The sequence below is a fragment of the Hemiscyllium ocellatum genome, assembly GCF_020745735.1.
Source record: "Hemiscyllium ocellatum isolate sHemOce1 chromosome 27 unlocalized genomic scaffold, sHemOce1.pat.X.cur. SUPER_27_unloc_20, whole genome shotgun sequence".
NCBI lineage: Eukaryota > Metazoa > Chordata > Chondrichthyes > Orectolobiformes > Hemiscylliidae > Hemiscyllium > Hemiscyllium ocellatum.
In genome coordinates, this window is record NW_026867488.1 from 21165 (window position 1) to 92027 (window position 70863).

General features: G+C 47.0%; 1 protein-coding gene and 12 non-coding genes across 14 annotated transcripts in view; 3 read left to right on the plus strand and 10 right to left on the minus strand.

Moving 5' to 3' along the window:
- Positions 1-10548, minus strand: part of LOC132807714 (zinc finger protein 239-like) — a 10858-nt gene extending 310 nt beyond the window's left edge. Inside the window, exons 1-4 of one of the 2 annotated variants that reach the window (XM_060821747.1) lie at positions 10452-10548; positions 9449-9539; positions 3114-3271; positions 1-949 (exon numbers count right to left, since the gene is read on the minus strand). The exon at positions 1-949 is cut by the window's left edge and continues 310 nt beyond it. In XM_060821747.1, coding sequence (XP_060677730.1) covers positions 1-607 — 607 coding nt within the window. In that variant the 5' untranslated portion in view covers positions 608-949; positions 3114-3271; positions 9449-9539; positions 10452-10548. The remainder of the gene's footprint in view (positions 950-3113; positions 3272-9448; positions 9540-10451) is intronic. The other variant, XM_060821746.1, reaches the window with a different exon arrangement.
- Positions 10549-26857: 16309 nt separating this feature from the next.
- Positions 26858-26929, minus strand: trnae-cuc (transfer RNA glutamic acid (anticodon CUC)). The gene has a single exon. It is a non-coding gene; the product is annotated as a tRNA-Glu (tRNA).
- Positions 26930-27584: 655 nt separating this feature from the next.
- trnae-cuc (transfer RNA glutamic acid (anticodon CUC)) lies at positions 27585-27656 on the minus strand. The gene has a single exon. It is a non-coding gene; the product is annotated as a tRNA-Glu (tRNA).
- A 655-nt stretch (positions 27657-28311) lies between these two features.
- On the minus strand, positions 28312-28383 carry trnae-cuc (transfer RNA glutamic acid (anticodon CUC)). The gene has a single exon. It is a non-coding gene; the product is annotated as a tRNA-Glu (tRNA).
- A 5507-nt stretch (positions 28384-33890) lies between these two features.
- Positions 33891-33962, minus strand: trnae-cuc (transfer RNA glutamic acid (anticodon CUC)). Its single transcript has one exon. It is a non-coding gene; the product is annotated as a tRNA-Glu (tRNA).
- A 655-nt stretch (positions 33963-34617) lies between these two features.
- On the minus strand, positions 34618-34689 carry trnae-cuc (transfer RNA glutamic acid (anticodon CUC)). The gene has a single exon. It is a non-coding gene; the product is annotated as a tRNA-Glu (tRNA).
- A 5507-nt stretch (positions 34690-40196) lies between these two features.
- trnae-cuc (transfer RNA glutamic acid (anticodon CUC)) lies at positions 40197-40268 on the minus strand. The gene has a single exon. It is a non-coding gene; the product is annotated as a tRNA-Glu (tRNA).
- Positions 40269-40923: 655 nt separating this feature from the next.
- On the minus strand, positions 40924-40995 carry trnae-uuc (transfer RNA glutamic acid (anticodon UUC)). The gene has a single exon. It is a non-coding gene; the product is annotated as a tRNA-Glu (tRNA).
- A 655-nt stretch (positions 40996-41650) lies between these two features.
- trnae-cuc (transfer RNA glutamic acid (anticodon CUC)) lies at positions 41651-41722 on the minus strand. Its single transcript has one exon. It is a non-coding gene; the product is annotated as a tRNA-Glu (tRNA).
- A 9055-nt stretch (positions 41723-50777) lies between these two features.
- trnae-uuc (transfer RNA glutamic acid (anticodon UUC)) lies at positions 50778-50849 on the minus strand. Its single transcript has one exon. It is a non-coding gene; the product is annotated as a tRNA-Glu (tRNA).
- Positions 50850-56311: 5462 nt separating this feature from the next.
- Positions 56312-56385, plus strand: trnan-guu (transfer RNA asparagine (anticodon GUU)). Its single transcript has one exon. It is a non-coding gene; the product is annotated as a tRNA-Asn (tRNA).
- Positions 56386-62020: 5635 nt separating this feature from the next.
- Positions 62021-62092, plus strand: trnae-cuc (transfer RNA glutamic acid (anticodon CUC)). The gene has a single exon. It is a non-coding gene; the product is annotated as a tRNA-Glu (tRNA).
- Positions 62093-64475: 2383 nt separating this feature from the next.
- trnaw-cca (transfer RNA tryptophan (anticodon CCA)) lies at positions 64476-64547 on the plus strand. The gene has a single exon. It is a non-coding gene; the product is annotated as a tRNA-Trp (tRNA).
- The last annotated feature ends 6316 nt before the right edge of the window (positions 64548-70863 follow it).

Sequence of the window (70863 nt, forward strand, 5' to 3'; positions counted from 1 at the left end):
AGCTGTAGGGCCTTTCCCCAGTGTGGACACGCTGGTGCTTCAGCAGGTCGGAAGAGCATGTGAAGCACTTCCCGCAGACAGAGCAGGTGAATGGCCTCTCGCCAGTGTGGACCCGCCGGTGGGCCAGCAGGTCAGAGGAATCGCTGAAGGCCTTCCCACATTTGGGGCAGGGGAAGGGCTTCTCACCGGTGTGGACCCGCTGGTGAATCACGAGGTGGGAGGAGCGAGTGAACACCTTCCCACAATCAGGGCAGCGGAAGGGCCTCTCCCCTGTGTGCAGCCGCTGGTGCCTTATCAGGGCGGAGGAATCGTTGAAGGCCTTCCCACACTTGAGGCAGCTGAAGGGCCTCTCCCCTGTGTGCACCCGCAAGTGCCTCAGCCGGGCGGAGGAATCGCTGAAGCTCTTCCTGCACTCAGGGCAGCTGAAGGGCCTCTCCCCTGTGTGCACTCGCCGGTGCCTCAGCAGGGCAGAGGAATCACTGAAGGCCTTCCCGCACTCAGGACAGGAGAATGGCTTCTCCCTGGTGTGACTGCGCCGATGTGTCTCCAGGGCAGACGGGACACGGAAACCTTTCCCGCAGTCGCCACACTTCCATGGTTTCTCCATGGCCAAAGCTACAGTTGCACACAAACGCGTGTATGTCCTCTCCCAGCCTTGAATTCCTCTTTCCAGGCCAGTTAACTGTTTCAGGCTCCACACTCCGTGCGTTGCTGCAACAGTCGGGTCTCTCTTCCAGTCCCACTGATGCTGAAAACGTACTGAAACAGGAACCAATTGGATCAAGGTCGAACATCGTTGCAGTCCTGATGGATTGAGTGACTCACAAATGCTGGAGAATCAGAGTCAAAAACTGCGGGTCAGGCAGCATCCGAGGAGCAGGAGAGTCAATGGTTCAGGCATAAGCCCTTCATCTGTTGATTTTGAAACTTCATCTTCAGATCAAATACTCTGAAAAGAGATTACAAAAGTCATCACTGTCAGTCCAGAGTAGAAATTCAGAACAAGCAATTCTACTTTCTGCAGAACATTCTTTTGTTTTGTTATTCCACAAAACTGAAAGCACCATTCCACTCTCTCTCTCTCTCTCTCTCCCTCGTTCTCACTCCATTCTAATTCTCCTGAAAGTGCTGATTCAGGATCTGACAGGGACAGAAAAGCAAAACAGTCACAACTGACACCTCTCTGAATTTTGGATACCTCCACCTGAAAATTAATATCTTCCACGACATTGGGATACTGTTGAGTGTGAGCCGGTCTGATTTTTGGAAGCAAAAATTTCGTGTGTAAATTCAGGATGAACCTGCAAAGCAGCTTCTTGACAACCAATCAGACACAAAATGGTTAACCTGCCCCCACAGGGGTGGGGGAGTTTTGGAATGAGACACCAAGGCTATGACACCACAGAGAAATTGAACAGACTGGCAAGCCAGAGTCATCTAGATATACAGCACAGAAACAGGTCCTTTGGTCCAAATGGTCTATGCTGACCAGATATCCTCACCGAATCTGGTCTCATTTGCCAGCATTTGGCCCATAACCCTCTAAACTCTTCCTATTCATAAACCTATCCAGATGCCTTTTAAATGTGTCATGATTATACCAGCATCTACTACTTCCTCTGGCAGCTCTTTCCTTACACGCGCCATCTTCTGCATGAATTGCCCCTTAGGTTCCTTTTAAATCCCTCGCCTCCTCCCCGGGCCACCTCACCCTAAACCTACTACTGTATAGTTCTACACTCCCAGAGAAAAGACCTTGTCTATTTACCCTACCCATCCCTCTCTTTATTTTATAGAATGGAAGCATCAATGGCTCAGGGCGGGGATTGGGGGCGGGGGTGGGAGGAAGCCGAATGTGCTGGAGCCAACACGGAAGAAGAGGACACAAAACCTTGAAGCTGCAATGAGGAATACTGCATGTGCTGTACTTGTACCTGTTGCATTTATTTGTGGAATCAAGTGCATTTTAAAAATAAAAACAAACAAGATATCTATCCCTCCCCTTTCCCAATGCTGTCTTGGACACAGAGTGTGAGAATTGGGAGCAGGAGTTGGCCATTTGAGCCTGCACCAACACCGAACACATCATAACTGAACATGAATATACCTGCAGGCAGTGGAGACTGGGATTTCTTTCACTGGAGCAGAGGAGATTGAGAGGTGACCTTACAGAGGATTATAATATCATGAGGGGTACAGATGAGGTGAAAGGCAGGTGTCCTTTTCCTAGGGTGGGGCTTTCAAGATTAGGGAGCAAAGTTTGAAGGGGAGAGAAGAAAGATTTTAAAAAGACACGAAGAGCTCCATTTTTTTCACACAGTGAGTGGTTTGTGTGTGGGATGGGTGTCCAGAGGAAGTAGTGGATGCATGTACAGTGACAATGTTTAAAAGACATTTGGAAAAGTACATGACTGGGAGGTATATGGGCCAATCACTGGCAGATGGGACTAGTTGGGTTTGAGAACATAGTCAGCATAGACTAGTTGGACCGAAGGATCTGTTTCTCTGCTGTATAACTCTGTAGCTGTTCTGTACTGGTCTTAAAACCATTTTCTTGGAAATCCGAGATGGCGGTGGTTTGAGTGGTCTGCTGTGCTGGGCTCTGTGCCACACCCCCGGCAAGGTGGACTTTTACCCCTCCCCCCTCATTAACCATCCGTAGAAGAAAAAAATTGCGAATATAAACTTACTGAATGTCTGGAGCTGCTATAATTGTGGTTTGACAGCTTTAGGAACAGAATGAAAGCAAATGAAGGAAAGGGGCCGAAAGGGGTGCAGCAGGTAGGGCACTCCCCAGCTGCATTGGGGGTGCTTGGAGCCATTGCTCAAACTTCCTGTGGATTTAATGGGACAGCAGCAGTTACTCTCGGAGTTTGCCAATCTCTGAGAAAAGATTGAAGCAGCGATGGAACCACTATCTGCCACGCTGCAAAAGCATGGACAGGAAATTCACGTGTTGGCCTGAAGAGAATAGGCAGCGGAGGAGAGGACCGTGGCATCGGAGATGGTGGCGGAGGTCTCAGGAGGAAGGATCCAAACGCTGGAAGACCAGGTTCGGGTCCTTCAGGAGCAAGTGGACAACTTGGAAAACTAAAGTAGAAGAAAAGTCTTACAGCTCGTGGGTCTTCCGGAATGCGAGGAAGGCGAAGACCTTATTGGATTCCTGGGGCTGGAGTTGTACTCTGGCCTGTTGAGTCTGGAGCGGGCACACCGGATCGAAATGTGCAGGTCCGGGTCGGACCCACAGCCCTGCGTGGTCCTAGTGCGGCTCCTGCATTATAAAGAAAATCAGTGATTGAAACAGCAAGAAGACTGGGAAGAGATCCACAGGCTCTAATGTACAAAGGATCAGAATAATATATTTTCAGGACTTCTCAGGAGCCTGGATTAAGAAAAGGGCATTTAATTAAGTTAAGAGAAAATTAAGGGATCTGAACATATAATATTCCTTGAGGTCCCTGGCCGTATTGCATTTCACTCATGGAGGGATGGTATATAACTTTGATTCAGCAGAAAAGGACTTTGCGAATTCTCTGAATTGAAGAAATCGAGTCGGGGTGAAGGCGGGAGGGACATCATTCCAGACAATGCTACTTTTTTGCCCCTTTTGTTGTGGTTATCGGCTTTATACGTACTGCCTTGACTGAATTATTTAGTATATTGGTCAGGTAGGTATTGTCTGGAGCCTTTTTTTTAGCTGCTGTCCTTTTGTTTTTGGATTGGGGGTGGCTATACCTGTGTTTAAGATGTATGGAGAAGGGGTGTGGGGAGATGGGCAACATTGTTAACTCTCAGAATGTAAATAACATGTTTTTTTCAATCTGTGAATTGCCTGGCGTTTGGGACACAGCCTCAGTGGGAAGGAGCCAGGCTGGTGGCAATGGTGGGGGTTGAGGGAGAAGAGATCTCTACCGTGGGCAGCACGGTGACAGAGTGATTAGCACTTCTGCCTCACAGCGCCAGAGACCGGGGTTCCATTCCGCCTCAGGTGACTGTCTGTGTGGAGTTTGCACATTCTCCCCGTGTCTGCGTGGGTTTCCTCACCAGGTGCTCCGGTTTCCTCCCACAATCCAAAAAATGTGCAGGTTAGGTGAATTGGCCATGCTAAATTGCCCGTAGTGTTAGGTGAAGGGGTAAATGTAATGGAATGGGTCTGGGGTGTTGCACTTCGGCGGGTCGATGTGGACTTGTTGGGCTGAAGGGCCTGTTTCCACACTGTAAGTAATCTAATCAATAATTGCGGGTTATTTGAGCGTTTGCTCAAGTTATATGTGGTGGTTAGATTTTTATTTATAGTAGTTTTTAATAGGAGCAGTTTTTAGGCTTTATAGAGTTAATGTCTTTGTTGTTCACCGCACCTCAGATAAGTTTCCTCCTCTTGGGAAATCACGGGCTGCCCTGAATGGCCATGTCTACTGATTCGTTCAGGTGGTGCACCTGGAATGTAAAAGGGAGCCATTCCCCCATTAAAAAGAAAGAAGGTGCTGTCAAGCCTCAGGAAGGAAAGGGTGGACACATTTACCTGATAAGGAACATCTGAAACTGCAGCAAGGTGGTTATGATAGGATATTCTTCTCCTCTTTTAGCTCCAAATGTAGAGGAGTGGCTATACTGGTAAGAAGGAACCTCCCTTTCCAGGAAATTGAGCAAATTAAGGACGAATATGGACTGTCCGTCATTCTTAAAGCTCTAATACATGGTGAAGAGTATGGCGTCCTGAATGTGTATTGTCACCCCGGTGCACCCTCTTAAATTTCTAATTGATGCAGTTGCTAAATTAATGAGTCTTGGGCTACACCGCATGTTCATTGGAGAGGATTTTAATCGCCTAATAGATCCTGAGGTAGACAGGGTGCCAAGGGGCCAGAGCCAGGCAGGTACACCCGTGCAACCTAAGCAGTTGGTGGACATGTGCGAGGAGTTGGGATTAATGGATGTGTGGAGGCATCTCCACCCTAATGGAAGAGAGATTTTACTTTCTCTTCCAACCCACACAAGTACCACATGGAAACTGACACTTTTTAATGCCATTGGATTGCTTGGACAGAACATTGGCTTGTGAACTTGGCAATATAGCTGACTCGGACCATGTATTTAGACGGTAAAATCAAGAGTGGTGGAATGGATGCACAGCACTGGTGTATGGACCCATTCCTATTAAGGGATAGCAAATTTGTTGAGTATATTACAAGAGTTCAGAGCCTTCTGGGATATCAACTCGGGTACGGCCAGTAATCCGGAAATACTGTAGGAGGCCACTAAGACATATTTATGAGGCCTGATTATTTTTTATTCAACAACTAGAAGGACGCAGAGGAAGGAGCAACAACAAATGCTGGAGACCCGCCTGCAGATAGCTGAGGAAGTATATGATAATAGGCCTTCACTGGTCAAGCTGCAGCTCTCCGGGCTGCTCCCAACTCATTGCACACACTGGGAAAAAAAAGGTCTGCTTTGCTCAACAAAAATTGTTTGAATTTGGAGATAAGCCAGGTAGATATCTGGCCAGAAAGAAAAATGCTTCCCAATCTATTATGTCTGTTCGAGAGAAGGCTGGCACAGTTACCCCTGAGTTAAAGAAGTTTAATGTTAGATTTAGGGAATACTTTGCAGAGTTATATTGGTCGGTGGGAGATGAACACAGTGCGGCGAGAATACAGGCCTTTTTTGAGATCCTGCGCCTCCCTAGTATAAACGCGGAACAGGTTTCCCTGTTGAATACGCCTATGAAGATACAGGAGATGCAGGATGCAATAAAGCATCTCCAAGGTGGAAAAGCACTGCGGTCAGATGAATTCCCAAGTGAATTCTATAGGAATTTATAAATGTGTTGGTGGAGCCACCTCTGTGGATGTACAGCTATTCATATGCACAGGATTATCTTCCGCCCTCTCTTAGGGAGGCTAATATCTCCCTCATTTTAAAGAAGGGGAAAGACCCCAAAGAATGTGCTTCATACAGACCCAGTTCACTGTTGAATGTAGATTTTAAAATTCTACCCAAGACGCTGGCTCTGAGGTTGGAAAAGGTGTTGTCCTGTATTGTGAAAGAAGATCAGATGGGTTTTGTTAAAAGCCATAGCTCCTCCAACAATATCAGGAGGGTACTGAACATGGTGCAGGAATGCCAGCAAAGGTTGATCCTGGATTCGGTGGCCTCCCTAGATGCAGAAAAGGCATTTGACCAGATAGAATGGATGTACCTGTTTGGGGTCCTCAAGCGCTTTGATCTGGGGACAATCTTTGCTAGATGGGTGGTGGTATTGTATAATGATCCTGAGGCAGCAGTCATCACAAATGGCACAAAGTCATAAATTTAATAGTGGGAGAGGTAGTCGACAGGGGTGTCCTCTTTCACCGCTGCTATTTACCTGGGCAATTGAGCCATTAGCTGAGGCTATCAGGAGGGATCCTGAAATAGTGGGGCCAGGGGTGGGAATGGAGGAGCATCAGATCACCCAATATGCTGATTATGTCCTTTTGTTCTTGGCCAATCTCGATTGATTCAAACAATTAATTTATTTGGAAGTTTTTCAGGCTGCAGGATCAAATTTACAAAATCAGAAGCCATGCCGATGGGGGGGGGGGGCGGCGGGGAAAGGGGTGGGGGATTGGGGTGGGGGGAAGAGATTTAGCGGAGGTGCCTGATCTGCAGGATGGAATGCATCGTCAAAAGGGTTTTCATATTTGGGAATTTTTATTACCTCTGCCTTCCACCAGCTGTATAAAGCTAAATATGTACAATTACTGGAGAGGATAAAGCAGGATTTGCAGCAGTGGGACGGATTACCGTTATCATGGTTAGGCCGAATAGCCCTGAACAAAATGAATGTTCTTCCTCGCCTGTTGTACCCCAGGAGAATGCTCCTGTTGTTGCTACCCAGATGAGTATTACGGAGGCTCAATGGTTGGCGAGATTCTTTTATTTGGTGTCGCAGACGCCCCCTAATTAAGTTTACCAATTGCAGCTCTCAAAGGGTAAGGAGGGGTGGACCTTTTGGACTTGAAGAAATATCAAATAAGCGCTTTCTTAGCATATGTGGGTGACTGGGCACGGGGGTCTCGGGGTCGATTTTGCTTGACGTTGAAGCATTGCAGTCGAGATGTCCCCTAAGTTAATCTATTATTCATTGATAAGATGAAATCCGAGACTGAGCAGTGTAAGAGTACAATCATTTTAAATACAGTGAAAGCCTGGAGGACACTGAGGCAAGACAAGGGCAATTGGCTGAAGACCTCGCTGATTACCCCACTGGTGGCAGCCCAAGGATTTAAACCTGGGGCAATGGACTCCAGCTTTAAGTCATGGGAGAATAAGGGAATCTCCTACTGGGAAGATTTATTTGAGTTAGGTCTTGATGTCATTTAGCCAGCTAAGTCAGAAATATGCATTGTCTAATAGGGACCTTTTCCGGGACTTTCAGCTAAGGGATTATATACAGAGGAAGACCGCACTTCTGGCTCAGTTTTACAGGTCAAATGTGGAGTAAAGAGTACTCTGGTGTACAGGCGCTCTTTCAGTTAGTACGTTGTATCACTTACAGAAGGGACGTAGCTTAGGGGATGTGGGGGAGTCTCCAGGATGTGGATTCGGGAGCTTGGATGGGATATTTCATTAGCAGTATGGCAAGATAAATGGGAAAATCTAAGGAAAATTTCAAAATGTAACAATGCACAGGGCATGCAATTGAAGATTTTACACAGGGCTTATGTGGCGCCAGAGAGGCTAGCTAAGTTCAAGAGAGGAACATCACCAGAGTGTCCCAAATGTAAAATTAGTATAGGCACTCACACACTGCTATTGGTCATGTTGTAAGATCCAGAGATACTGGAGTGCAATAGTAAGGGAGCTGAAGGACATCCTGGGGGATTGAAGTTAAAGTGAATCCGGTATTTCTTCTTCTGGGGTTGCCAAATTTGCCTTCTCTCGGAGAACACAGGAACAGACTGTGTAACATTCTTACGCACTGTGCAAGGAAGAACATTTTAATGAATTGGATGTTGTAAAAAACCCCAGGGCTTATGGGGAGGCATAGGCTGGTGATGGAGCATCCGCCCCCAAGATGACCTCACAAATATGGTGCACTACAAAACAGTAGTTTTACAAGACGTGGCAGCCTTTTCTAAATTATATTGATGCAGACTGATCAGCAGTATTAATTAGAGCTGTGGTATAGCTGTGGGAATCAGTCTGGGCGCTCATGGGGCCCTGGGAGGGCAAGGCTAAATGAAAAGAATACGGGTGCAATAACTGGTGCTCCCATGGATGGAAGCCTTAATGGAGGTATGGTGAGTGAAATAGAATAAAGTAATGTGATAGAATTCAAATTAACTTAAATTATGTTTAATTTTATTTTTATTCAATTTGATTGTAGTTTAGTTTAAGCTAAGTTTGTCCTAGTAGAATAATAGGTAGCTCATTATTAATAGTATCATAATACGACATTGTTGGACTGCTCTATTTCTGTATTTTGGTATTGTTCTTTTTTGTATATAGAGGTGTTGTGAGAGATTTGAAAAAGTTTTGAATAAAAATATATATTTTTTTAATTTCTTGTCTTCCCCCATAACTATTTTTGAGATTCAAAAGTCAGATGAACTCAGCTTTGAACATATTTAATACCTCCCTAACTACAGGAAGGCACCCCCACTTTGAACTCAATTCCTCTTGCTAATATACCACTTGCCTTGCTGATTGCTTGCTGCACCTATGTGACAACTGGCATTGACTGGAGTAGAAAGCCTGAGCAGAAGGTAGCTGAGGCACGTTTGTACATCCACACATCATTCCTAGATGAAGGGCTTTTGCCCAAAACGTTGACTGTTCTGCACATCGCATGCTGTCTGACCAGCTGTGCTTTTACAGTGCCACAATTGTCGACTCTGATTTTCGGTACCTGCAGTCCTCACTTACTCCACATCCCAATATATCACCATTTAAACAATGTACCTGCTTTCTGTTTTATTTCATAGGGAAGGTTATAACTTCACACTGCGTAAATACATTTACCATGTGTTTGCCAATTAAGACACATACCTGAACCAACTTTGCTGCAAGTGAAGAACTGAACACCAGAGTGAAAAAATAAAATGAAAAAGGGGGTGAGAAGAGTAAGCTGAAAATGTGTTGCTGGATGAAGCACAGCAGCTTAGGCAGCATCTCAGGAATAGGAAATTCGACGTTTCGAGCATAAGCCCTTCATCAGGAATGAGAGAGAGTAGCCAAGCAGGCTAAGATAAAAGGTAGGGAGGAGGGACTTGGAGGAGGGGCGATGGAGGTGGGATAGGTGGAAGGAGGTCAAGGTGAGGGTGATAGGTCGGAGTGGGGTGGGGGTGGAGAGGTCAGGAAGGAGATTGCAGGTTAGGAGGGCGGTGCTGAGTTGAGGGAACCGACTGAGACAAGGTGGGGGGAGGGGAAATGAGGAAACTGGAGAAATCTGAATTCATACCTTGTGGTTGGAGGGTTCCCAGGTGGAAGATGAGGCGCTCCTCCTCCAGCCGTCGTGTTGTTATGTTCTGCCGGTGCAGGAGTCCAAGGACCTGCATGTCCTCGGTGGAGTGGGAGGAAGAGTTAAAGTGTTGAGCCACAGGGTGGTTGGGTTGGTTGGTCCGGGCGGTCCAGAGGTGTTCTCTGAAGCGTTCCGCAAGTAAGCGGCCTGTCTCCCCAATATAGAGGAGGCCACATCGGGTGCAGCGGATGCAATAGATGATGTTGTGGAGGTACAGGTGAACTTGTGGCGGATATGGAAGGATCCCTTAGGGCCTTGGAGGGAAGTGAGTGTGGAGGTGTGGGCGCAAGTTTTACATTTCTGCGGTTGCAAGGGAAGGTGCCGGGGGTGGAGGTTGGGTTGGTGGGGGGTGTGGATCTGACGAGGGAGTCACGAAGGGAGTGGTTCTTGCAGAACGCTGATAGGGGAGGGGACGGAAATATATCCTTGGTGGTGGGGTCCGTTTGGATGTGGCGGAAATGCCGGCGGATGATACGTTGTATGCGGAGGTTGGTGGGGTGGTATGTGAGAACGCCACCTCCAAACGGACCCCACCACCAAGGATATATTTCCCTCCCCTCCCCTATCAGCGTTCCGCAAGGACCACTCCCTTCGTGACTCCCTCGTCAGATCCACACCCCCCACCAACCCAACCTCCACCCCCGGCACCTTCCTGACCTCTCCGCCCCCACCCCACTCTGGCCTATCACCCTCACCTTGACCTCCTTCCACCTATCCCAGCTCCATCGCCCCTCCCCCAAGTCCCTCCTCCCTACCTTTTATCTTAGCCTGCTTGGCTACTCTCTCTCATTCCTGATGAAGGGCTTATGCTCGAAACGTCGAATTTCCTATTCCTGAGATGCTGCCTAACCTGCTGTGCTTTAACCAGCAACACATTTTCAGCTGTGATCTCCAGCATCTGCAGACCTCATTTTTTACTGTGAGAAGAGTAAGTTGTACTCACAGATGTTAGACAGAAGAAAGAAGTTGCAGTCTGGGATGAAGTTCAATCTTCATTCATAGAGAGAGGAGCAGCAACACCTTCACAAGCGCATGGTCCAACTTCCGCATTCAGACAATAGGGGGGAGGCTCTCAATGGCCGGAAGACCGCACTCCTTCCGGTCCTACAGGGCTTTCCATTGGTCGATCAGAAGAATGTTGCGAGCCGTTTCCGCTGACAGTAAGGAGCATGCGCAGTATTTTGCTGGCACCAGCGTACATGCGCAATGCTTCCTGACACCGAAAAGCATGCGCAGTGTGCCCAGTGGAGATGCTGGTCCAACTGCCAATCGGAGAGAAAAACAGGCTGGAGCCACACTTGTTTTGTTTTCCTGGGGCTCAACAGTTTATTCCTTTTGCATTTTGTCTGGCTGCTCAACTTTTGAATGTCCGTTCCCCAAGGTAGAGGACATCCAAAACTGGAGGGGTATAGGTTTAGGGTGAGAGGGGAAAGGTTTAAATGGAACCGAACTGATAACATTTTCACGCAGAGCGTGGTATATGTATGGAATGAGCTGCCAGAGACAGTGGTCGAGGCTGGAACAATTACAACATTTAAAAGGCATCTGGATGGGTATATGAATAGGAAGGGTTGAGAAAGATATGGGCCAATGGTGGCAAATGGATCACCAGATTAATTTAGAGTATGTGTTGGCATGCACTGAAATGCTTGTTTCCCTGCTCTGCAACTCTATGACTCTATTTCTACTTAATCTGAACCAACTTCACAAGACGAGGACTTGGCCATTCCATCTTTACAGCCTATTCTCAACTGTGGCCTAATTGCACACATTTCAATGCAAGTTTCAGAAAAATGGCTGCTGCTTTTAAAAAAAATAATTGAATTTGCTTTCAAACTTTAATGATGTTTATGAAAATATCATTTTAGCGATTCTCAATGTTAAAGATCAGCCATTTTTCACACCACCCCCTCCCATCTCCCAGGAAGAGTCATCACCATCCGCGCTCTCTCTGTCCTGAGAAGGGCTGATACAGTGGACAAAGAGGGTTCGAGACACAAGAAAGGATGAGGGTGGGGCAGCGGGTAGAGAAATTGGATGGGAAACAGAGGCTAGGCGGAAGAGAGAGAGAGAAATGGACACGGGAACAGAGCATTGGAGTTAGAGAAACCCTGGGGGTGCACAGGGTGGGGGGCAGAGCGTTTGTCAGAGAGAGAGAGAGAATGGGGTTGCAGAGTGTGGGGAGAGAGAATGGACGTGGGTCAGTGGGTGGGGAGAGAATGGAAGGGGGGCAGAGGGTGGGGGAGAAAGAGAGTAACAATGCATGTTAGGAGAGGGTGGGGGAGGGAGAGGGAATGGATGGAGAGCAGAGGGTGGGGGAAGAGAGAGAATGGGGGGCAGAGAGTGGGAGGAGAGAGAGAATGAGTGTGGGGAGAGGGACTGGATGGAGGAAGGCAGAGGGTGGACGAGAGACTGGATTGGACAGGGGACAGAGGGTATGGAGATAGAATGGACGGAGGTGCAGAGGGTGGCATGTGTGTGAGAGGGCGGGGGGAAGCTAGGGATAGCGAGAGAGAATAGACTGGGGGTGCTGTGGGCATGATTGGATCTTGATTGAATGGGGAGTTGGTGAATGCGTCCCACCCACTCCCAGCATCCCCTTCTTTCCACATGTGCAGTGCAGATTTTTGTGAATGATGCGAGAGAGAATCTGGAGTGTGAGCGCAGTTACCCTCAGATCCTGGCATCAGCAAACCACTGCCTTTCTGTTTTAAAAACTAAATAAAGATGTGGGCAATATACTGGGAATGGCAAGAAGTGACTAAGAAACTGAACCGAGAGTCAACGCTTTCCGGTGAGGGGAGCTGGGCAAAAACAGGAGGATGGAAGGATGAATTCGTTTTGGAATCCATTGAAAGGTGGAGGAATTGGGAAACAGAGATTTCGGGTAGGAGATAGGGAAGGCTGTTCGGTACAAACTAGAATTTTCCTATCCTATTTCCTGCCCTGCAATGACAGCAATGATCTGTTTTCTCAAGGTATTAGCAGAGGAGGATTTGCTGTTCAGGCGCACACAATAAATTTACTCAGGGCCTGAATATCAGCAGTGTTTGAATCCAGGAGGGGAAATTATTTCAAACATCAACGTGACTTGAGAAGCCCCGTGATTACACGCAGCCTGCGTGGGAGTGTTCCAGGGTTCTGACTGTGTACAGAACTTTAACTCTGTAGCGAAATGTGGACTAGTGTTCTCGCTGTAGACGAGCCCTTCTTTGGATCGTTGAAGCTGCTGAGATGCAATGACCCCTGCACCGTGGAAACTCTGTGGAAGCAAATTCAATTCCCCAAATGGGCTGGAGTGTCACCAGCTGAAAATGTGTTGCTGGTAAAAGCACAGCAGGTTAGGCAGCATCCAAGGAATAGGAAATTCGACGTTTCAGGCATAAGCCCTTCATCAGGAATGAGGAGAGTGTGCCAAGCAGGCTAAGATAAAAGGTAGGGAGGAGGTACTTGGGGGAGGGGCGATGGAGATGTGATAGGTGGAAGGAGGTCAAGGTGAGGGTGATAGGCCGGAGTGGGGTGGGGGCGGAGAGGTCAGGAAGAAGATTGCAGGTTAGGAGGGCGGTGCTGAGTTGAGGGAACCGACTGAGACAAGGTGGGGGGAGGGGAAATGAGGAAACTGGAGAAATCTGAGTTCATTCCTTGTGGTTGGAGGGTTCCCAGGCGGAAGATGAGGCGCTCCTCCTCCAGCCGTCGTGTTGTTATGTTCTGCCGGTGGAGGAGTCCAAGGACCCGCATGTCCTCGGTGGAGTGGGAGGGAGAGTTAAAGTGTTGAGCCACGGGGTGGTTGGGTTGGTTGGTCCGGGCATCCCAGAGGTGTTCTCTGAAGCGTTCCGCAAGTAAGCGGCCCGTCTCCCCAATATAGAGGAGGCCACATCGGGTGCAGCGGATGCAATAGATGATGTGTGTGGAGGTATGGGTGAATTTGTGGCGGATATGGAAGGATCCCTTGGGGCCTTGGAGGGAAGTGAGGGAGGAGGTGTGGGCGCAAGTTTTACATTTCCTCAGGGGATCTCCCATCCACCGCCTCCAACCTCATAGTCCCACAACCCCGCACCGCCCGTTTCTACCTCCTGCTCAAAATCCACAAACCTGACTGCCCCGGCTGACCCATTGTCTTAGCCTGCTCCTGCCCCACCGAACTCACCTCCGCGTAGCTCAACACGGTTCTGTCCCCTTTAGTCCAAGAACTCCCCACCTACGTTCGGGACACTACCCACGCCCTCCACCTCCTCCAGGATTTTCGCTTCCCCGGTCCCCAACGCCTTATTTTCACTATGGACATCCAGTCCCTGTACACCTCCATCCCCCATCACGAAGGACTCAAAGCCCTCCGCTTCTTCCTTTCCCGCCGCACCAACCAGTACCCTTCCACTGACACCCTCCTTTGACTCACTGAACTGGTCCTCACCCTGAATAACTTCTTTTTCCAATCCTCCCACTTCCTCCAAACTAAAGGAGTTGCCATGGGCACCCACATGGGCCCCAGCTATGCCTGTCTCTTCGTAGGATATGTGGAACAGTCCATCTTCCGCAACTACACCGGCACCACCCCCACCTTTTCCTCCGCTACATCGATGACTGTATCGGCGCTGCCTCGTGCTCCCACGAGGAGGTTGAACAGTTCATCAACTTTACTAACACCTTCCATCCCGACCTCAAATTCACCTGGACTATCTCAGACTCCTCCCTTCCCTTCCTAGACCTTTCCATTTCTATCTCGGGCGACCGACTCAACACAGACATCTACTATAAACCGACTGATTCCCACAGCTACCTGGACTACACCTCCTCCCACCCTGTCCCCTGTAAAAACTCCATCCCATATTCCCAATTCCTTCGTCTCCGCCGCATCTGCTCCCAGAAGGACCAGTTTCAACACCACACAGCCCAGATGGCCTCCTTCTTCAAGGACCGCAGATTCCCCCAGACGTGATCGACGATGCCCTCCACCGCATCTCCTCCACTTCCCGCTCCTCCGCCCTTGAGCCCCGCTCCTCCAACCGCCACCAAGACAGAACCCCACTGGTTCTCACCTACCACCCCACCAACCTCCGTATACAACGTATCATCTGTCGTCATTTCCGCCACCTCCAAACGGACCCCACCACCAGGGATATATTTCCCTCTCCTCCCCTATCAGCGTTCCGCAAAGACCACTCCCTTCGTGACTCCCTCGTCAGGTCCACACCCCCCACCAACCCGACCTCCACTCCCGGCACCTTCCCCTGCAACCGCAGGAAATGTAAAACTTGCGCCCACACCTCCTCCCTCACTTCCCTCCAAGGCCCCAAGGGATCCTTCCATATCCGCCACAAGTTCACCTGTACCTCCACACACATCATCTATTACATCCGCTGCACCCGATGTGGCCCCCTCTATATTGGGGAGACGGGCCGCTTACTTGCGGAACGCTTCAGAGAACACCTCTGGGATGCTTGGACCAACCAACCCAATCACCCCGTGGCTCAACACTTTAACTCTCCCTCCCACTCCACCGAGGACATGCGGGTCCTTGGACTCCTGCACCGGCAGAACATAACAACACGACGGCTGGAGGAGGAGCGCCTCATCTTCCGCCTGGGAACCCTCCAACCACAAGGAATGAACTCAGATTTCTCCAGTTTCCTCTTCCCCTCCCCCCACCTTGTCTCAGTCGGTTCCCTCAACTCAGCACCGCCCTCCTAACCTGCAATCTTTTCCTGACCTCTCCGCCCCCACCCCACTCCGGCCTATCACCCTCACCTTGACCTCCTTCCACCTATCACATCTCCATCGCCCCTCCCCCAAGTCCCTCCTCCCTACCTTTTATCTTAGCCTGCTTGGCACACTCTCCTCATTCCTGATGAAGGGCTTATGCCTGAAACGTCGAATTTCCTATTCCTTGGATGCTGCCCAACCTGCTGTGCTTTAACCAGCAACACATTTTCAGCTGTGATCTCCAGCATCTGCAGACCTCATTTTTTACCTGGAGTGTCACGAGGACTGGCATGAAGCCAATCGATTCCTTCAGTCCAAGACTGCCAGCGGCGCGGCAGCAATTTTGTGGTTAGCACCGCTGCCTCACAGTGCCAGGGCCTTGAGTTCGATTCCACCCTCAGGGTGATTGTCTGTGTGGAGTTTGCACTTTCCTAACCCCCTCTCCCAATCTCTGGGTGCTCTGGTTTCCTCCCAAGGTGTGCAGCTTAGAGTGGATTGGGTGTTCTAAATTGAGGGATTAGCTGTGGAGGTTATTGGGTGGGATGCTCTAAGGCGGGGGGGGGGTAAGTGTGGATTGTTGGGCCAAAGGGCCTGTTTCCACAGTGTAGGGGGTTTGATGATTCCCCCAACGTGTCTGCAGCCTGGCTTCCAGCTGCATGTCTCTGTGCTGAAGGTCCTCCAGCATGTGTTTTCCCTAGTTTCCAGCACCCAGAACCTCCCACCTTCTGCAAATCGAAAGACAAGTCCCACCCTGCCCTCTCCAATGTGTGCTATGTAATTGCTTATTCAGTTTTAGTGGCGCAGCAGAGGCCACACATGAGGGTGGCATCAACCAGGACCTTGGATTCTTGTCACATGACAGGTAACCCCACTTCACTGCCACGCTCTCTCACACCCACACAAAGCACACATTCTCACAGTCACACAGATCCCTCTCTCAGACACACACATATGCACCCTCTCACAGGCTGATACTCTATCACTCACACACTTTATCAAGCACGCACACAATCACACGCACTCTCATGCATGTACACTTACATATAAGGCTTTGGTGTGATTTTGTATTTGCAGATACATTGTCCATTTTTTGAGCCAAATACAATCTACAGGCAGTCAATCTATGTGAGATTTTATAAATTCCTACTTTGGAAATCGAACCAGTCTCACTTAAGATTGGGATACAGACCTTACGTTGTGACGAGAATGTGCTTCAAACAAGTTCTGGGATTTACATATTAATGAACCAAAGCCTGCCACCCTATCATTAATATATATTGTAAAAAGCTGCTGGCCCAGCACTGATCCCTGCAGTACCCCACTGGTCACCGCCTGCCATTCTGAAAGGAAACCGTTTATCACTACTCTTTGTTTCCTGTCAGCCAACCAGTTTTCAATCCAAGTCAGTACTTTGCTCCCAGTACCATGCGCCCTAATTTTGCTCACTAACCTCCTATGTGGGACTTTATCAAATGCTTTCTGAAAGTCCAGGTACACTACATCCACTGGATCTCTCTTGTCCATCTTCAGTTACCTCCTCAAAAAATTCCAAAACTCGCTGGTGGGAGGAGCGGATGAAGCCCTTTCCACACTGACAGCGGATGAACGCCCTCTCCATGATATGGACCCTTTGGTAGATTACAGTGCAGATGTCTGAGTGAACCCCTTCCTGCACACAGAGCATGTGAACGGCCTCTCCCTGGTGTGGATCAGCTGGTGTCTCCACAAGTTGCCCACATGACTGAAGCTCTTCTCGCACTTAGGGCAGGTGAATGGCGCCTCTCCGATGTGGACCTGCTGGTGGGTCAGCAAGGTGTAAGAATCGACAAATCCCTCCTGCACTCAGAGCAGGTGAACGGCCTCTCCCCCATGTGAACCCGCTGGTGTTTCAGGAGGTGGGATGCATCGATAAATCGCTGCCCACACAGAGAGCATGAGAACAGCCTCTCCCTGCTGTGAACCTGCTGGTGTGTCTGCTGGTGGGACGACTGAATGAATCATTTCCCACAATGGCGGCAGTTGAACGGCCCCTCCCTGGTGTGAACTCGCTGTTGTGTCTGCAGGCAGCACAGCCAACTGAATCCCTTCCCGCATACCGAGCAGGAGAATGGTGTCTCCCCAGTGAGAACGCATCTGTGGGTGTCTAGCCCCAATGGGGAAGGGAACCCCACATTTCCATGGTTTCCCCATGAGGGGAGCATTCTTTGTGTCGCACTGGGTTTGAAATTAAAAACAGAATGAATGCATAGTCTCTCCCCACTGTGAGGGGTGAGATTTTGATTCCCCAAGCTGAGTAAATTGTTTGACGCATTTTTCACAGACAGCGTACTGAATCTCCCTCACTCGGGTGTCTCGGTATTATTCCTGCCATACCAGTGTTCAAAATCTCTCACACAGACAAAAACAAACATTTCTTCTCGAATTGAATGGCTGCTGATATTCAAGCCCCATTGACTCAAGTGGCGCTGTCAGAAGATGATGTATCATTTGTTTTCAGATTTCTTTCTGCATGTCTTCCTGCAAAAAAAAATCACAAGTTGAGTGATCACTGTCAGTACTGTTAAATGAACATAACATTGGTGGAAATTCCTGTAGATTGCTAGATGAGTGCTGACCATATATTATGCAGGACACAAAAAACCCTCATGCAACAAGATAGTCTTAAGTGTGTATGGAGGAAAATTTAATTTAGATCGCAATAACCTGGAACAAGCTGTCGACAAAGGTGCTGGAAATGGAGCTGAATCAAGAATATGATAATGAAATGCCAAGGCTGCTTGGGAAAAGAAAGCCAGTGAAGTTACTGAATGACTTCCTGCTGTCCTAGTAAATAAAAAAAAGACACGAAATATAGAATGTAACTCTATTACTGCATTAGAAGGTGTAAAATCATAGCCACAAAGTTTTTTATAACAGCCAACAATATCAGATATACACCATATGAAGCAACATATATCAACATTTGAAATCAATGTGCCAATCCCTTAAATACTTCCATGAGAAACTACCCTTATAATTCTGAAGATGAGGTAAGAAGCAAACCTTTTCCAAGGTGCAAACTGTGTACGTGCCAAACTGAGAGAATACACAAGGAAAATACCTTTGAGAGGGACAGAGAGCATCTGAGCACATTTGGAGAGCCTGCTTCCTCCATGGAGTCACTCCAGTTGCTACAAGTGAACAGTCTCCACCTCACCCTACACTCCCCCCATGCCTCTCTCTCTTCCCCTCCCAGGATGAGGAATGGAAAGGGGGTGACATTGCTTTACTCCCAGATGTTACCCAGAGGGAGGGAGTTTCACTCTGAAATTAACAGGGCTGCCTCCACGTTGTGACGTCCACAATGGGGTGGGGGGACGCACTGCGCCTGCGCTGCCCTGCAGCTGAAGCACATGGGGAGGGGAGGACACTTTGCAAACTCCTTTCGCTCTCCTCCACGTCAATGCGGTTTGAGTTCTAGCAAAGCACGGGGTTTAATTTTAGTTTTACACTCTCAGAAGAGGCCCACCTCTGTGAATCCAACACTTTACTCCCCCCCTCCACTCCATGGAAATACCGATTTGAAAGACTCCAGAGTTCCTACCATACATGCTGTAGTGGGTTTGGTAGAAGCTGTTTATTTTCATAAACCATTTCGTCCTTGCCATTCAAATACTAATTTTACACAGATGGTGATTGATGTGTGCAATGAACTTCCTCAGGAAGCGGTGGATGCGGGTACAATAAAAATACATTTGTTTTAGGACATGACTAGGAAAGGTTTGGAGGGATACAGGCCAACAGCAGGCAGGAGAGACTGATTTAGTTTGGGATTATGTTTGGCATGGACTGGTTGGACCAAAGGTCCATGATCATGCTGTATGGCTCGATGGTAAGTTCATAGTTCCTTGAAAGGGGAGTCACACATAGACAGGATAGTGAAGAAGGTGTTTGATATGCCTGCGTTTATTAGTCAGTGCCCCAGTGCAGGACATTGGTTCGGCTACTTTTGGATTATTGCATTCGATTCTGGTCTCCCTACGATAGGATAGGAACGATGTTGTGAAACTTGAAAGTGTGCAGAAAAGCTTGATAAGGATGTCGCCAGAGTTGGAGGGTTTGTGGTAGAAGGAGAGTCTGAATAGGATGGGGCTGCTTCCCTGGAGGGTCGGAGGCTGAGGGGTGATCTTATGGACATTTATAAAATCATGAGGAGCATGGATAGGGTAAATAGGCTAGAGAAAGTGGTAGAGGCTGGTACAATTACAACATTTAAAAGGCATCTGGATGAATGTGTGAATAGGAAAGGTTTGGTGGGATATGGGCCAAATGCTGGCAAATGGGATACTAGATTTATATAGGACATCTTGTCAGCATGGATGTGTTGGATCAAAAGGTCTATTTCCGTGCTGTATATCTCTATGTCTATTTCATAACAAATGTTTTATTTCTGTTGATATAAATATTGTTAGGGAGAGAGAATTCCTCAAGTAGAGGATGATAAGAATCCTGGGAGACCCCTAATTCTGTTCTACTATCTAATTAACACACTTTAAGCACCAAATGTGCAATTATGTTTAATTTTGTTTCATTTTTCTTGTTTTATTCCCTGCTCAGATGACTCTCTCAGTCTGGATGGTTATCAAACTGAGAATATTTGGATTGGGCCTTGTTCGACTGAATGATTTATTGCTCTGGAAGGTGTAAAAGGGGCTCAATGTTTCAGTAGAAAGCCAGCTGAGCCGAGAACAGACAACATCTTACTCTGTGGCAACAGGGAGAAGAGGACAGAGAAATCAGGACCTGAAATCCGAGCTGACACCAGAGTACCATGTTATTAGTGCTTTGATTAGCAGTGCCAACCCTCTATCTTTACCTCGCTTCCTTTTCAACTTGAATGCCACGTGCCCCCTCAATGTTCAGATCCAATCCTTGTCATCGTGAAGCCATGTCCCCGTAAGGAGTCTCAGATCTTAATTATTCTCTTCAATTGTGCAGTCAATTCATTCAGATTTGTTACATGGCAGCACACATTCAGCCATACAGTCTTCAGTTTCAATTTTTGTGTTCTGTAGAATCCAGTTTTGATTGATTAGATTAGATTCCCTACAGTGTGGAAACAGGCCCTTCGGCCCAACAAGTCTACACTGACACCCTGAAGAGCAGCCCACCCAGACCCATTTCTTTCTGATTAATGAACCTAACACTATGGACAATTTAGCATGGTCATTTGACCTGACCTACACATCTTTGGACTGGGACATTTACTTTCTGAGTCCCTTTTTTTAGATTACTTACAGTGTGGAAACAGGCCCTTCGGGCCAACAAGTCCACACCGACCCGCCGAAGCGCAACCCACCCATACCCCTACATTTACCCCTTACCTAATACTACGGGCAATTTAGTGAGACAGCAGTGCTAACCACTGTGCCACCGTGCCGCCCACTCTGTGCCACCGTGCCGCCCATCTTTCTATCATTCTCTGATGTTCAGTTTCCACATCACTACATTGCTCACCTGCCTTGATTCGGATTGGCCATGAAAATGCATGTTTATGCATTCGCAGTAATAGAAGCAGGAGTAGGCCATTTGGTTTTTCGAGCTACTCCACCATTCATTAAGATCATGGCTCATCTATCCATCGTCTCAGCTCCTCTTACCTGCATTATCCTGACTATCCTAAATTCACCTACCATACAAAATCCCATCGAACTATGTCATGAATATGGCTGTTTCTACTGCTTCCTTGAGCAGAGATTACCATAGATTCACCACTCTCCGGGAAAAGCAGTCCCTTCTCCTCTGTCTTAAACCTACTCCCAAATCTTGTGACCTAGTCTCACTCACCGGCAGAAACGACTAGATAGCGTGGGTCTGGGTGGCATGCTCGTCGGATGGGTCAGTGTGGATTTGATGGGATGAATGGCCTGCTTCCACGCTGTAGTGATTCTATGATTTACCGCAGTTGTGTTTGCCATGGACCGCAGCACCAGAAACTCCCACCTTCTGCAAATCGAAAGACAAGTCCCACCCTGCCCTCTTGTACGTGTGTTATCTAACTGCTTAATCATTTCTAGTGCATACAGCCCACACCTCCCGCTGCTGCCAGTAACCTTTACAATGCTGATGAGACAATGCAATACCTGCAGTACTGAAAATCGTAAGGCTTCTAACGCTACCAGTTACTGATTCACCGCTCCCACTGATGGACAGCATTGGAAATACAATGTTGGAGGCTGAAAGAAACAAGCAGTTTAAAACAAAAACTCACCTAACCCTTCACTAGGCTCCCTGCTCAGCACACTTTACTTCAATCACTTCAACTCCACATTGCAACAAATTCCCACTTTCCGCCAATATCATGAATGTCCTCACTCACTCCGTTGCTGTCTCACAAATGAAAGATTTCATTGTAGTTTCTGCTCCCAGTAAGGACAAAACATCCTTGAAAGCTGATCTGACAGTCCAGTCTTCACAATGACACTTCTGCTTTCCTTCAGTCCAAATTGTCCGTGCTGACCAGATATCCCAAATTAACATAGTCTCATTTGTCAGCACATAACCCATATCCCTCTCAATTCTCCCTATTACCAGATGCCCTTTAAAATGCTTTAATTATACCAGCCTCCACCACTTCCTCTGCCAGCTCTTTCCATACACACAGCACGCTCTGTGTAAGAAAGGTGCCTGTAAAGTTCCCTTGAAATGTTTCCCATCTCACCTAAGACCGATTCCCTCTAGTTTTGGACGCAACTACTCTGGGGAAAAGATTTTAGCTATTCACCCTATCCATGCTCCTTATGAACTTGTATAAAGTCATCCTCAGCCTCCAATGGTCCAGAGAAAACAGCCCAGCCTATTCAGCCTCTCCAGATAGACCAAACCCTCCAACTTTGGCAATAGCCTTGTAAATCTTTTCCAAATCCTTGCAAAAGTTCGTAACACTTTTCCTGTAGCAGCGAAACCAGAACCGAATGCAGGATTCCAAAAGTGGCCTAATCAATGTCCTGTACAGCCGCAACATGACCTCCAACATCTATATTGAAATGCACTGACCTATAAAAGCAAATATACCAAATACCTTTTTTGCTATCCTGTCTACCTGCGACTCCACTATGAACCAGCACTCCAAGGTATGTTTATTCAACAACACTCCCCATTAAATGTGTAGATCCTGCCCTGATCTGACTTTCCAAAATCCATATTTCAAAACGGGGTTTTCTGCACCTATGTCATATGGTCTCTTGCTGTCCTGGATACAGTGAGAGAATTGGAAGCAGGCACCAGCATTGAACAGTTCATAACTGGATATAAACATACCTGCATCTAGATGGATAGGCTGGGACTTTTTTCATTGGAGCATCAGAGGTTGGGAGGTGACCTTAGAGAGGATTATAAAATCATGAGAGGTATAAATGAGGTGAAAGGCAAGTATTCTTTCCCTAGTGTGGGTGTTTCAAGATTAGGGAGCAAATTTTGAAGGTGAAGAAAGAAATATTTTAACAAGACATGAGGGGCACCTTTTTTTTAAAGATAAAGAGTGGTTCGTGTGAGGAATCAATGTCCAGAGGAGTTGTTGGATGCAGGTACAGTTACAATGTTTAAAAGACATTTGGATAAGTACATGAATAGGGAAAGTTCGGAGGGATATGGGCCAATCATTGGCAGGTGGGCCCAGTTTAGTTTCAGAACACCATCAGCATGGACGTGTTCGACTGAGTGGTCTGTTTCTGTGCTGTATGACTCTGTAACTGTTCTGTACTGGTCTTAAAACCATTTTCTTGCCTCCTCCCATAACTTCTTCGTTCTTCAAAATCACATGAACTCAGCCTTGAATAAATTCAATAACCGACCTAACTGCAGGAAGACATCCTCACTTCTGAACTCAATTCCTCTCGCTGATATACTACTTGCTTTGCTCATTGCTTGCTGCACTTTCTGACAACTGGCAGTGACTGGTGTGGAAGGACACTGAGGCCCCTTTGTCTATCCACACGTCACTCCTGATGTAGGGCTCGTGCCCGAAACGTCAACCCTCTTCCTCCTCAGTTGCTGCCTGACCTACTGTGGTTTTCCAGCGCCACAATATTCAACTCTGATACAGCACAGCAGTCCAAAGTTGAGCACGTACACCTTAGTCCAACACAGGCACCTCCCGATCATAACAAATATTAAGCGTCCAAATGCGAATACGGGAGACAAATGCCGACGCTATTTTATTTTGCCAATTTTTTTCCCTGTGCCTCTACATTTTATTTCTTTTGCATTTTGTCTGGCTTCTCAACGTTTCTGTCCTTTCCCCAGGGCAGAGGTATTCCAAAACTAGAGGGTAGAGGCTTAGGGTATGGGGGAAGGATTTTAAAAGATCTAAAAGACTAGGAATAGAACATTCACCCCTTACTGAGCGAAAGTGAGGACTGCAGATGCTGGATATTAGAGTCGAGAGTGTGGAGCTGGAAAAGCACAGCAGGTCAGGCAGCATCCGAGGACCAGAAGAATTGACGTTTCGGGCAAAACCCTTCATCAGGAAATAGCCATGGGAAACTGCAGGGCTGTAGCGTAATCGAGTGAGTCTAAGTGGGATGCTGTTGGGAAGGTTGGTGTGAATGGCCTGGAAGGATGATATGGTTCCACTGCGTTAGCCACGTGTATTGTGAGAAATGTAGGAGGAGTGGGTTCCAGTTCATGGGACATTGACACCAGGCCTGGAGAAGGTGGCATTTGTGCCGTCTCTCTCTTCACATTCTGCCCCCCTGTCCATTTTCTCCCTATTCACTGCCCCCTGCCCATTCTCTCTCCTCACACTGCACCCTCTATTCTCCCCCCCCAACAACCCTCTGAACCACAGTCTGTTCCCCTGTCCATTTCCCTCCTTTCTCCACCACCACCAGCGACCCCCTCATCCCCTGCACCCCCACAATCGTCCTTTCTCGTGCCTCAGCCCTCTTTGATCGCTGTATGAAGTCTTTCTCAGGGGAGATAGAGAATGGATGGTGATGACTTTACCTGGGAAGCACGGCTTGTGGGAAATAGTTGATATTTAAAATTGAGAATAACTAAAACCGTATATTCAGAAACTTCGTTTAAAGTCGGGAAGAATGTTATTTTTTCCAAAACAAAAGCTGCAAAAATCTTTCTGAAACTTGCATTGATGTATGTGCAGTTAGGCCACAACAAAGGAGAGGCTGTAAGGAGTGAATGAGTGAATAAAAGACAAGTCCAACCTTGCCCTCGAGGAGAAAGTGAAAACTGCAGATGCTGGAGATCAGAGTCGAGAGCGTGGTGTTGGAAAAGCTCAGCAGGTCAGGCAGCATCCAAGGGGCAGGAGAATCGCGTTTCGTGCATAAGCACTTGGCACTCGGCCATCGTTCGTTCAATCCCCCTGCGATGGCGCGTGAACTCACTGGTGCCTCCGCAGGTGGGAGGAGCAGGTGAATCCTTTCCGGCACTGACAGCAGGTGAATGGCCTCTCTCCGGTGTGGAGCCGCTGGTGGGTCAGCAGTGCAGCTGTCTGAGTGAACCCTCTCCCGCACATGGGGCACGTGAATGGCTTCTCTCCCTTGTGGACCCACTCGTGCAACTGCAGATGGCAGATCCGACTGAAGCCCTTCCTGCACACTGAGCAGGTGAATGGCCTCTCCCGGTGTGAATGAGTCTGTGGGTTTCCAGCACGGATGAGGAAGGGAATCCTTTCCCACGGTCCCCACATTTCCACGGTTTCCCCATTGAAGGAGCTTTCCTTGTGTTGTTCTGGGTTTGAAATTACCAGTCTATCCCCACCGTGAGGGGTGAGAGTTTGATTCCCCTAAGCTGAGTAAATGGTTTGAAGCACTTTTCACAGTCAGCGCACTGAATCTCCCTCACTCGGGTGTCTCAGTATTCTTCCTGCCACACCAATGTCCAAAATCTTTCAAGCAAACATGTCTTCTAGATTGGAATGGCTGCTGATATTCAAGGCCCAATGAATCAAGTGGCTCTGTCAGAAGTTGATGCATCATTTGCTTTCAGATTTCTTTCTGCACGTCTTCCTGCAAAGAAAAATCACAAAATAAGTGATCACTGTCAGTACAGTTAAATGAACATAACATAGGTGGCAATTCCTTTAGATTGCCAGATGCCGGCTGATCACATATTATCCAGGCCACAGAAACCTGAAAACCCTCATGCAGCCAGATAGGCTTAGGTATGTATGGAGGAAAACTTCATTCCAGTGACAATAACATGGAACAAACTGCCTACAAAGATGCTGGAAATGGAGCTGAATCAAGGATATGAAAATGAAATGTTAAGGCTGCTTGAGAAAAGAAAGGCAGTAAAATTGCTGAATGACTTCCTGCTGGCCTATTAAACAAAAAATAATGACAAAAAAGGACGTAACTCCATTATTACATTAGAAGGTGAATAATAATTTCAAACAAACCTTTACAACAGCCAACAATATCAGATATACATCATATAGAACAAAGAACAAAGAACATTTACAGCCCAGGAACAGGCCCTTCAAGCCTGAGCCGATCCAAATGTACTGTCTAAACCTGTTGGTCAATTCCTAAGTGTTGTATCCCTCTACTCCCCACCCACTCATGCACTTATCCAGACGCATCTTAAATGAATCTACCGTGCTTGCCTCTACCACTCTGCTGACAACGCGTTCCAAACGCCCACCATCCTCTGTGTGAACTAAAACTTATTTTCGCTTTGAATAAGTGCTGCCCTTGCCGCGTTCATTGTAATGGCAGCTCTGCCCCATCCCTGAGTAAGGAAGACGGATCTCGTTTAACGAAGCTGCTTTTTGAGAAAATTGATTATCTGTTTTCGCACAAGGTAATGTAAGAAGCTAGGGCTCGTCCGGGATTTGAACCCGGGATCTCTCACACGTCCACGCAGCAGGAGGCCCGAAGCGAGAATCACACCGCTAGACCAACGAGCCACATACAGTTGGTGCTCTACATTTTTTTTAATAATATGCCAATCCCTTAAATGCTGCCCAGTTCCTTGGGAATCTAACTTTTTAGTTGTGAACATGAGTAAAGGAGCAATCCTTTTCGAGGGTGCAAACTGTATACGTGCCAAACTGAGGGAATACACGAGGAAAATAGCTTTAAGAGAGATGGAAGGTATTTGAGCACCTTTGGAGTGTCTGCTCCCTCCCTGGGTTCACTCCAGTTGCTACAAATGAATAGTGTTTCACCCACCCGTACCTCCCCTCCCCCCTCGCTGCTGGAGGATGGTGAATGGAAAGAGGGAGACATTGCTTTGCTCCCAGATATTGCCCAGCGAGAGGAAGTTTCACTCTGAAACTGACGGGGCTGCATCCGCATTGTGACGTCAACAATGGAGGCGGGCCGGACAGCTGTCCTGCAGTTGAGGCACGTGTGGAGGGGAGGGCACTTTGCAAAGCCCACTCTCCTCCAAGTCAATGCAGTTTGAGTTCAAGCAAAGCAAGGGGTTTAAATTTATTTTAGGAAACCTCCTTTGTGCCGTGGGAAAACTCCCGCCGCTGGAAATACAGTGCTACAGATTCAAATTAACAGAAGCAGGAGTAGACCATTTGGGCAAGCCTGCTTCGTCATTCATTAAGATCACAGCTCCACCAAACTGCACTATCCCGACTAACCGGTAAAGCGCATTTCAGAAGAATGGACAGCCCGTAGGCCAGCTAAAAACTGCTTCCCTGACCGGGAATCGAACCCGGGCCGCGGCGGTGAGAGCGCCAAATCCTAACCACTAGACTACCAGGGAGACATAAAGCCGCCCGTGTAGCTCTGCTGAAAATGGCCTCGCTGCCCGGGAATCGAACCCGGGCTGCAGCAGTAAGAAGACTTGCACCGGTGCATCCATCAATGTAACTTTTTTGTGTCCATTGCTCCCGATGCGATCTCTATAACATTGGGGAGACTTAGAGTCAAGTCACATCTCCGGGACTCTCCTGCGCGCCTTTATTGCAAAAAAGCGCGGAGTGGACCCGGAAGCTGGTGTAGCGCAAGCTAACCTGGGTAGGTTTCTCTTCCTATAAATGCGCGCAGGAGAGTTCCGCAGATGTGACTTGACTCTCCTGTCTCCCCAATGTTATAGAGATCGCATCGGGAGCAATGGACACAAAAACTTACATTGATGGATACAAGAAAAATTAAATTTAAACTGTAAAACACACGTAACCGCGTCTACAAACAGACACTGCCAAGCAGCCCCGACCTGCTCCGTCGAGAGAGTGAAGACTGTTCACTCGTTTGTAGCTGCAGAAGCAATCATCCCAACACATGCAAACAAATCTGCATCAGGATGCTATTTGAACGAGCTACATCACACTGCAGCACCCAGGTACGGTGAAGATCAATAAACAACTGTAAAGCGCATTTCAGAAGAATGGACAGCCCGTAGGCCAGCTAAAAACTGCTTCCCTGACCGGGAATCGAACCCGGGCCGCGGCGGTGAGAGCGCCAAATCCTAACCACTAGACTACCAGGGAGACATAAAGCCGCCCGTGTAGCTCTGCTGAAAATGGCCTCGCTGCCCGGGAATCGAACCCGGGCTGCAGCAGTAAGAAGACTTGCACCGGTGCATCCATCAATGTAACTTTTTTGTGTCCATTGCTCCCGATGCGATCTCTATAACATTGGGGAGACTTAGAGTCAAGTCACATCTCCGGGACTCTCCTGCGCGCCTTTATTGCAAAAAAGCGCGGAGTGGACCCGGAAGCTGGTGTAGCGCAAGCTAACCTGGGTAGGTTTCTCTTCCTATAAATGCGCGCAGGAGAGTTCCGCAGATGTGACTTGACTCTCCTGTCTCCCCAATGTTATAGAGATCGCATCGGGAGCAATGGACACAAAAACTTACATTGATGGATACAAGAAAAATTAAATTTAAACTGTAAAACACACGTAACCGCGTCTACAAACAGACACTGCCAAGCAGCCCCGACCTGCTCCGTCGAGAGAGTGAAGACTGTTCACTCGTTTGTAGCTGCAGAAGCAATCATCCCAACACATGCAAACAAATCTGCATCAGGATGCTATTTGAACGAGCTACATCACACTGCAGCACCCAGGTACGGTGAAGATCAATAAACAACTGTAAAGCGCATTTCAGAAGAATGGACAGCCCGTAGGCCAGCTAAAAACTGCTTCCCTGACCGGGAATCGAACCCGGGCCGCGGCGGTGAGAGCGCCAAATCCTAACCACTAGACTACCAGGGAGACATAAAGCCGCCCGTGTAGCTCTGCTGAAAATGGCCTCGCTGCCCGGGAATCGAACCCGGGCTGCAGCAGTAAGAAGACTTGCACCGGTGCATCCATCAATGTAACTTTTTTGTGTCCATTGCTCCCGATGCGATCTCTATAACATTGGGGAGACTTAGAGTCAAGTCACATCTCCGGGACTCTCCTGCGCGCCTTTATTGCAAAAAAGCGCGGAGTGGACCCGGAAGCTGGTGTAGCGCAAGCTAACCTGGGTAGGTTTCTCTTCCTATAAATGCGCGCAGGAGAGCTGATCTGACAGTCCAGTCTTCACAATGACACTTCTGCTTTCCTTCAGTCCAAATTGTCCGTGCTGACCAGATATCCCAAATTAACATAGTCTCATTTGTCAGCACATAACCCATATCCCTCTCAATTCTCCCTATTACCAGATGCCCTTTAAAATGCTTTAATTATACCAGCCTCCACCACTTCCTCTGCCAGCTCTTTCCATACACACAGCACGCTCTGTGTAAGAAAGGTGCCTGTAAAGTTCCCTTGAAATGTTTCCCATCTCACCTAAGACCGATTCCCTCTAGTTTTGGACGCAACTACTCTGGGGAAAAGATTTTAGCTATTCACCCTATCCATGCTCCTTATGAACTTGTATAAAGTCATCCTCAGCCTCCAATGGTCCAGAGAAAACAGCCCAGCCTATTCAGCCTCTCCAGATAGACCAAACCCTCCAACTTTGGCAATAGCCTTGTAAATCTTTTCCAAATCCTTGCAAAAGTTCGTAACACTTTTCCTGTAGCAGCGAAACCAGAACCGAATGCAGGATTCCAAAAGTGGCCTAATCAATGTCCTGTACAGCCGCAACATGACCTCCAACATCTATATTGAAATGCACTGACCTATAAAAGCAAATATACCAAATACCTTTTTTGCTATCCTGTCTACCTGCGACTCCACTATGAACCAGCACTCCAAGGTATGTTTATTCAACAACACTCCCCATTAAATGTGTAGATCCTGCCCTGATCTGACTTTCCAAAATCCATATTTCAAAACGGGGTTTTCTGCACCTATGTCATATGGTCTCTTGCTGTCCTGGATACAGTGAGAGAATTGGAAGCAGGCACCAGCATTGAACAGTTCATAACTGGATATAAACATACCTGCATCTAGATGGATAGGCTGGGACTTTTTTCATTGGAGCATCAGAGGTTGGGAGGTGACCTTAGATAGGATTATAAAATCATGAGAGGTATAAATGAGGTGAAAGGCAAGTATTCTTTCCCTAGTGTGGGTGTTTCAAGATTAGGGAGCAAATTTTGAAGGTGAAGAAAGAAATATTTTAACAAGACATGAGGGGCACCTTTTTTTTAAAGATAAAGAGTGGTTCGTGTGAGGAATCAATGTCCAGAGGAGTTGTTGGATGCAGGTACAGTTACAATGTTTAAAAGACATTTGGATAAGTACATGAATAGGGAAAGTTCGGAGGGATATGGGCCAATCATTGGCAGGTGGGCCCAGTTTAGTTTCAGAACACCATCAGCATGGACGTGTTCGACTGAGTGGTCTGTTTCTGTGCTGTATGACTCTGTAACTGTTCTGTACTGGTCTTAAAACCATTTTCTTGCCTCCTCCCATAACTTCTTCGTTCTTCAAAATCACATGAACTCAGCCTTGAATAAATTCAATAACCGACCTAACTGCAGGAAGACATCCTCACTTCTGAACTCAATTCCTCTCGCTGATATACTACTTGCTTTGCTCATTGCTTGCTGCACTTTCTGACAACTGGCAGTGACTGGTGTGGAAGGACACTGAGGCCCCTTTGTCTATCCACACGTCACTCCTGATGTAGGGCTCGTGCCCGAAACGTCAACCCTCTTCCTCCTCAGTTGCTGCCTGACCTACTGTGGTTTTCCAGCGCCACAATATTCAACTCTGATACAGCACAGCAGTCCAAAGTTGAGCACGTACACCTTAGTCCAACACAGGCACCTCCCGATCATAACAAATATTAAGCGTCCAAATGCGAATACGGGAGACAAATGCCGACGCTATTTTATTTTGCCAATTTTTTTCCCTGTGCCTCTACATTTTATTTCTTTTGCATTTTGTCTGGCTTCTCAACGTTTCTGTCCTTTCCCCAGGGCAGAGGTATTCCAAAACTAGAGGGTAGAGGCTTAGGGTATGGGGGAAGGATTTTAAAAGATCTAAAAGACTAGGAATAGAACATTCACCCCTTACTGAGCGAAAGTGAGGACTGCAGATGCTGGATATTAGAGTCGAGAGTGTGGAGCTGGAAAAGCACAGCAGGTCAGGCAGCATCCGAGGACCAGAAGAATTGACGTTTCGGGCAAAACCCTTCATCAGGAAATAGCCATGGGAAACTGCAGGGCTGTAGCGTAATCGAGTGAGTCTAAGTGGGATGCTGTTGGGAAGGTTGGTGTGAATGGCCTGGAAGGATGATATGGTTCCACTGCGTTAGCCACGTGTATTGTGAGAAATGTAGGAGGAGTGGGTTCCAGTTCATGGGACATTGACACCAGGCCTGGAGAAGGTGGCATTTGTGCCGTCTCTCTCTTCACATTCTGCCCCCCTGTCCATTTTCTCCCTATTCACTGCCCCCTGCCCATTCTCTCTCCTCACACTGCACCCTCTATTCTCCCCCCCCAACAACCCTCTGAACCACAGTCTGTTCCCCTGTCCATTTCCCTCCTTTCTCCACCACCACCAGCGACCCCCTCATCCCCTGCACCCCCACAATCGTCCTTTCTCGTGCCTCAGCCCTCTTTGATCGCTGTATGAAGTCTTTCTCAGGGGAGATAGAGAATGGATGGTGATGACTTTACCTGGGAAGCACGGCTTGTGGGAAATAGTTGATATTTAAAATTGAGAATAACTAAAACCGTATATTCAGAAACTTCGTTTAAAGTCGGGAAGAATGTTATTTTTTCCAAAACAAAAGCTGCAAAAATCTTTCTGAAACTTGCATTGATGTATGTGCAGTTAGGCCACAACAAAGGAGAGGCTGTAAGGAGTGAATGAGTGAATAAAAGACAAGTCCAACCTTGCCCTCGAGGAGAAAGTGAAAACTGCAGATGCTGGAGATCAGAGTCGAGAGCGTGGTGTTGGAAAAGCTCAGCAGGTCAGGCAGCATCCAAGGGGCAGGAGAATCGCGTTTCGTGCATAAGCACTTGGCACTCGGCCATCGTTCGTTCAATCCCCCTGCGATGGCGCGTGAACTCACTGGTGCCTCCGCAGGTGGGAGGAGCAGGTGAATCCTTTCCGGCACTGACAGCAGGTGAATGGCCTCTCTCCGGTGTGGAGCCGCTGGTGGGTCAGCAGTGCAGCTGTCTGAGTGAACCCTCTCCCGCACATGGGGCACGTGAATGGCTTCTCTCCCTTGTGGACCCACTCGTGCAACTGCAGATGGCAGATCCGACTGAAGCCCTTCCTGCACACTGAGCAGGTGAATGGCCTCTCCCGGTGTGAATGAGTCTGTGGGTTTCCAGCACGGATGAGGAAGGGAATCCTTTCCCACGGTCCCCACATTTCCACGGTTTCCCCATTGAAGGAGCTTTCCTTGTGTTGTTCTGGGTTTGAAATTACCAGTCTATCCCCACCGTGAGGGGTGAGAGTTTGATTCCCCTAAGCTGAGTAAATGGTTTGAAGCACTTTTCACAGTCAGCGCACTGAATCTCCCTCACTCGGGTGTCTCAGTATTCTTCCTGCCACACCAATGTCCAAAATCTTTCAAGCAAACATGTCTTCTAGATTGGAATGGCTGCTGATATTCAAGGCCCAATGAATCAAGTGGCTCTGTCAGAAGTTGATGCATCATTTGCTTTCAGATTTCTTTCTGCACGTCTTCCTGCAAAGAAAAATCACAAAATAAGTGATCACTGTCAGTACAGTTAAATGAACATAACATAGGTGGCAATTCCTTTAGATTGCCAGATGCCGGCTGATCACATATTATCCAGGCCACAGAAACCTGAAAACCCTCATGCAGCCAGATAGGCTTAGGTATGTATGGAGGAAAACTTCATTCCAGTGACAATAACATGGAACAAACTGCCTACAAAGATGCTGGAAATGGAGCTGAATCAAGGATATGAAAATGAAATGTTAAGGCTGCTTGAGAAAAGAAAGGCAGTAAAATTGCTGAATGACTTCCTGCTGGCCTATTAAACAAAAAATAATGACAAAAAAGGACGTAACTCCATTATTACATTAGAAGGTGAATAATAATTTCAAACAAACCTTTACAACAGCCAACAATATCAGATATACATCATATAGAACAAAGAACAAAGAACATTTACAGCCCAGGAACAGGCCCTTCAAGCCTGAGCCGATCCAAATGTACTGTCTAAACCTGTTGGTCAATTCCTAAGTGTTGTATCCCTCTACTCCCCACCCACTCATGCACTTATCCAGACGCATCTTAAATGAATCTACCGTGCTTGCCTCTACCACTCTGCTGACAACGCGTTCCAAACGCCCACCATCCTCTGTGTGAACTAAAACTTATTTTCGCTTTGAATAAGTGCTGCCCTTGCCGCGTTCATTGTAATGGCAGCTCTGCCCCATCCCTGAGTAAGGAAGACGGATCTCGTTTAACGAAGCTGCTTTTTGAGAAAATTGATTATCTGTTTTCGCACAAGGTAATGTAAGAAGCTAGGGCTCGTCCGGGATTTGAACCCGGGATCTCTCACACGTCCACGCAGCAGGAGGCCCGAAGCGAGAATCACACCGCTAGACCAACGAGCCACATACAGTTGGTGCTCTACATTTTTTTTAATAATATGCCAATCCCTTAAATGCTGCCCAGTTCCTTGGGAATCTAACTTTTTAGTTGTGAACATGAGTAAAGGAGCAATCCTTTTCGAGGGTGCAAACTGTATACGTGCCAAACTGAGGGAATACACGAGGAAAATAGCTTTAAGAGAGATGGAAGGTATTTGAGCACCTTTGGAGTGTCTGCTCCCTCCCTGGGTTCACTCCAGTTGCTACAAATGAATAGTGTTTCACCCACCCGTACCTCCCCTCCCCCCTCGCTGCTGGAGGATGGTGAATGGAAAGAGGGAGACATTGCTTTGCTCCCAGATATTGCCCAGCGAGAGGAAGTTTCACTCTGAAACTGACGGGGCTGCATCCGCATTGTGACGTCAACAATGGAGGCGGGCCGGACAGCTGTCCTGCAGTTGAGGCACGTGTGGAGGGGAGGGCACTTTGCAAAGCCCACTCTCCTCCAAGTCAATGCAGTTTGAGTTCAAGCAAAGCAAGGGGTTTAAATTTATTTTAGGAAACCTCCTTTGTGCCGTGGGAAAACTCCCGCCGCTGGAAATACAGTGCTACAGATTCAAATTAACAGAAGCAGGAGTAGACCATTTGGGCAAGCCTGCTTCGTCATTCATTAAGATCACAGCTCCACCAAACTGCACTATCCCGACTAACCGGTAAAGCGCATTTCAGAAGAATGGACAGCCCGTAGGCCAGCTAAAAACTGCTTCCCTGACCGGGAATCGAACCCGGGCCGCGGCGGTGAGAGCGCCAAATCCTAACCACTAGACTACCAGGGAGACATAAAGCCGCCCGTGTAGCTCTGCTGAAAATGGCCTCGCTGCCCGGGAATCGAACCCGGGCTGCAGCAGTAAGAAGACTTGCACCGGTGCATCCATCAATGTAACTTTTTTGTGTCCATTGCTCCCGATGCGATCTCTATAACATTGGGGAGACTTAGAGTCAAGTCACATCTCCGGGACTCTCCTGCGCGCCTTTATTGCAAAAAAGCGCGGAGTGGACCCGGAAGCTGGTGTAGCGCAAGCTAACCTGGGTAGGTTTCTCTTCCTATAAATGCGCGCAGGAGAGTTCCGCAGATGTGACTTGACTCTCCTGTCTCCCCAATGTTATAGAGATCGCATCGGGAGCAATGGACACAAAAACTTACATTGATGGATACAAGAAAAATTAAATTTAAACTGTAAAACACACGTAACCGCGTCTACAAACAGACACTGCCAAGCAGCCCCGACCTGCTCCGTCGAGAGAGTGAAGACTGTTCACTCGTTTGTAGCTGCAGAAGCAATCATCCCAACACATGCAAACAAATCTGCATCAGGATGCTATTTGAACGAGCTACATCACACTGCAGCACCCAGGTACGGTGAAGATCAATAAACAACTGTAAAGCGCATTTCAGAAGAATGGACAGCCCGTAGGCCAGCTAAAAACTGCTTCCCTGACCGGGAATCGAACCCGGGCCGCGGCGGTGAGAGCGCCAAATCCTAACCACTAGACTACCAGGGAGACATAAAGCCGCCCGTGTAGCTCTGCTGAAAATGGCCTCGCTGCCCGGGAATCGAACCCGGGCTGCAGCAGTAAGAAGACTTGCACCGGTGCATCCATCAATGTAACTTTTTTGTGTCCATTGCTCCCGATGCGATCTCTATAACATTGGGGAGACTTAGAGTCAAGTCACATCTCCGGGACTCTCCTGCGCGCCTTTATTGCAAAAAAGCGCGGAGTGGACCCGGAAGCTGGTGTAGCGCAAGCTAACCTGGGTAGGTTTCTCTTCCTATAAATGCGCGCAGGAGAGCTGATCTGACAGTCCAGTCTTCACAATGACACTTCTGCTTTCCTTCAGTCCAAATTGTCCGTGCTGACCAGATATCCCAAATTAACATAGTCTCATTTGTCAGCACATAACCCATATCCCTCTCAATTCTCCCTATTACCAGATGCCCTTTAAAATGCTTTAATTATACCAGCCTCCACCACTTCCTCTGCCAGCTCTTTCCATACACACAGCACGCTCTGTGTAAGAAAGGTGCCTGTAAAGTTCCCTTGAAATGTTTCCCATCTCACCTAAGACCGATTCCCTCTAGTTTTGGACGCAACTACTCTGGGGAAAAGATTTTAGCTATTCACCCTATCCATGCTCCTTATGAACTTGTATAAAGTCATCCTCAGCCTCCAATGGTCCAGAGAAAACAGCCCAGCCTATTCAGCCTCTCCAGATAGACCAAACCCTCCAACTTTGGCAATAGCCTTGTAAATCTTTTCCAAATCCTTGCAAAAGTTCGTAACACTTTTCCTGTAGCAGCGAAACCAGAACCGAATGCAGGATTCCAAAAGTGGCCTAATCAATGTCCTGTACAGCCGCAACATGACCTCCAACATCTATATTGAAATGCACTGACCTATAAAAGCAAATATACCAAATACCTTTTTTGCTATCCTGTCTACCTGCGACTCCACTATGAACCAGCACTCCAAGGTATGTTTATTCAACAACACTCCCCATTAAATGTGTAGATCCTGCCCTGATCTGACTTTCCAAAATCCATATTTCAAAACGGGGTTTTCTGCACCTATGTCATATGGTCTCTTGCTGTCCTGGATACAGTGAGAGAATTGGAAGCAGGCACCAGCATTGAACAGTTCATAACTGGATATAAACATACCTGCATCTAGATGGATAGGCTGGGACTTTTTTCATTGGAGCATCAGAGGTTGGGAGGTGACCTTAGATAGGATTATAAAATCATGAGAGGTATAAATGAGGTGAAAGGCAAGTATTCTTTCCCTAGTGTGGGTGTTTCAAGATTAGGGAGCAAATTTTGAAGGTGAAGAAAGAAATATTTTAACAAGACATGAGGGGCACCTTTTTTTTAAAGATAAAGAGTGGTTCGTGTGAGGAATCAATGTCCAGAGGAGTTGTTGGATGCAGGTACAGTTACAATGTTTAAAAGACATTTGGATAAGTACATGAATAGGGAAAGTTCGGAGGGATATGGGCCAATCATTGGCAGGTGGGCCCAGTTTAGTTTCAGAACACCATCAGCATGGACGTGTTCGACTGAGTGGTCTGTTTCTGTGCTGTATGACTCTGTAACTGTTCTGTACTGGTCTTAAAACCATTTTCTTGCCTCCTCCCATAACTTCTTCGTTCTTCAAAATCACATGAACTCAGCCTTGAATAAATTCAATAACCGACCTAACTGCAGGAAGACATCCTCACTTCTGAACTCAATTCCTCTCGCTGATATACTACTTGCTTTGCTCATTGCTTGCTGCACTTTCTGACAACTGGCAGTGACTGGTGTGGAAGGACACTGAGGCCCCTTTGTCTATCCACACGTCACTCCTGATGTAGGGCTCGTGCCCGAAACGTCAACCCTCTTCCTCCTCAGTTGCTGCCTGACCTACTGTGGTTTTCCAGCGCCACAATATTCAACTCTGATACAGCACAGCAGTCCAAAGTTGAGCACGTACACCTTAGTCCAACACAGGCACCTCCCGATCATAACAAATATTAAGCGTCCAAATGCGAATACGGGAGACAAATGCCGACGCTATTTTATTTTGCCAATTTTTTTCCCTGTGCCTCTACATTTTATTTCTTTTGCATTTTGTCTGGCTTCTCAACGTTTCTGTCCTTTCCCCAGGGCAGAGGTATTCCAAAACTAGAGGGTAGAGGCTTAGGGTATGGGGGAAGGATTTTAAAAGATCTAAAAGACTAGGAATAGAACATTCACCCCTTACTGAGCGAAAGTGAGGACTGCAGATGCTGGATATTAGAGTCGAGAGTGTGGAGCTGGAAAAGCACAGCAGGTCAGGCAGCATCCGAGGACCAGAAGAATTGACGTTTCGGGCAAAACCCTTCATCAGGAAATAGCCATGGGAAACTGCAGGGCTGTAGCGTAATCGAGTGAGTCTAAGTGGGATGCTGTTGGGAAGGTTGGTGTGAATGGCCTGGAAGGATGATATGGTTCCACTGCGTTAGCCACGTGTATTGTGAGAAATGTAGGAGGAGTGGGTTCCAGTTCATGGGACATTGACACCAGGCCTGGAGAAGGTGGCATTTGTGCCGTCTCTCTCTTCACATTCTGCCCCCCTGTCCATTTTCTCCCTATTCACTGCCCCCTGCCCATTCTCTCTCCTCACACTGCACCCTCTATTCTCCCCCCCCAACAACCCTCTGAACCACAGTCTGTTCCCCTGTCCATTTCCCTCCTTTCTCCACCACCACCAGCGACCCCCTCATCCCCTGCACCCCCACAATCGTCCTTTCTCGTGCCTCAGCCCTCTTTGATCGCTGTATGAAGTCTTTCTCAGGGGAGATAGAGAATGGATGGTGATGACTTTACCTGGGAAGCACGGCTTGTGGGAAATAGTTGATATTTAAAATTGAGAATAACTAAAACCGTATATTCAGAAACTTCGTTTAAAGTCGGGAAGAATGTTATTTTTTCCAAAACAAAAGCTGCAAAAATCTTTCTGAAACTTGCATTGATGTATGTGCAGTTAGGCCACAACAAAGGAGAGGCTGTAAGGAGTGAATGAGTGAATAAAAGACAAGTCCAACCTTGCCCTCGAGGAGAAAGTGAAAACTGCAGATGCTGGAGATCAGAGTCGAGAGCGTGGTGTTGGAAAAGCTCAGCAGGTCAGGCAGCATCCAAGGGGCAGGAGAATCGCGTTTCGTGCATAAGCACTTGGCACTCGGCCATCGTTCGTTCAATCCCCCTGCGATGGCGCGTGAACTCACTGGTGCCTCCGCAGGTGGGAGGAGCAGGTGAATCCTTTCCGGCACTGACAGCAGGTGAATGGCCTCTCTCCGGTGTGGAGCCGCTGGTGGGTCAGCAGTGCAGCTGTCTGAGTGAACCCTCTCCCGCACATGGGGCACGTGAATGGCTTCTCTCCCTTGTGGACCCACTCGTGCAACTGCAGATGGCAGATCCGACTGAAGCCCTTCCTGCACACTGAGCAGGTGAATGGCCTCTCCCGGTGTGAATGAGTCTGTGGGTTTCCAGCACGGATGAGGAAGGGAATCCTTTCCCACGGTCCCCACATTTCCACGGTTTCCCCATTGAAGGAGCTTTCCTTGTGTTGTTCTGGGTTTGAAATTACCAGTCTATCCCCACCGTGAGGGGTGAGAGTTTGATTCCCCTAAGCTGAGTAAATGGTTTGAAGCACTTTTCACAGTCAGCGCACTGAATCTCCCTCACTCGGGTGTCTCAGTATTCTTCCTGCCACACCAATGTCCAAAATCTTTCAAGCAAACATGTCTTCTAGATTGGAATGGCTGCTGATATTCAAGGCCCAATGAATCAAGTGGCTCTGTCAGAAGTTGATGCATCATTTGCTTTCAGATTTCTTTCTGCACGTCTTCCTGCAAAGAAAAATCACAAAATAAGTGATCACTGTCAGTACAGTTAAATGAACATAACATAGGTGGCAATTCCTTTAGATTGCCAGATGCCGGCTGATCACATATTATCCAGGCCACAGAAACCTGAAAACCCTCATGCAGCCAGATAGGCTTAGGTATGTATGGAGGAAAACTTCATTCCAGTGACAATAACATGGAACAAACTGCCTACAAAGATGCTGGAAATGGAGCTGAATCAAGGATATGAAAATGAAATGTTAAGGCTGCTTGAGAAAAGAAAGGCAGTAAAATTGCTGAATGACTTCCTGCTGGCCTATTAAACAAAAAATAATGACAAAAAAGGACGTAACTCCATTATTACATTAGAAGGTGAATAATAATTTCAAACAAACCTTTACAACAGCCAACAATATCAGATATACATCATATAGAACAAAGAACAAAGAACATTTACAGCCCAGGAACAGGCCCTTCAAGCCTGAGCCGATCCAAATGTACTGTCTAAACCTGTTGGTCAATTCCTAAGTGTTGTATCCCTCTACTCCCCACCCACTCATGCACTTATCCAGACGCATCTTAAATGAATCTACCGTGCTTGCCTCTACCACTCTGCTGACAACGCGTTCCAAACGCCCACCATCCTCTGTGTGAACTAAAACTTATTTTCGCTTTGAATAAGTGCTGCCCTTGCCGCGTTCATTGTAATGGCAGCTCTGCCCCATCCCTGAGTAAGGAAGACGGATCTCGTTTAACGAAGCTGCTTTTTGAGAAAATTGATTATCTGTTTTCGCACAAGGTAATGTAAGAAGCTAGGGCTCGTCCGGGATTTGAACCCGGGATCTCTCACACGTCCACGCAGCAGGAGGCCCGAAGCGAGAATCACACCGCTAGACCAACGAGCCACATACAGTTGGTGCTCTACATTTTTTTTAATAATATGCCAATCCCTTAAATGCTGCCCAGTTCCTTGGGAATCTAACTTTTTAGTTGTGAACATGAGTAAAGGAGCAATCCTTTTCGAGGGTGCAAACTGTATACGTGCCAAACTGAGGGAATACACGAGGAAAATAGCTTTAAGAGAGATGGAAGGTATTTGAGCACCTTTGGAGTGTCTGCTCCCTCCCTGGGTTCACTCCAGTTGCTACAAATGAATAGTGTTTCACCCACCCGTACCTCCCCTCCCCCCTCGCTGCTGGAGGATGGTGAATGGAAAGAGGGAGACATTGCTTTGCTCCCAGATATTGCCCAGCGAGAGGAAGTTTCACTCTGAAACTGACGGGGCTGCATCCGCATTGTGACGTCAACAATGGAGGCGGGCCGGACAGCTGTCCTGCAGTTGAGGCACGTGTGGAGGGGAGGGCACTTTGCAAAGCCCACTCTCCTCCAAGTCAATGCAGTTTGAGTTCAAGCAAAGCAAGGGGTTTAAATTTATTTTAGGAAACCTCCTTTGTGCCGTGGGAAAACTCCCGCCGCTGGAAATACAGTGCTACAGATTCAAATTAACAGAAGCAGGAGTAGACCATTTGGGCAAGCCTGCTTCGTCATTCATTAAGATCACAGCTCCACCAAACTGCACTATCCCGACTAACCGGTAAAGCGCATTTCAGAAGAATGGACAGCCCGTAGGCCAGCTAAAAACTGCTTCCCTGACCGGGAATCGAACCCGGGCCGCGGCGGTGAGAGCGCCAAATCCTAACCACTAGACTACCAGGGAGACATAAAGCCGCCCGTGTAGCTCTGCTGAAAATGGCCTCGCTGCCCGGGAATCGAACCCGGGCTGCAGCAGTAAGAAGACTTGCACCGGTGCATCCATCAATGTAACTTTTTTGTGTCCATTGCTCCCGATGCGATCTCTATAACATTGGGGAGACTTAGAGTCAAGTCACATCTCCGGGACTCTCCTGCGCGCCTTTATTGCAAAAAAGCGCGGAGTGGACCCGGAAGCTGGTGTAGCGCAAGCTAACCTGGGTAGGTTTCTCTTCCTATAAATGCGCGCAGGAGAGTTCCGCAGATGTGACTTGACTCTCCTGTCTCCCCAATGTTATAGAGATCGCATCGGGAGCAATGGACACAAAAACTTACATTGATGGATACAAGAAAAATTAAATTTAAACTGTAAAACACACGTAACCGCGTCTACAAACAGACACTGCCAAGCAGCCCCGACCTGCTCCGTCGAGAGAGTGAAGACTGTTCACTCGTTTGTAGCTGCAGAAGCAATCATCCCAACACATGCAAACAAATCTGCATCAGGATGCTATTTGAACGAGCTACATCACACTGCAGCACCCAGGTACGGTGAAGATCAATAAACAACTGTAAAGCGCATTTCAGAAGAATGGACAGCCCGTAGGCCAGCTAAAAACTGCTTCCCTGACCGGGAATCGAACCCGGGCCGCGGCGGTGAAAGCGCCAAATCCTAACCACTAGACTACCAGGGAGACATAAAGCCGCCCGTGTAGCTCTGCTGAAAATGGCCTCGCTGCCCGGGAATCGAACCCGGGCTGCAGCAGTAAGAAGACTTGCACCGGTGCATCCATCAATGTAACTTTTTTGTGTCCATTGCTCCCGATGCGATCTCTATAACATTGGGGAGACTTAGAGTCAAGTCACATCTCCGGGACTCTCCTGCGCGTCTTTATTGCAAAAAAGCGCGGAGTGGACCCGGAAGCTGGTGTAGCGCAAGCTAACCTGGGTAGGTTTCTCTTCCTATAAATGCGCGCAGGAGAGTTCCGCAGATGTGACTTGACTCTCCTGTCTCCCCAATGTTATAGAGATCGCATCGGGAGCAATGGACACAAAAACTTACATTGATGGATACAAGAAAAATTAAATTTAAACTGTAAAACACACGTAACCGCGTCTACAAACAGACACTGCCAAGCAGCCCCGACCTGCTCCGTCGAGAGAGTGAAGACTGTTCACTCGTTTGTAGCTGCAGAAGCAATCATCCCAACACATGCAAACAAATCTGCATCAGGATGCTATTTGAACGAGCTACATCACACTGCAGCACCCAGGTACGGTGAAGATCAATAAACAACTGTAAAGCGCATTTCAGAAGAATGGACAGCCCGTAGGCCAGCTAAAAACTGCTTCCCTGACCGGGAATCGAACCCGGGCCGCGGCGGTGAGAGCGCCAAATCCTAACCACTAGACTACCAGGGAGACATAAAGCCGCCCGTGTAGCTCTGCTGAAAATGGCCTCGCTGCCCGGGAATCGAACCCGGGCTGCAGCAGTAAGAAGACTTGCACCGGTGCATCCATCAATGTAACTTTTTTGTGTCCATTGCTCCCGATGCGATCTCTATAACATTGGGGAGACTTAGAGTCAAGTCACATCTCCGGGACTCTCCTGCGCGCCTTTATTGCAAAAAAGCGCGGAGTGGACCCGGAAGCTGGTGTAGCGCAAGCTAACCTGGGTAGGTTTCTCTTCCTATAAATGCGCGCAGGAGAGTAACCCGAGGCACTACAGGGGTAGTCCCTCCCACCCACCCTCCTCCTCTAACCTTATAAGATCCGTTATGGTAAGCAGGTAAGTGCTGCATTTTGCTTGTTCTATTCTTCAGATCTAGTTTTTTTTAAAGGTTACTTTTGTAGGGATGGCAGTGAAGACAGTGCAATGTTCCTCTGCAACATGTTTGAGGTGAGGGATGCCATGGTCATCCCTGCTGATTACACTTGCCATAAGTGCACCCATCTCCAGCTCCTCCAAGTCCATCTTCGGGAACGGGAGCTGGAGTTGGATGAAATTAGAATCATTCGGGAGGCAGAGGGAGTCATAGATCGGAGCTTGAGGGAAGTAGCAACTCCAAAGATTGCCGACAGATGGGTGATAGTGAGGGGTACTTGGAGATAGCAGCCCGTGCAGCGACCCCTTGCGGTCGTTCCCCTGAAGAACAAGTGTATCATTTTGGATACTTGTAGGGGGTACGATTTACCAGGGGTAAGCAGTGGGGTTCAGGCCTCTGGCACGGAGCCTGTTCTCAATGCTCAGAAGGGAAGGTTGGAAAAGGGCAGAGCAAGAGTTATTGGGGACTCGATAGTTTGGGGCGCAGATATATGGTTTTGTGTGGGCGAGAGAGACTCACGATTGCTATGTTGCCTCCAGGTGCAAGGGTACGTGATGTCTCTGATCGTGTTTTCCGGGTCCTTAAGGGGGTCGGAGAGCAGCCCGAAGTCATGGTCCACATTGGCACCAACGACATAGGTAGGAAGAGGGATGAGGATGTTATGCATACTTTCAGGGAGTTAGGTTGGAAGCGCAGAGTTGGAACAAACAGAGTTGTTGTCTCTGGTTTGTTACCCATGCCACTTGATCGCGAGTTGAGGAATAGTGAGAGAGAACAGATAAATGCGTGGCTACAGGGATGGTGCAGGAGGGAGGGATTCCGGTATCTGGATAACTGGGGTTCTTTCTGGGGAAGGTGGGACCTCTATAAACAGGATGGTATACACCTGAACCTGAGGGGCACCAGTATCCTTGGTGGGACGTTTGCTAGTGCTCTTTGGGGGTGGGGGGGAGTTTAAACTAATTCTGCCGGGGCATGGGAACCGAGACCGTAGCTTTAGGGTGCAGGACCTTGAGTGTAGGGAGGTTAGGAACATGGCATCAATCTCGAAGGAGGGTGCCTCTAAACAGGAATGTGACTTGAAGTGGATGTACTTCAATGTGAGAAGTATATGAAATAAGATAGGTGAACGTGCAGCGTGGGTTGGTACCTGGGATTTCAATGTTGTGGCTATTACGGAGACATGGGTAGAACAGGGACAGGATTGTTTGTTGCAGGTTCCAGTATTTAAATGTGTTAGTAGGGTCAGAGGTGGGGGTAAAAGAAGGGGAGGTGTGGCATTGCTTGTCGTCCCTACTGATTACACTTGCCGGAAGTGCACCCATCTCCAGCTCCTCCAAGACCGTGTTCGGGAACTGGAGCTGGAGTTGGATGAACTTAGAATCATTCGGGAGGCAGAGTGGTCATAGATCGGAGCTTTAGGGAAGTAGTAACTCCAAAGATTGCAGACAGATGGGTGACAGTGAGGGGGACTTGGCGAAAGCAGCCAGTGCAGCGACCCCCTGCGGTTGTTCCCCTCAAGAACAAGTATACCATTTTGGATACTTGTTGGGGGGACCACTTACCAGGGGTAAGCAATGGGGTTCAGGCCTCTGGCACGGAGCCTGATCCCGTTGCTCAGAAGGGAAGGTTGGAGAAGAGCAGAGCAAGAGTTATTGGGGACTCGATAGTTTGGGGCACAGATATGTGGTTTTGTGTGGGCGAGAGAGACTCACGATTGGTATGTTGCCTCCCAGGTGCAAGGGTAAGTGACGTCTCTGATCGTGTTTTCCGGGTCCTTAAGGGGGTGGGGGAGCAGCCCGAATTCGTGGTCCACATTGGCATTATTTTAGTGAATATCTGTTTCCTGTTTGCCAAGACCGAGAGAAACTCTCACTTCCAGATCTTTTAATTAGTTGAACATAAATTCTACCAGAAGCCATGATACGATTTCAATTTGTGTTCTCAGAAGACCTTGATCTCTGGGTTGCTCAATCATTATCACTGGATCCCAGTCTTTCCTTCAATGAAAGTGTTCTCCTGAATATTTTCCTTTATTTATTTTCCTTTATTTATTCATGGGATGTCGCACTTTGTCTCCCACTATTATTCTGGAAAACATCAACTTCACTTTCCTGCAGTTTCCCCATAATCTCAATTCCCTTTCTGATTAAAAAAAATGTTAGTTTTGAATGCACTTAACAATCCAGGCTCAACAACTGTCCTAAATATGCAATCCCTTATTTGCAAGTTATTCCCTCAGGTTCTAAACTCACCCACAAGGGTTAACGTTCCCACATCTATCCTGTCACGTCTCCTCAGAATCTTGTTTGTGACAATAAGGTTATCTCGAAATCTTCTAACTTCTAATAACCACAAGCCCAACCTATTCATTTCTCATTATAAGACATTATTTCCATTCCTGATATCGTCCTGGACAACCTTCTCTAGTCTGCCTCCAATGCCAGTATATCTTCCCTTAGCTAAAAGGCCCAAACCTTTTGCTTAACCTGTCGATATCCCTCTCCATGTCATCCTCACCACCTGCATTCCCATCAACTGTCTCTACTGCAGTCTTGGCAATAGTACATTCACTTCACTTATCCAAGTAATTCATATACATATTGTAAATAATTTTGGCCCCAGCACTGATCCCTGTGCCACATTGCTAGTTACAAGTTGCGATCCTGAACATGCCTCTTATCCCTGCTGCATCATTGGTTAGCCAATCATGTATCCATACGGTTAGACTGTCTCCAATATCATGTGAATATCATTGGCTCTGCCAGCACGTCTTCCCAAACTGTCCTTGAAAAAGTGGTGATGAGCTGCCTCTTAAATTGCTTCACAAATATGATGTGGTCTATAATGAAGGTTCAGGATCGAGTTCCAGGATTTTGATTAATAACACCGAAGCAATGCGTATATGTCATAGTTGGAATGTTGTGTTCACACTTATCTCCTCTTGCTGGTTAAAGTGATGGAGTGGAAATTGCTCGTGAAGAGCCGCCACTCATATAACCAAGCCAGACAGATCGATTGTGGCCAGAGACTCGGCCATTTTGACTTCTCATCAATCTACATTCTTTCCATGCAAGTTTTAGTCACATCAAACTGCCACGCAATGCTGTTATGGCCTCAGTAAACTATAATAACGGGAAGATCGCTGGAATGATTTTTCTACATCCGACTGCAATATAAATACAGATCATTGTTTCCAGTTTTGGTGGAACAAAAGACATTGTATTGGTGGATAATTACAGTTAGTGCAAACACAGCTAGCCATCGATAAATATTAATCCTGTTCACTTCAATGGCCAATTTCAATTCAGAAACCAAGTGCATTCGGCTGCTTGTAACATAGACAACATGACAAAATGGCTGATAGGAGGAGAAACGGGGCATTGAGGAGGAGTGAAATGTTTGCTTTTGGTCACCTCCACAATTGTTAGAAAAACAGGTTGAAAGGATTCTTAAAAGGTGGCTGAAGTAATGGTGTGGCTTAACATTTCAGACAGCGCAAAGTGGAAGACAACTTTCTAGTGGAAGAAAAAGACATTTCTTATTTCTGAAAGAACTGGGAAACAGAAGAGGGGATGAAATCTGACTTGGGAGCTATTTCCTATTTGTTGAGGATGTTGCTTCATCACAGTCTTGGTTTAGAGCCTAAGCTCTTGATCAGGAATAAAGGGTGGCCCAAAGGGGCTGACAGATAAATGGGAAGGACGTAGGGCTGGGGGAAAGGCAGCTGGGAGTGTAATAGGTAGATGGAGGTAGGGATTGATGGTGATAGGTCAGAGATGAGGGTGAAGCAAATAAGTGAGAAGCAAGATGGACAGGTATGACAGGTCAAGAGGTTGATGTCGAATTGGAAGGTTGGAACTGAGACAAAGTACGGGAGAGGAAATGCGGAAAGTGATGAAATGTACATTGATCCCATGTAATTGGAGGGTCCCAAGGCAGAAGATGATGTTTTTCCGACAAGCGTCGGGTAGCAAGAGTTTGGCAGTGGAGGAGGCCCAGGACTTGCATGTCCTTGATGGAAGGGGAGGGGGAGATAAAGTGTTCAGCCACAGGCGTTTAGTTTCTGTGACCCAGAGCTGTTCCCTCAAACATTCCGCTAGTTGGCGTCCAGTTTCCTAAATGTGGATGAGACCATATTGCGAGCAATGGACATAATCTTATAAATAGATTGCATAAATCTTAGCCTGCTGGAGTTATTTTCTTTTACTAAGTTAAAGAAAACTTTAATTAAATTGGGTGACTGCATGAAACGGTTTGATGGTCAGATTTGAATCATCACACCCAAATGAGACAATGCCATGAATATCAGTGAACTGCTCTTTTTGTTAAAAAACACAAGTTCTTGATTTATTTTCACAACTTACTGGTATTCACACCTGCACATTCAATGTCAAACTCTGACATCAGAAATGAAATTACAGCATTAATTTTGACTTACAATATTCGAACAAACAAATTAATAGCACACAGTGAATACCAAGTCTGATTCTTATGAAATTAAATTTGACCAAAAAAATATAAAATCAAGCTGGGAGATAAGAAATGGGGGAAGGACAGAAGGCAAGAAATGCAGCATCATAGAAGGTGCTCCTCCAGGGAGTGTATTTTACCAACTACAGCTGCTAAATATAAACAAGCACTCTGACATGATCCTCCGGTTTTAATGTGAACCATAGCCCTATACAGTAGGTACCATTTAAATGAGTTAATAGCCTCCAGCCTTACCCCCCGCTTCTTGGAGCTCGGGCCTTCCTCCAGCTCCGGGGGATTGCTGCTACTGCTACTCCTCCACTGAAGAAGCCTTGGGAAGCAGGTGTAAAGGCAAGATACAGAACAGAGCACCTTTGCAAATGAAAGCAGCTTATAGAGACATTGAGCAACAGTATCACAGGGTTTTGACCCACCGACCTCTGACTTAATGTGCCCAGCACGCTCCCGCTGCACTACTCTGCTTCTTGGCACCCAAAAGCTGGATTGTGGATCAGATTAAAGTAGGTCCTAAACTCTGATTACACCGGTACACAAGGCAGTGAGGAAAGGTTTCAGCACACCGGCCTTCATCAGTTCGGGAATTGAGGATAGATGTTGGCAAGTAATGCTGTAGTCATACAGGACGTGGATGAGGCTGCACCTGGAATATTGTGATCAGTTTTGGTCCCCTTGATGTTCTGACTTCTGACTTCTTCAACTCTGGGTTCGTGTTGAACTTGATGGGATACTTTGCCCAACTCAGCATTTTTAAACAGAATCGTTCTGAGGGATTCATTTAAAACTTTTCAGGAGGTGAGCTCAACAAGACTGAAAAATTCAATGTTACTTGGACTCTATTTTAAACTTACATCAGGACCAGTAGTCAGAGACATGTACAGCATTGAAACAAACCCTCCGGTCCAACTTGTCCATGCTGACCTGATATCCTAAATTAATCTAGTCCCATTTGACAGCACCTGACCCATATACTCTGGCAGCTCATTTCATATGTGTACCACCCTCTGCATGAAGAAGTTGTCCCTTTAATTTCGCCTTTCACACTAAATGTCTGCTCTCTAGTTCTGGACTCCCCCATCCCAGGGAAAGGACCTTCTTTATTACACTGTCCATGCCCCTCATAATTTTGTAACCTCTATTAGGTCACTCCTCTGCCTCCGATGCTCCAATGAAAACAGCCCCAGCCTATTCAGCCTCTCCCTGTAGCTCAAACCCTCCAACCCCCAGCAACATTCCCGTAAGTCGTTTCTCATCGAGAAGTCAACCTTTCAGTCCTGAAGAAGGGTTAATACCCAAAACGCTGACTACTCCACATCCTGGTGCTGCCTGGCTTGCTGTATTCTCCCAACCTCCTGCTTGCCTACATCGGGTTGCAATATGTAGTGGCTCAGTGGTTACCACTGCAGCCTCACAGCACCGGCGACCCAGGTTTGATTCCAGCCTTGGGTGGCCGTCTGTGAGGAGTTCGCACATTCTCCCAGTGTCTGCGTTGATTTTCTTTAGGTGGACCTGTTTTCTTTCATAAACCAAAGATGTGCAGGTCATGTGGATGGGCCATGCTTAATTGCCCATAGAGTTAGGTACATTAGTCAGAGGGAAATGGGTCTGGATGGGTTACTCTTCGGAGGGTTGGTGTGGACTTGTTGGGACGAATGGCCTGTTTCCAGACTGTAGTTAATCTCATCTGCACTACTTTTGTCACTAACGAATGGCAGAGTAAACTCGACGGGCCGACTGGCCTAACGTATGCTCCAATGGTCTTGCGGTCTTATTTTCTCTGGATCATTTCATTGGCAATGTGCAGTCCCTGGCTCAATGAGCAGCAGTGTCCACTGAAAGCAAAGCTCAGAGGTTCGAAGAACTCCTACAATGTGGAAACAGGTCCTTCAGCCCAACACAACTGCACTGATCTTCCAAAGACTAACCCACTCAGATCCATTTTCCTACCCTCCATAAATTGCACACAGACCCCCAAGGGTGGAATTATTCCTGGGTTCCTGGTGCCATGAGGCAGCAGTGCACACCCTGAGCCACCATGGGGTTGTGGTTGTGGGGGGTGGGGGAGACAATTGCAGTCCATCAGAAACAAAAACAGCCCACCTACTCTCCCACTGCACCCACTGTCAGAGCTGGCAGGAGGTTCAGTCCTGGAGGGTTCCCAAGGCAGAGTCACCGGTAGGATCTGATTGCTGGAAGCACTGGTGCCCCCGCTGGTGCTTCTGCAAGTTGCAGGAATACATGAACCTCTTCCCATACTCGGGCCAACTGAAGGGCATCTCCCCGGTGTGGACACATTGGTGCTTCAGTAGGGCGGAGGAATTGCTGAAGGCCTTCCCGCACTTAGGGCAGCAGAATGGCCTCCCCAAACCCCCCCCCCCCCGCCCCGCCTCCCTCCCCCCATGTGTGGACTAGCTGGTGCTTCAGCAGTGTGGAGGAGCGGGTAAAGACCTTCCCACATTCGGGGCAGGAGAACAGCTTCTTCCCGGTGTGGATGGACTGGTGCCTCAGCAGGGCCATGGAATTGCTGAAAGCCTTCCTGCACTGAGGGCAACTGAACGGCATCTGACCAATGGGTCAATAGGTCGGAGGAAAGAGCAAAGCCCTTCCTGCACTCGGGGCAGAAGAGCGGCCTCTCCTCGGTGTGGACCCACTGGTGTCTCAGCAGGTGGGAAGAACAGCGAAGGCCACCTTGCACTTGTGGCCGGAGAACAGCCTTCCCCGGTGTGGACCAACTGGTGCGTCAGCAGGGCAGAGGAATCACTGAAGGCCTTCCCACACTCAGGGCAGCAGAAGGGCCTCTTCCCCTCTGTGGACCCATTGATTCTTTAGAACCCTTTCAATTTCCACAATATCCTTCTGATAGGAGGAAGACCAGAATTGCACACAATATTCCCAAAGTAGTCTAACCAATGTCCTGTACAGCCACAACATAACTTTCCAACTCCAATACACAGTCAGAGGATTGGGAAACCTCTCAAAACCCACAAAAAACAAACAGGAAAGAGTGGAAGGACAAACCGAAGTTTTGAGAGTCAGCTTGGAAGCATCACTGAGAAATCGGCGGACTGGGTTTATTGGGTAACCGTTCTCCTTAAATACTCTATATACGTATTTCTCTTGTACTCTTCGTAGTTTCTCTGTGCTGCAGTGTGTAGTGGCTTGTTGAAATAATGTCCTGATGCGGCTTCGTTTGTGGGTGTTGGGATGATTGTTTCTGTAGTTAAGTATTTGGTTTGTGTGTGTTGTTTTTCTGTAGACGCTAGTTTGAAGTTCCCCATTGACTGTTCGCTCTACTGTGACAACTAAGAATGGCACTTTGTTGTTGTTCTCCTCCTCTTCAAACCAGGAGCCCCCCTCAGGCCATAGTCTCACTACTTGGAACACCAATACACAGACTATTCAAAGGCATCTACTGAAGACTAAAACACCAAGTCGAAGATTCACGGCCCTCCATTTACTCTATCCAAGAATTCTTGAAAACCAAAGACACTAAGATAGAAGAGGATGGAATAATACTGTCCTTTGACATACAGCCCTGTTCACATCCATTAACATCAACGTGGCCAAAGAAAACTGAAGACACTACTCGAAGAACCAAAGACACAAACACAGCAACAACTTCATCAGCAAAGATAGCACTGTCAACCTCGTGGAACTGTGCCTTACCTCCCACTTCCTATTCAGTAACAAGCCCTACAAACAAATAAAGGAAATAACCAATAAACCACCAGTATCAGGATTCCTAGCAGAAGCAATAATGCAGACACTCGAACAAACAGCTCTTCCAACGACCCAACCCAAACTTTGTGTCCGCCACAGTGATGACACTTTTGTCATGAAAAAATGAAACAAATTAGAGGAAACGTACAACACCATCAACAATATCCTCACTGGCATAAAATTCACAAAAGAGGAGAACAACACCAAAGTGCGATTTCTAGATGTCACAGTCGAGCGAGCAGTTAATGGTAAATTCAAAACAGCCTCAACAGGAAAACAGTGCACGCGAACTAAGTACTTAGCTACAGAAGCAATCACCCCTACACATACAAACAAACTGAATCAGGACACTATTTCAACGAGCCATTACACACTGCAGCACCCAGTAACTACCAAGACGTAACTGAGAGTGGGTAGCCAAAATATCCACTGAAAACTGCTTCCCTGACCGGGAATCGAACCCGGGCCGCAGCGGTGAAAGCGCCGAATCCTAACCACTAGACCACCAGGAATATATCTGCATACATCGACAGCTCTACTAAAGATTGCTTTCCTGCCCGGAAATCGAACCCACGCCACGGTTGTGAGAAGGCTTCCACCAATGTCATTTCTTGTACCCATTGCTCCCGATGAGGTCTCCTCTACATTGGGGGGACTGGAGACTCCTCGCAGAGTCAAGTCACAGCGCTTGGGGGAGCATCTCCAGGACACCCGCACCAATCAACCCCATCGTCCTATGGCCCAAAATTTCAACCTCCCCCGCCCCGTCCCACTCTGCTGAGGATATGCAGGTCCTGGGCCTCCTCCATCGCCGCTCCCTCCCCACCCGATGCCTGGAGGAAGAACGCCCCATCTTCCGTCAGGGATGAATTCAACCCCAGGGCATCTGTTTCCTTATCTGTTTCCCTCCCTCACCTTACCTCAGTTCCAACCTTCCAGCTCAGCGCTGTCCTCATGAACTGTCCTACCTGCCAATCTCCCTTCCCACCTATCCGCTCCACCTTCTTCTCTGATCTGTCACCTCCATCCCACCACCATTCACCTATTGTGCTCTTTGCTACTTTCGGCCCAGCACCCCCCAATTTATCTCGCCACCCCTGGAAGCGTCCTGCCTCTATTCCTGATGAAGGCCTTTAGCCCGAAACGTCGATTTTCCTGTTCCTCGGAAGCTGTCTGACCTGCTGCGCTTTTCCAGCACCACTCTGATCTAAACTCTGGTTTCCAGCATCTGCAGTCCTCACTTTTGCCTACCCAATAAACCCAGTGTGCCAATTTCACATCAACAAACTGACACAAGCAGACACAACATCTGCAGAAACGCTAGCCACATTACTTTACATTAAAGACATCTGTGAAATGATGTCCAGACAACTCAACCCGCTCAGCATTAAACAGCGGCTAATGAACCAGAAATACCCAGTACAAACAACCAGCAAACGTATGTTATTTACAAAATACCATAAGACCATAAGACATAGGAGTCGAAGTAAGGCCATTCGGCCCATCGAGTCCACTCCGCCATTCAATCATGGCTGATGGGCATTTCAATTCCACTTACCAGCGTTCTCCCCGTAGCCCTTAATTCCTCGAGACAACAAGAATCTATCAATCCCTGCCTTGAAGACATTTAGCGTCCCTGCCTCCACTGCACTCCGTGGCAATGAATTCCACAGGCCCACCACCCTCTGGTTGAAGAAATGTCTCCGCATTTCTGTTCTGAATTGACCCCCTCTAATTCTAAGGCTGCGTCCACGGGTCCTAGTCTCCTCGCCTAATGGAAACAATTTCCTAGCGTCCACCCTTTCCAAGCCATGTATTATCTTGTACGTCTCTATGAAGTCTCCACTTAATCTTCTAAACTCCAATGAATACAATCCCAGGATCCTCAGCCGTTCCTCACATGTTAGACCTACCATTCCAGGGATCATCCGTGTGAATCTCCGCTGGACACGTTCCAGTGCCAGTATGTCCTTCCTGAGGTGTGGGGACCAAACCTGGACACAGTACTCCAAATGGGGCCTAACCAGAGCTTTATAAAGTCTCAGTAGCACATCTCTGCTTTTATATTTCAACCCTCTTGAGATAAGTGATAACATTGCATTCGCTTTCTTAATCACGGATTCAACCTGAATGTTTACCTTTAGAGAATCCTCGACTAGCACTCCCAGATCCCTTTGTACTTTGGCTTTACTAATTTTCTCACCATTTAGAAAGTAGTCTATGCTTTTATTGTTTTTGCCAAAGTGCAAGACCTCGCATTTGCTCACGTTGAATTCCATCAACCATTTCCTGGACCACTCTCCCAAACTGTCTAGATCCTTCTGTTGCCTCCGCTCTTCCGTACTATCTGCCTGTCCACCTAACTTCGTATCATCTGCAAACTTCGCTAGAATGCCCCCAGTCCCTTCATCCAAATCATTAATATATAAAGTGAACAGCTGTGGCCCCAACACCGAACCCTGCGCGACACCACTCGTCACCAGCTGCCATTCCGAAAAAGAACCTTTTATCCCAACTCTCTGCCTTCTGTCAGACAGCCAATCCTCAATCCATCCCAGCTGCTCACTTCGAACACCATGGGCCCTCACCTTGCTCAGCAGCCTCCCGTGTGGCATCTCATCAACGGCCTTTTGAAAGTCTAGATAGACCAGATCCACTGGGTTTCCCTGGTCTAAACTACTTGTCACCTCTTCAAAGAATTCCAACAGGTTTGTCAGGCATGACCTTCCCTTACTAAATCCATGTTGACTTGTTCTAATCAGTCACTGTTCTTCTAAGAATTTAGAAACCTCATCCTTAATGATGGATTCTAGAATTTTACCAACAACCAAGGTTAAGCTAATTAGCCTATAATTTTCCATCTTTTGTCTTGATCCTTTCTTGAATAAGGGGATTACAACAGCCATCTTCCAATCATCCGGGACCTTTCCTGACTCCAGTGACTCTTGAAAGATCTCAACCAATGCCTCCGCTATTTCCTCAGCCACCTCTCTCATAACTCTAGGATGTATCCCATCGGGACCAGGAGATTTATCAATTTTAAGACCTTTTAACTTTTCTAGCACTATCTCTTTTGTAATGGCAACCATACTCAACTCAGCCCCCTGACTCCCTCTAATTGTTGGGATATTTCCTTATATTATACCATACAAGAAAATATGTACATGAACTCTGCCACACACTTCCCTGTGGCAAGAAATGCTGGGATGAGATAAGGAACATTTTTTCAGCCAAAACGAATCGGCACTGACTGGACAGCCATTTAAAATCAACGCTGTCATGTCACGATAGAAGATCCAAAGGGATGTACGGTTTTCTTATTTTCTGAAGGTTTACAAAGCTGAGACTGGGTTTTGGTGTTTGTTCCCTTTCCACTCCCAGGAACCACAGTGGTTGGGGCGGTGAGTTAAGGAGAGTGAAATGTGCTCGTGAGCAGCGTGTGGGGCTATTTCAGCTTCCTCTCCTCTGACAGCGCTGTGACTTGACTCCAATGTTCTCAGGGACACTTACTGAAGCGAGACAGTGAAGAGTCTCGTTCCTGCAGATCAGGAATTCAGACCGAATGCTGGCTTCAAACCGAATGCTTTCCATAGTCCCAACTTTGTGAAGCAGTATCTTTCACTAGCAAATAAAACACCCTTGTCCTCAGGTGCCTGCTTCATTTCGATCACGATTTCATGTCCCTCACTGTTCTAGTCTCATTTCCAAACACTTGACTCATTGCCTCAAAAGCAGCTCTGTGGGTATCTGCTTGTTCCACCCTGACAGGCGGTGGGTTGCAGATTCCCGACCAGTCCCAATGTGATTGAAATATTTCAACCCCTCCACTGATTTGCATCTTTAAAAAAAACGTGGAGCAATCTCCCTTTCTTTTTGACGACGTTTCTCAACTGTAGTCGGCAGGGTTCACACCTGCGTGGGGAAACCGCAATGGGTTTCATGTCCATCGCATTAACCACTCGGCCCACCAGTACAAAACCACACTGACAGCTTCACTTCCCAAGTCTGTCTGCCTGTGGAGCTGAGAAAGAGTGAATGATTGCAGAGTTTGTTTGAATCCAGCCACTTCACAGCTTTCGAAAGGATTAAATATCTGCAAATGGCGAGTCTGTGTGTTTCATCCCGAAAGATGAAATGGACATTCAGTTAAAAACAACAACAGAAATTGCAGGAGCAACTCAGCAGGTCAGGCAGCATCCGTGGAAAGAGAATCAGAGACAACATTTCAGAACTTTTTTTTTCCTTCTCCAGGTACAGCCAAACCCGCTGAATTTCTCCAGCAGTTTCTCTTTCTGTCTTGGATTCTCAGCATCCGTATTCCTTTACGTTAGAAATTCAACCAATTCAGAAACTCCTTTGTACTTCCTCAGTGGAGAAGATTTCCGTTTGGGAAACATTTTCCTGACACCATTAAAAACGCGAAATTCGCAGCGGTCGGAGCGAGAAACGCACAACACCCTATCCCTCGCTGGTCTGGAGCCACCAGCCTTTCGATTGATAGCCGAACGCACTGATTTATTGAGCCACAGAGACAGGATTGGCCACCCCACCCCCGCAGTCTCTTTGAGGAAGCTACTGTTCAATTCATAATTCCGCCTGCCCCGCCCAGAATTACCATTGTCTTCTATCAGTTTTACTTTTCCATAATAAAGCCTTGGACATTCACTGTGGAGACACCGGGGATAGTCTGATCCCACCACCTGCAGGCACATCTATGTCACAAGGAACTAGCCCTCCTACACCGGGGCCACCACCCTCCGAGCGTTTCAGTGTTTTGCCTCTTACCGAATTTTCTCATTGACCCCCAGCCGTGAAGGGGTTTGAATTCCTGATATGCAGAGAATTCTTTCAATGTCTCAGATCAGTTCATGTCCTGAGAATATCAGAGCTGAAAATGTGTTGCTGGTTAAAGCACAGCAGGTTAGACAGCATCTAAGGGCTTATGCTCGAAACGTCGAATTTCCTATTCCTTCGATGCTGCCTAACCTGCTGTGCTTTAACCAGCAACACATTTTCAGCTGTGATCTCCAGCATCTGCAGACCTCATTTTTTATTGAGAATATCAGAGTCAATCTCCCGGCCTCTTAAACAAGGGGACGGTGTCTGGACTGTCTCTGCTCAGTCGGACAGTTCATCCTTCATTCTCCTCTAATTCCACTTCCCAAAGAGTTCCTAAAGCTTCACAAAGCTGGAGACTGGGATTTCTCTTTTACTTCCTGAAAATTATTCCACCTGCTAACTGACAATATTTTGCCAAAATCTCTTCCCTATTGTAACACTTGCATCATGTCCAGGGATGAGGAATTTCCATTTTGTTGAGACATTCCCAATTTGGGAATGTTGTCTTTGGAACAAAGAAGGTTAACTGGAGATTTCTAGGGGCTGTTGGTAATGATGGGAGAAGAAGTGGTGGGACTGGGCAGGTTAATGATCAGAAGAACCTATTACCACTGACCAGGGTCAGTTACCAGAGGACAGGGTTTGAAGTTCTTTAATGGAAAGCAGCATTTGTGTAGAACAAGCACAGCGAATACTGCAGAAAGCCAACGGGTCGAGCAGCATCTGTGGAAAGGTAAACAAAGCCGATGTTTTGAGTGTGCTACGGTTTTTGTTCAGAACTCAGTGATTTGCCTCTTCCCGAAGTTGGTCCAGGTCTGTGTCTCAATTGGCAAACACATGGCAAGTGCAGTGCCGCAATGTGGCTCGGGGCCAATGAGAAAATTCGGTAAGAGGCAAAACACTGAAAGGCTCGGAAGGCAATGGCCCCGATGTAGGAGAGCTAATTCTTCGTGACATGGATGTGCCTGCAGATGGTGGGATCAGACTGTCCACATGTTTCCACAATGAATGTCCAAGGCTTTATTATGGAAAAGAAAAACTGATAGAAGACAATGGTAATTCTGGGCGGGGCAAGTTGAATTATGAATTGAATAGTAGTTTCCTCAAAGAGACTGCGGGGACATCGCTGGTATCTGTCTCTGTGGCGCAATTGGTCAATGCGTTCGGCTGTTAACCGAAAGGTTGGTGGTTCGAGACCACCCAGAGACGGAGTGTTTGGTTTTTCTTAAAACAAAATCAGTGAATTGTTTAAATGGTGTCATATTGGAATGTGCAGAAAGTGAGGAGAAGAGGTGAAAGTCGAAAAATGTGGCACTGGAAAAGCGCAATAGATCAGGCAGCAGCTGAGGAGCAGGACAGTGAGTTTTGGGCACAAGCCCTTCACCAGGAATGATGTAAGGATGTACAAAGGGGTCTCAGAGACCCTCCAGTCAATGCCAGTTGTCGGGCAGATGTAGCAGGCAATGAGCAAGGCAAGTGATATATTACGAAGAGGAATTGAGTTCAGAAGTGGCGTCAATGAACATATTCAAGGCTAAGTTCATCTGAGTTTTGAACAACAAAGAAGTGGATGGTTTTGGGGGGAGGTAAGAAAATAGTTCTAAGGCTAGTACAGGTCAGTCACAGAGTCAGACAGCACTGAACAGACCCTTCATCCATGCTGAGTATATCCTCAAACTAAACTCCATGCTGAGTATATCCTCAAACTAAACTCGTCCCACCTACCAGTGTTTGGCCCATAAACCTTCGAACTTTTCATATTCATGTACTTATCCAAATGTCTTTTAAACGTTGTAACTGTGCATGTATAAAATCATGAAGGGCATAGATATGATAAACAGACAAAGTCTTTTCCCTGGGGTTGGGGAATCCAGAACGAGAGAGCATGGGTTTAGCGTTAGAGGGGAAAGATGCAAAAGAGATCTAAGGGGCATCTTTTTCACGCAGAGGATGGTGCCTTTTTTGAATGAACTGCCAAGGGAAGTGGTGAAGTCTAGTACGATTGCAACATTTAAAAGGCATTTGGTTAGGTACATGAAAAGAAAATATTTGGAGGGATATGGGGCCGTGTGCTGTCAGGTGGGACAAGATTGGGTTGGGATAGTTGGCCGGCATGGACAAGTTGGACCAAACAGTTTGTTTCTGTGCTGTACATCTTTATGACTCTATGACTTTCTCTGGACATTCATTCTGCAGTCAGACCACTCTCTTTAAAAAAAGATCCTTGTCCTGCCTTCATAAAATCTTTCTCTACTCACCTCAAAATATTTGCTTCCCTGATCCTGAAACCCCCAGCTGAGGGAAAGGACACCTGTTGTTCACCTCATCCGTATCCCTCATGATTTTATAATCCTCGACAAGGTCACCTCTCAATCTCCTATGTTCCAGTGAGAAAAGTTCCAGCCTATCCACCTTATATGGAGGTATATTCATGTCCAGATATGACGTGTTCAATGCTGGTGCAGGCTGGAAAGATCATGTGGTTTACTCCTGCACCCAATTAATCCTGGCTGTTGCGTTTCTCAGCCCCATTCTCCCAATTTCTCCCCGCAACTCTCAACCTCTGATACTCCATCCCAGTGTTAAACATACTCAGTGACCACAGTTTTCTGTGACAATGAATTCCATAGATTCACCACTCTCTGGCTAAAGAAATTTCTCCTAATCTCCATTCTCCCTTTATGCTGAGGCTATGCCCATGGGTATTAGTCTCTCCTCCCAATGAAAACGTCTTCCCAATTTCCACTCTGTCCAGGCTGTTCAATATTCTGTACGTTTCAGTTAGATCCCCCCCTGAGTGTGGGCCTGTTAATCAGCATGAACCAGACCCTTCAGGATGAGGACAGCAGGGATTAGGTTCAACAAAGTGAGAATGGAGGGAGAGTGTGTAGGATGGAGATTTTCAGCTTTGAGGGAATAAGAGAGGAAAGAAAGTTTGACATAAATTTTAATTGATCAGATGAGCCGATGGGCCAAGGAGTGGCGGATGGAGTTTAATTTAGACAAATATGAGCTGTTGCATTTTGATGAAGCAAATCAGGGCAGGACCTATGTGATTAATGGTAAATTCCTGGGGAGTGTTGATGAACAAAGAAACCTTGCAAAGCAGGTTCATAGTTCCTTGAAAGTGGAGTTGCAAGTAGATAGGATAGCAAGGAAGGCGTTGGTACGCTTTCCTTTCTTGGTCAGAACACTGAGTTATAGGAGTTTGGAGGTAACATTGTGGATGCACAGGACACTGGAAAGGCCACTTTTGGAATACTGCACTCAGTTCTGGTTTCCCTGCCGTCGGAAAGGTGTTATGCTGTCGGAAAGGTGTTATGAAAAGTGAAAGGGTTCGGAAAAGATTTCGGAAGTTGTTGCCAGAGTTAGAGGGTTTGAGCTACAGGGAGAGGCTGAATCGGCTGGGGCTGTATTCCCTGGAGCGTCTGTGACCATTCGAAGTTAATAAGGGGCATGTATAGGGTGAATAACGGAGATCTTTTTCCCAGGATATGGGAGTGCTAAAGTAGAGAGTATAAGTTTGAGGTGAGGGGAGGGGGGGTGGAAGACTTTAAAGGGACCTGAGGTGTAGCATTTTCATGCAGAGGATGATGTGTGCATGGAACAAGCTGCCAGAGGAAATGGTGGAGGCTGGTACAATAACAATATTTAAAGGCATCTGGATGAGTATATGAATAAGAAGGGTTTAGAGGGTTATGGGCCAAATGCTGGCAAATGGGACGAGATTAATTTTGGATGTCTGGTTGGCACAGACGAGTTGGACGAAGGGTCTGTTTTCGTACTGCATGACTCTAATGATCTTTGCTGAAAGCAAAAATGTCGCTGTGAAGAGTGGACTTTCAGAAGCAGCTTTCAAAGATGTTTTGCCCTTACGAGGAGCATAAATCTTCATTTTTTTTTGTAAGATAGCAGCTGAGTGAGTGACATCCAGGACTTTGTTAGAAAGCGGGAATTCATTGCACTGTGGGGATGTAGTGTTTTAAGGTTTACCGGCAGTAAGTACAGTGTGCTGAGCGGGGAGCCTAGTGAAGGGTCAGGTCGGTTTTTGTTTAAACTGTTCATTTCTGTCAGGCTCCAACATTATATTTCCAATGCTGTCAATCAGAAGGTACAGTGAATCAGTAACTGGTATCGTTAGAAGCCTTACTATTTTCAGTACTGCAGGTATTGCATTGTTTCATCAGCATTGTAAAGGTCGCTGGCAGCAGTGGGAGGTGTGGGCTGTATTCACTAGAAATGATTAAGCATTTAGATAGTACACATACAAGAGGGTAGGGTGGGAATTGTCTTTCGATTTGTGGAAGATGGGGAATTCTGGGTGCTGTGATCGGGGGCAAACATAACTGCAGTATATCATTGAATCCCTACAGTGTGGAAGAAGGCCATTCAGGCCTTCGAGTCCACACGGAGCCCTCCAAAAATACACCAACCAGACACACCTCCCAACCATTCCACCATCACTATCCCATCAGGTCTTTTCTGCTGGCGGTTGAGACTAGGCTGCAAAATTAGCGGGAAGTAGAATTCGGACAGAAATGAGGAGGAGCTGGTTTTCCCAGAGGTCGGTGCATCTATGGAATTCTGTGCCCAAGGAAGCAGTAAAAGCTTCATTAAGACCTTGTTGAATGGGTTTTTGCGTGGTAGGGGAATTAAGTGTAGTTGGGATAATGCAAGTAGGAGGAGCTGAGGTGATTGATAGATCAGCCATGATTTTAATGAATGGCGGAGCAGGGTCGATGGGCCAAATGGCCTACTGCTTCTATTACTTTGAAACGATAACCCTGCGTTTCCCATGGCTAACCCACCTAACCTGCACAACCCTGGACACTGGGCAATTTAACATGGCGAATCCAAATCAAGGCCGGTGAGAAATGGAGTGATGTGGAAAATAAACATCAGAGAATGAGAGAAAGGGATAAGGAGAATAAATGTACTAGCAATCAAAACTGGATTCTAACCATCACAAAAATTAAAACTAAAAGCTCAGTATGTGAATGTGTGCTGCATTGTAATAAAAGCGAATTAATTGACTGCATATGTTGAAGAGAATAATTCTGATCTGAGACTCCTTACAGAGGTATGGCTTCAGAATGATAAGGATTGGATCCGGAATATCGAGGGGATACGTGGCATCCAAGACGAGTGGGAAGCTCAGTAACGGTAGAGGATGGGCACTGCTAATCAAAACACTGATAACACGGTAGTCTGATGTCAGCTCGGATTTCAGGTCCTGATTTCTCTGTCAGCTGATCTCCCTGTTCCCACAGAGCTGGATGTTGTCTGTTCTCAGCTCTGCTTGATTTCTGCTGAAGCTTTGACCCCCTTTTACACCTTCTGGGGCAATAAAATATTCTGAGCCTCCTGAAAATGACACCTTATCTATACCTCTCCTGATTTTAAAAACCTCTATAAAGTTATCTGTCAACTTGCTAGGCTCCGTTGGAAAAATGTCCCAGCTTCTTCTTAACTCAAACCCTCCATTCCCAGCAACATCCTGGTAAAGTAGGGAATAAGGAATTGTATCAAATCACATAAATGTACTGTCTGAAACAATCTGGCTGTGTTCTTGCCTGAGACATTGAGAGTCCCTGGTGTAAGTAATTACGAATGCAATTATTTTGGTCACAGAATTGGGCAATCATTTTGCAACAAAGTGATCTACTCTGATAAGGAGGTAGTGGTCATTTCTACGGTAAGTGAACAGTTTGTAGATCAGGGAGATGAAGTTCCAAACACTTGGGAAGGGCAAGAAATGACTGTGATAAATAAGACAAAGAACTGTGGATGATGGAAATCTGAAACAAAAACTGAGAACACTGGAAAAACTCAGCAGGACTGGAAGCATCTGTGGAGAGAAAGCAGAGTTAAAGTTTCGAGTCCAACAACTCCTCTTCAGGATTCTGAAATAGTTTGTGAGAACCCCTTAAGTCATCTGCCCAGCTTTAAGACCATAATATACAGGAGCAGGATGAGGCCATTTGGCCCATCGAGTCTGCTCCATCAGTCGATCACGGCTGATATGTTTCTCCATCCCATTCTGCTGCCGTCTCCTCATAACCCTTGACCCCTTCCTAATCAAGAACCTATCTCTGTATTAAATGCCCTCAATGACTTGGCATCCCTTCTCCGAGTGGAAACATCATCTCCACATCCACAATATCCAGTCATAGAGTAGCACAGCGCTGCCTGACCAACTGTGATTTCCAGCATTGGTTGTTTTCAAGAAGCATTCCAGCATCTACAACAACGCGCTTCTAAATTTTGTACCCAGTTGGTTAGCTCTCCCGAGATCCCGTGAGATTTATCCTTACTCAACAATCCACTGTGTGGTACAATTAACAGAGACCCCTGTCCCAATCTCGTTCTGCCCACAGTAGTAGCACGATAGCTCAGTGATTAGCACTGCCTCATAGTACCAAGAACCCGTGTTCGGTTCCAGGTTTGGGGCGACTGTTTGTTTGGAGTCTGCACATTCTCCCCGCCGTGTCTGCGTGGGTTTTCTCCGGGTGCTCTCGTTTACTTCCAAAATCTAAAAATGTTCTGGTGAATTGGCCAAACTAAACTCTCCTGCGCGCATTTATAGGAAGAGAAACCTACCCAGGTTAGCTTGCGCTACACCAGCTTCCGGGTCCACTCCGCGCTTTTTTCCAATAAAGGCGCGCAGGAGAGTCCCGGAGATGTGACTTGACTCTAAGTCTCCCCAATGTTATAGAGATCGCAATGTAACAAAAAAGTTACATTGATGGATGCACCGGTGAAAGTCTTCTTACTGCTGCAGCCCGGGTTGGATTCCCGGGCAGCGAGGCCATTTTCAGCAGAGCTACAAGGGCGGCTTTATGTCTCCCTGGTAGTCTAGTGGTTAGGATTTGGCGCTCTCAGCGCCGCGGCCCGGGTTCGATTCCCGGTCAGGGAAGCAGTTTTTAGCTGGCCTACGGGCTGTCCATTCTTCTGAAATGCGCTTTACAGTTGTTTCTTGATCTTCACCGTACCTGGGTGCTGCAGTGTGATGTAGCTCGTTGAAATGACATCCTGATGCAGATTTGTTTGCATGTGTGGGGATGATTGCTTCTGCAGCTTAAGTACTTGGTTCGCGTGTGTTGTTTCCTGTAGACGCTGTTTTGAATTGACCATTGACTGTTCGCTCTACTGTGACATCTAGAACACCAGCACTTTTTGTTGTTCTCGTCTTTTGTGAATTTTATGCCAGTAAGGAGATTGTTGATGGTGTTGTAGGTTTCCTCTAAGTTGTTTCACGCTGTAATGACAAAAGTGTCATCACTGTAGCCGACCCAAAGTTTGGGTTGGATCTTTGGAAGGGCTGTTTTTTCAAAACTCTGCATTATTGCTTTTGTTAGGAATCCTGATATTGGTGGTTTCATGGGTGTTCCGTTGATTTGTTTGTTAGTCTTGTTACTGAATAGGAAGTGGGAGCTAAGGCACAGCTCCACGAGCTTGACAGTGTTATCTTTGTTGATGAAGTTGGTGCTGTTTGGTGTTTATGTCTTTGGTTCTTCAAGTAGTGTCTTCAGTTTTCTTTGGTCACGTTGATGTTAATGGATGTGAACAGGGCTGTATGCCAAAGGACAGTATTATTCCATCGTCTTCTATCTTGTTGTCTTTGGTGTTCAAGAATTCTTGGATGGAGTAACTGGAGTGGCGTGAGTCTTCGACTTGGTGTTTTAGTCTCAGTGGAGGTCTTTGACTAGTCTGTATATTGGTGTTCCAAGTGGTGAGACTGTGGCCTGAGGGGGGCTCCTGGTTTGAAGAGGAGGAGAACAGCAACAAAGTGCCATTCCTAGATGTCACAGTAGAGCGAACAGTCAATGAGAAACTTCAAACTAGCGTCGACAGAAAAACAACACATGCAAACCAAATACTTAACCGCAGAAGCAACCATCCCAACACCCACAAACGAGTGAACAATCCTCATTCTACCGGCGGAGCAGGTAAGGGCTGTTTGGCGGTGTCTGTTTGTAGACACGGTTACGTTTGTTTCACGGTTTAAATTTAAATATCTTTTTCGAAAAAAGCGCGGAGCGGACCCGGAAGCTGGTGTAGCGCAAATTACCTGGGTAGTTTTTTTTCCCCAATAAAGGCGCGCAGGAGAGAAACCCGAGGCACTACAGGGGTAGTGCCTCCCACCCGCCCTCCTCCTCTAACCTAATAACAAGAGCCGTTGTGGGAAGCAGGTCAGTGCTGCATTTTGCTTGTTTTATTCTTTAGACCTAGTTTTTTGTTTATGTACATCCACATTGTGAATTAGAAAACTTCCATGTCCACACGTAACAAATTCCTCTATTTGGCGGTTAAGTAAATGGGCAGGAGTTATACCTTGGGTTCACTCTTCCTTCATTCCCACCAACCCTAACTCCACTCCCACCCCAACAGTCCAACGGCACTTTCCCCTGCAACTGCCGAATGTTTGACACCAGCCCATTTACCTGCTCCCTCCTGACTATCGAAGGGCCCAAACTTACCTTCCAGGTGAAGCGGCACTTTACCTGCACTTCCCACAACCCAGTCTACTGCATTTGCTGCTCACAATATGGGCTCATTTACATTGGGGAAACCGAGGCATTAACTGGGTGACTGCTGCACAGAACATCTATGTTCTGCCCGCAAAAAAAAGACCCTGAGCTTCCAGTTGCCTGCCAATTCCACACCCCACCTGTCCCTGACCAACATCTCTGTCTCAGGTTTGCTGTATTGTCCCAGCGAAGCCCAGCACCAGCAGAACGAAGCGCACCGGATATTACACTTGTGGACCATACATCCCTCCGGTCCCAATATCGAATTCAATAAATCTAGGGCTTGAAATCCATCGTATCCTCGTCCCTACCACACACACCAAGCCTTGTTATCCCATAGTCCGTCATTACACACTACCTATGACTGCCACGAACCGTCTCCATTCACCCTCCCACACAGAACGTTATCAACTCCCTTTCCTGTCCAACAGTTCTTCCCTCGCTTTGGTCTCTGTCCTGATCTATCATTTACTGCATCCGCCTTCCTCCCACAATATCTCCTGCATATAAACCAACGTTTTCCCAATCACCATCAGTTCTATGGAAGGGTCACCGGCAACTACTGTTCGTGTTTTGTTTCTGATATACAGCATCCACAGTTCTTTCAGCTTTTTATTGAGGTAGAGTTCGAAATTGTTTCGAGAAACAGAAGGAGAGGGGGAGAGACAGAACAGACATGAACTGTTGATCTCAGTTGTTTCGCAGACGTAAAATCATTGTAGTGCAATCACTTCCCTTAAGCATGAATAGAGACCCCCAGCTCCCCGTGCGCTTGTGGCGCAACGGTAGCGCGTCTGACTCCAGATCAGGGGGTTGCGTGTTCAAGTCACGTCAGGCTCAATGGAATCAATTTTGGATACTTGTGGGGAAGACGACTTAGCAGAGGGAAGCAATGGGTTTCAGGCCTCTGGCACGGAGCCTGCTCCTGTTGCTCAGAAGTGAAGGTTGGAGAATAGCAGAGCAATAGTTATGGGGCACCGATAGGCGGTTTTGTGGGGCCGAGAGAGACTCACGATTGGTATGTTGCCTCCCAGGTGCAAGGGTAAGTGACGTCTCTGATCGTGTTTTCCGGGTCCTGAAGGGGGAGAGGGAGCAGACCGAAGTCGTGGTCCACATTGGCACCAACGACATAGGTAGGAAGAGGGATGAGGATGTTAGGCAGGCTTTCAGGGAGCGAGGTTGGAAGCTCAGAGTTAGAACAAACAGAGTTGTTGTCTCTGGTTTGTTACCCGTGCCACGTGATAGCGAGTCGAGGAATAGTCAGAGAGAACAGTTAAATGCGTGGAGAACAGTTAAATGCAGATGCCATTTTGAATGTTGTCATTGTAGCAGCCTCCACCACTTCCTTTAATCGCGCATTCCATACATGTGCCACCCTCTGCGTGAAAAAGTTGCCCCTTAGGTCCCTTTACTCACCGTAAACTTATGCCTGCTAGTTCTGGACTTGCCCATCCAGGGAAAAAAAACTTGTCTATTTCCCCTATCCATGCCCCTCATGATTTTATAAGCCTGTATAATGTCACCCCTCACCCTCTGACACTCCAGAGAAAGTAGCCCTATATTGGTCAGAGCATTGAGTATATGAATTGGGAGGTCTCTGTCCAATTGTCACCTACTGCTCCCTTCAATAATTCTATAACTGGGAGTATATGACATAGCTAAAGGACAAAAATACAACAGATAATTGTATTTGAATCTCAGAGGCTAGCACATTGAATATATCGCCATTTGATAACACTAGATAGATCTCTGTCCCTTCTCAAGTTCCAGTCCTGATAAATGCCTTGCGGATCTGAAAGCCTTGAGAGACTGAGAGAATCTGAAACCCCTTCTATTTGATTCACTTCCTCTTTTTCCAGCTGCTATATTGAATACTTTTACACCTCCCCCTCTCCTTCCCCGTCTCCAAGCCAGGATGACGAATAGAAAGGGGAGACATTGATTTGTTCGCAGATGTTTCCCAGAGGGAGGGAGTTTCCCTCTGAAACTGGCCTCGACCCGCGTTGTGACGTTCACGATGGAGGGCGGGGCGTCCTGAAGGAGCCAATAGGAATCGCAGCGCCGACTGGTGATGTCGCTGTGTTCCAAGTCCTTTTGGCCAACGGCCCGTACGTCGCACAATGACATGAACCATACTTGGCGACTGACCAATTGCAAACCCTGGAGAACCCGAAAGGAGTCTGGTCCTCCTGCCAATCAGAGCTCACCTATTGTCTAAATGAGCTCGGGAAGCTGCTATTACTTCTCTGAATGAAGATAGAGCTTCACCCCAGACTGCAACTTCCTTCCTCTGTCCAACATCTGTGAGTATGGCACTTTCTTTCTACACCCTTCGCATCCTTTCAATTTCTTTTCTCATTCTGGGATTAAACTGATATCCCTGCCCTACCTCAGATCCTCAGACCACATCTCTGTTATGCTAATCCCAGTATACAGGCGTGTCAGACCGGTTCTGAAGCAGGTAAAACCAGGCCAGGTGGAGCCATTTCTGCTCTTCAAGACTGTTTTGAGCGCACTGACTGGTGGGTGTTCAGGGAGATGACAAATGATAGCGATTCCATCAATTTAGAGGAGTACATGGTGTCGGCTATTTCCTACGTTAGCAAGTGTATTGACGGTGTCATTGTGTCCAAGACCACCACTTCTTGCCCAATTAGAAGCCATGAATGATTGCAAAGGTGTGTGCAGTGCTGAGGACCTGTGATTCTACCTTCAATGCAGATGACAAGGCGGGCCTAACAACAGTGAGGGCCAACCTGACCTGGGTATCAAAGAGTCAAAATGTGCATACACACAAAAGATGCACAGCCACTTTCAGGACAGCAGTGATAAACTGAGCGTGTGGAAGGGCATCCAGGCCATCACGACCCACCGACCAGCATTGTCTGGTTGTGCTGGTGGTGCCTCCCCACTGCTGGATGAGTTGAACAACTTTTTATGCATAGTTTGAGGCACAAAATTATGTGGCAGCGAGGAACTCCAACTCCCTCCCCCCCACCAACCCACCTCCCAATTCAGTCCCTCACGACCAGATTGTGCAACAGTTTCTTCCCCCAAGCCATCTGACTCCTTAACACTGTATGATTGGACTCCTTTTCGATCTGAAATTTTTTGCACAACTTCGAATTGCTGCTAGAAAAATGTCTATTCTTTATCATTCTTTTATTATGCTGTAACTTGTGTATTTTGCACTTCTGGTCCCTCGAAGTAGAGGAGATGACAGAAACATTGGAAGCTGCTGAGAGAGCGTTCTCAAAATTAATCCTGGGAATTGACGTGTTTGCAAATGATGCAATGTTGAGAAGCTTAGTTGAGCATTCGTTCGAGTTTGGAAGAATGAGAGGCGATCTTAATGAATAAATATCGGAATCTTAGTGGGCCTGAAAGGTTAGTTGCCAAAAAGGTAGTGTTCATTTGTGGGAGAGTCTCAGACCAGAAGGAATAGCCTCTAACCTTAAGTGTCCGCATACTTATGATGGATATGAAGTGGATATCTTCTCTCAGAGGGCAATGAATGACAGGGCTATTGAATCTCTATCACTAAGTATAGTCAAGGCAGATGGTGGGCAGAATTTTAGTCAATAAGTGAATCAATAATAAGGCATGAATGTGGATTTTTGGATTATATTATTAGACATTATGGTAATAAATGGTGGAGCAGATTCAATGGGCTGAATTGTCTATTTTGAATTTCTATCCTGTGCAGATGGTGATGCTTCCTGTAATCTCCTTTTACAGGATATGAGAAAGGGAAGGAGTTGCAGCCAGAAATATCAAAACAAGATCTGATAGAGACAATCATCATCAGCCTTTGAATCTCTCAGGATTTATTATTTCTCTGCTGCCCTGTCTGCTTCAAAAGGTTTCAAACATCAGTGAGACTGAGGCACACAGACCTGAGTGAGAGTGTCGCAGTGAACTGACTGTGGGAAGAACTCTAAGCGGATACACAGCCTGAAATAGCAACATCCCATTTGCAGTGACAAGAGACAGAACACATTCCGTGTGTGAGTGGTCTTTCAACTGATTGTCAAACCTGGAGAGAGACCAGGACTTCCACATGATGGAGAAACCATGGAAATGTGAGGACTGCAGGAAAGAATTCAAATTCCTGTGTCTGCTTGATTCCCATCATCGTGGTCACACCGGGGAGAAGCCATTCACCTGCTGAGTGTATTGGGAAGGCATTCGTTCACCTATCCACCTAGTGACTCATCGGTGGGTTCACACCGGGGAGAAGACATTAGTTTGCTCAGTGTGTGAGAAGGACTTCACCCATTCAACTTCTCTGCTAACTCACCAGTACATTCACATCAGCGAGAAGCGGTTCTCCTGCTCCACCTTCAGGGAGCACAGATTCCTCTGCCCCGCAGATACACCAGTGTGTTCACACCGGGGAAAAACCATTTACCTGCTCAGTGTGTGGGAAGGCCTTCAGTCGGCCGTCCCATCTGATGAGACACCTCTTCAGCCACACCGAGTAGAGAGATTTTAAACTCTTTATGTAGATGTGACGTGTATTAGTATTCAAGATAGCACACATTCACTGGTCAGTTGAGCATCTATTAAGAGACTCTTAACGATTTGGAACATGCAGTGACATCAGGAGGTATATACCTGAAATGTTTGACTCTTTGAAGAAATCTGAGTTGGAAAGTGTGGCACTATAAGAAGTACAGCAGGTCACGCAGCATCCGAGGGGCAGGAGAGTTGATGTTTCGAGCATAAGCCCTTCATCACATTCCAGTGCCATACTTTTTGACACTGACTTTCTAGTATCTGCAGTCCTCGCCTCCTCTGAGTCTGTGACAAAATCTGCCCCGTATAAAGATTGGCTCCACTTTCTCCCTTCCCAGTGAGGCTGTCAGGATGATTACATGGGTAAAAGAGAGAGCTCTTCCAGTACTGAAGTTTGGACAATTAAAATTAGGAAAAATAAAGTTTCTTACTGCGGCTACAATCCTGGTAGCTTATGTGAGAAATGCCTCAAGATATTTGGACATTGTCAGAGTCTGGTGACCAACTGAGATCCATGGTTTGAACCACACAACAAGTGGCAGGATGGAGGGGGGAATGTAGACATGGGTTATGTCCCTACCATAGAGCCATAAAACTCCACTGCACAGAAACAGACCTTTCAGACCAACACGTCCATGCTGACCAGATGTCCCAAATTGATGAGGCCATTTCTGGAACACTATGTTCAGCTCCAGTCTCTCTGCTTTGGGAAGGATTTAACACTTAAACGATTCAGAAAAAGTTTACAAGGCTGTTGCCAGGGTTGAAGGGTTTGAGGTAAAGAGAGAGGATGAATAGGCTGGGACTGGTTTTCTCTGAAGCATCAAAAGTTGAGGAGTGACCTTATAGAGGTTAATAAATCATGAATGGTATGGATAGGGTGAATACTGATGTTGTTTCCCCAGTGTGGGCAAGTCCAAACCCACCCCACCCCCCCGCCCCCAGATAAGGAATGGAAAGAGGGAGACATTGCTTTGTTCCCAGATCTTGCCCAGAGAGGGGGAGTCTCCCTTTGAAACAGGTAGATAAGATAGTGAAGAACACGTTTGGTATGCCTTCCTTTTTTGGTCAGAGCATTCAGTGTCGGTGTCGGGAGGTCGTGTTGCGGCTGTTAAGGACGTTGGTTAGGCCACTTTTGGAATATTGCATGCAATTCTGGTCTCCTTCCTATTGGAAGAATGTTATAAAACTTGAAAGGGTGCAGAAAAGGTTTACAAGAATGTTGCCAAGTTTGGAGGATTTGAGCTATAGTGAAAGGCTGAAATGTCTGCGGCTGTTTTCCCTGGAGCGTAGGAGGCTGTGGGGTGACCTTATAGGGGATTATAAAATAAGGGGCATGGGTAGGATAGAAATATTGGAACACAGACTTTAACCTCATACTTTCAATGCATTATCTGAGCTGAGATGGCACCTATTGCTAAAGCTATCTTGAGAATGTAACTTTTAAAAAGTTGTGGGATTTACATATGAAGGAACCAAAACTAAATGTGATATTTTGAATTGGTGGAGGTAAAAGACATCTGATTCACTCATATCCTTTTTAGGGAAGGAAATTGCCGTTGTGGGAAAGGATTCACTCAGTTGTCCTAGCTGCATTCTTTACCCAGTCTGGCCTACATGTGACTTCAGACCCACAGCAGTATGGTTGACTCTTGATTGTCCCTCCTCCCCCTGGGGAGAAATCTTCCGTCTTCAGATCTTCAAATAATCTGTAAAAAGAGATTACAAAAATCATCACTGTCAGTCCAGGTTAGAAATTCCAAACAAGCAATTCTACTTTCCGCAAAAGATTCTTTTCTTTTTCCAAAAAATTTAAAGCACCATCCCACCCTCTCTCAACCCTCTATTCTCACTCCGCTCAAACTAATTCTCCTGACGGTACTGATTCAGGAACTTACAGAGACCGAAAAGTGAAAACATCAAGATAGACACCTCTGAATTTTGGCTCCATCTACCTGAAAGCTAGCATCTTTCACGACATCTAGGAGTGAGTAAGTCTGCTTTTGGGAAGCAAAAAAAAAGTCAATTCAGGATGAACATTCAATGCAGCTTCTTGAGAAACCCCCAGACATGAAATGGTTAACATCTGGGGAGGTGGACGTGGGGAGCTGGAGGAAATGAGATATCAAGGCATTGGCACCGACACCAGACAGAAACTGAACATATAGGCATGGCAAACATTACGAGCAAGCCAGAGTCATAGAGATACACAGCACAAAAACAGGTCCTTCGGTCTAACTCATCTGTGCCGACCAGATAGCCTAAATTAATCTCGTCTCATTTACCAGTACTTGGCCCATATCCCTCTGAACTCTTCCTATTCATATACCCATCCAACTGCCTTTTAAATGTTATAATTGGAACTACACCCATCACTTCCTCCGGCAGATCATTCCTTACACTTGCCTCCCTCACACCAAACATATTAGCCTCCTGTTCTGGACTTCTCCCATCCCCGGGAAATGACCTTGTCTATTTACCCTATGCTTGCCTCTCATGATTCGATAAACATCTGTATGGTCAACCCCAGCCTCTGGTATACCGGGGAAACAGCTCAAGTAATGCACTACGTTTAGTTGTAGCTTCACACTCACCGAACCTTCCTCCCGTGTAAAACACTGTTTCCCTCCCCCCACAC